We start from the raw sequence: 72,089 nt of genomic DNA, 5'->3' as shown, positions 1-72,089 counted from the left end.
CAATTTATCTTTTTAAAAAAAGTTACATACAATTTTTTTTTTCTTGAACATATTTACTTTCATGTTCCCACCAACTTTATACTCATAATAAGAAGAAGTTACTTTATTCTACATGTCTCTCCATATTTATCATCTTTTCTCTTTCTTCTTCAAATTCTAAAAAAATAAATCCAATCCTGCATATTTGTTCCTACGCTCTCCAAGGTTTTAAAAACCAAAACGATCAAAGAACCAAAAATAGGTCTAGTTTTCGATTTTTACCTATTGAACAATTGATTTTCTCGAATTTTTACCATACTAATTCCCAATTCAATCATTTGAAACGTCCAATTTGGTCTGGTTTTTAAAACCATGACATTTCCACTAATTTCAAAATAAGTTAATCACTATGTATGAACATATTATTTTTTTTAATAAATTTCATTATATTGTTTTCTCTTTTCCTTTGACTTTCACTTTGTCTCTTTTTCTCTAATTGCTCCACCACCTTCGTAAAAGTAGACACTACATCTTTAAATCTTTCATATTACAAATCTCTTTCATTTCAATTTGCTCATGTTTTTTTAAGCTAGTCTCATGACACTCTTAAGAGCCTCATCACACACTTGAAGCGCATGTGATGAAGCTAGTGCTAGTATTTTATAATTGGTGTAAATGCTCTTTTCGCCCCTACATTTTGGGGTCATTTTTATTTTGGTCCCTACATTTCTATTTTACCACTTTTAGTCCTAAATCCAATTAACGCTTGTTATTTAAGTCCTTTCCGTCAGCCAATAGATGGAAATGGCTGACGTGGCTAACGGACTGATTAAAATATTAATAAAAATCCACCGTTGCTCTCGTCTCCCATGCCACCTGGGTTTCCTGCCCCATTTTTCGCACGTGACCCTCACTTACCCCCCAAATCAGTACCAGAAACTCAAAATCCCCCAAATCAGTACCAGAAACCCTAAACTCCCAAAATTCGAGCTTCGACCTCTACCCACACAGCTAATCCTCATCTCCCAAAACCACGATCAAAACAAACAATCTTCGAAGCCCAATGGAAGCAAGCTATTCAACAAGTTCTAGTGTGATGAGGAGAGCACCGATGTAGTGCTACTGTAATAAAAAACCTATCCTAGTTGTGGCGTGGACTAAAGACAACCTTGGCAAAAGGTTCTATGGTTGTCCAAACTATTGGGTATGTCAATTTCAGTAAATTTTTTGGGTGGGTCTTAGTTAATTTCAGTATGTTGTTTCGGATTTCCATTTTTCATTTTTCAGAGCATTATCTGTGTTTGAGGTGGGGCGAAAGTGTAGGTTCTTCCAATGGCATGATGATGAGATATGTGCACGTGGTAAGGTGCTTATCCCATAGCAAAGGCAAAGGATCATCAAACTTGAGGCTGAGCTTGCAGACTGCAAGAAGAGAGAGAAGTTTTTAGTTGTAGTTGTGGCATTGTTAGTGGTGATATTTGCAATTCTATGTTTGCTTAGGTAGGGGGTGGGAATAACTTGTGTGGGTTGCTGTGCTTGTTAGTACATGTAGGGTTGCAGTGTTTATGTATAGAGGGTTGCAGTGTGCTCTATTTTGGTAGGATTAGTTATTAGCAATGACACACACCTGTTGCTTATTTTGTACTCCTTCTGTTGAGAAATAAATGAATACATTTTTCATTCAATTCAATGTGTGGATGTGTGGATTGGAAATGTCCCTGTTGAACCAAGTAGCAGATTTCCAAGTGCATGCAACAAATAAAACTGGTAACAGATAATATATTCCAAGAAAGCACTATACTACACATATAAAACAAGACAGAAGGAAACAACAAACTCAATCTTGAAATCCAAACATCTTAAATAACATACTGCCAAACTTAACCCAGACATAGTTATCATTAAAAAAGGCAAAAGTATGTTTAAATAACAAAAGGACATTGTTCAACTGCCAATCTTAACCCAAACAGCAAGGCATTGTTTAAGTAATACCAATTATACAAAATAAGGGCTTGGCTATAATTATACAAAACACAAGTCATTCATCAAAAGATATAAAACGACAAGCTATTCATTTTTTTCTTGGAGCATGCGTTGATGACTGACTCCCAGCAAACTTGATAGCCCCCATGTATCTAGATGCATTCTTGGAAGCATTCAGGGTCTCTAATGTGACCATCATTTTCCTCCTCGGTCTTGGAATTGGACTGCTGGCTAAGTTGGGTGGTGCAATTGGATTGGATGATCCTGTGGGGGTCTGGTGTGCACTTGGACTGGAGCTGTGCATTCTGGACTGGGGTGGTGGAAAAGGTGTGGCAGTGCTGTGCATGCTGGTCTGGAATGGTGCACTTGGGCTGGATGAGAAGTGCATGCTAGTCTGGTATGGTGCACTTGGACTGGATGAAAAGTGCATGCTGGTCTGGAATGGTGCACTTTGGCTGGATGAGAAGTGCATGCTAGTCTGAAATGGTGCACTTGGGCTTGATGAGAAGTGCTTGCTGGTTTGGTATGTTGCACATGGCCTAAAAAAGCTTGTCCATGGCTGAGGAAATGCATAAGGAGTGAAGGTGTGCATGTTGGACTGAAATGATGGCAATGGCTGAGGTGCTGCACCAGGAGTGAAGGTGTGCATAGTGGACTGGGATGATACAGATGGCTGAGGTGGTGCAAATGGAGCTTGGTTGAGCTTGAGCTTGTCCTGTTGGCTGATTGATGTTGGAATAATTTCTACATTTGTTGGTCTACAAACAAGAAATCCACATTTATTAACATGTAATATGTAAAAACTCTTACACATTTACTTGACAGATATGGTAGAATGTTACCTTTTTGGCTGCACTGGTTTTGTTTGTGGTGTCTGGTAGGGAAGAGTTTCCTCCAACCTCACCCTTACAACTTCTTTTATTGTGTCCTATTTTACCACAGGTCCTACATTGTTTGGAGATACCAACTCTCCTACCTGCTGCTTCACCAGCCTCCCTTGTCCTCTTCTTCTTGGGCCTGCCAGGTGATCTTCTTTTGATAAGAGGCTGAAAAGGTTGGACACCATTGGGCCTCCACATATTTTGCCCATTGATAGGTGCAATTACTGGCTCATAACAGGTTTTATATGTGGAGACATGAAAACACCTATGCACATACTGCTCAGCATCTTGCCTATTGAAGAATATACAGGAAATTGCATGGGCACATGGTATGTCAGTCGTATTCCATTTCCTACAACTACAATTTCTTTTTTCTATGTCCACAGTGAAGTTTTGCAGTTCACTTTTAACCTCAAACTGTGAATGACCTGCCCAACAAGGAAACCACCTGCTGCTTGCAATCTTTTCCCTATGCAACCTCTTAAGCACTTTAGGGCATACCTCTGATTCCACTCTCATGATCTTTTGTTTGTTATCTTGAAATCTAGTCATAAGATATAACATGGTGGACTCTAGCTGCAATCACACACAAAATGTTAATCAAACAATGTATCAAATAATGTATTCGACTAACTGTTACTCAAAAGCTTAGATTCATACCATAGTAATTATAGGCTTAGATCTAAACTTCAGAATCCTGTTGTTAAAACTTTCACACATGTTGTTCAGTACTGTATCACTCAACCCATCCTCACTGAACATGTGTCTGGCCCATATGGTGGTTGAATGATCTTGCAACCAACTGTGTGTATCCTCATCAATTCCCTTCAGTTCATCCATCAGCCTATCAAACTCAGCTTTATAAGTAGCTTTGGCTGCTTTCCAAAACAACTCTCTGATTAGAACACCAGGATGATTTTTCTTGAGATTATTGTAGAGGTGTCTGCAGTAGATCCTATGCTCATATTGTGGCCAATTATCAATGAAGGTCTGCACCAACCCCTGTGAGTACAACAAGTGCAATTGTGATGTTAATAACTCTCTGATCAAAACAAGTACAACAAGTGCAATAGATATGGTAATAAACATACATACCTTCTGATGGTCTGATATAAATGTCCATCTTGTGTTCTGACCTATGTCTGCAAGTAGCAAATTTATGAATCATGTCTAGGAGTCTTTAGTTTCAGCCTCCACTACAGCATACGCAAGTGGGAAGTACTTTTCATTAGGGTCTTTAGCAATTGCTGTGATTAATTGTCCACTTGACTTAGTGTGTGTTTGGTTCCGGCGTTGCGTTTGCTGAAGCTGCGTTTCTTTTTTTTTTTCTTTTTTTTCACGTGTTTTGTTTTGGAGTAATGCGGTTACTGTTCATTGAACAGTAACCGCAAATATTGACTTTCTGCAGTGAACAGTGCACATATGCACTGTTCACGGACCCACAAATTACACTTTTTATTAACTTTTTCATTAAAAATGGGTCCCACGGTACTGTTTACACATTTAAAAATTATTTTGCTACAGTGTTTTCAGTTTTCAGTTTTCAGTTTCAGCAAAATAAGTTCTATCCAAACACACCCTTAGTCTTCAAGTGGCAGGCATTCAAACCAATTATTAGCCTGCGCCAGCCATAAACCCTTTCTTGCAACCCTCCAGGCATATATACAACCTCTCAAAATATGGAACCCCACAGATCAGGTCCATCTTAGCAGCCAAATCACCTTCATTGAAGGTGTGTACCTTCATAAGTATGGTACTACCAGGGCTAGCCCTCCTTAACTCTTCACAATACTCCCAAAGTTGATTGTACTGTTATGTGTGAGCCCCATCAACATATTCTCTTGCCTTCTCCCTAACCCTATTGGCTTTTCCCAGAGTTATGTTTAGTGTAAACTTCTTATGTACAGCATCTTGGATGTCTTTTAATTTCATGTTAAGTTGTCTTCTCACCCTCTTCATCAATTTCCTCCCAATGTATGAAGAAGTGCACCTTAGATTCTTAAAACTCCTACTGCATGTGTGTTCCAGGTTCAGTGTTCTCAATTGGTAGCTTTTCTCTCTTCGCACCTTTGCTAGATATGCCACAAACTTGCAGTTTTCATGGCAAACTGCTTTTACCTTCTGCAAATCATTTTTTACAAACCTAATCCCCCAGCCACCATGAATTGCATAATTAGTTATAGCTTCTTTAAATTGTTTAGGTGTTGTGAACAACATATCTTTCTCAAATCTGATATGTTCAGCCTTAGCAACTGGCTTGAACATTAGGAAGGTCCTCTTTTGTCCCCTTCCCTTACCCACAAGTGTTTTTAGTTCATCCTCAGAGCTATCAGTATCATCCCCAATATCATCATCATATGATAATTCCTCAAGACTGTGCAGCTCCTCACTCTCATAATTAGAGTTTATTACACCAGCACCCATTTGTACTGGTTCAGTAACATCCTCATCAGAACCATCCCAACTATCACTACTATCCTCCACAAACTCCCTCTCCTCAGGATTCACTACATCTTCATCCTCTAGGCCACTTCCTTCACCATCACCTCCTCCACTGTCACTGCTATCAACTACATCATTGTCCTCAGATGGGTGCTGAGTCATAGGTTCCTTACCTGCTCTCCTAAAATACACCTATGCAGCATCAACCTCAACAACATCATCATTATCAACCTCCTCAACCATTGGTGTGTTACTTTCTCTCCTAAAGTAGGCTTGTTTAGCATCTACTTCAATGTAATCCTCATTATTATTCTCATTATAACTGTTATTATCCTCATCATTATTGCCACATCCTAGAGGGTTTTACTCCACTACCAATGGCTGCACATCTGCCCCAACATGCTCACCTTCATCCACTAGTATAGGATTATCCACAGGGTGCTCTAAAAACACATGAATTTCTTCATGACCAATCACTAAATCTGTCACAAACATGGCATCATCATCATCAACTATCAAATGGAAATTAGCTCTCTTTAGATCATTACTAGGCATTTTATACCAAATCCTAGTCACAGAGGTATACCTAAACTCCTTGTATATACCCTTAATCTTTGTCTTGGACCACCTATCAGGGTCATAATTGTCCACTATATCCACTTTACCTCCCACGTATTTTCGAGGGTTATCAGTAAAATACCTACCATAATGCACAGACAAACTAAATAGCTCACTCATGCTGCATGCAAAACACATATAAACCATTGGTTAACAAAACAACACTCATTACTTATTAGTTAAATAATACTAACTACATTTCAAAATAGTACTCATTAGTTAACAAAATATCACACATTAATTATTTCCCAACTCAGCACTCATCATTCCACAATCCACCTTAGCTGTTTTGAATTATATAATATGGTGATGCACATTATCTTCAACAGGGTAGTAGAGGGACCACGTTGGAAAGTACAAACAAACACATATTAAACAGCAATGTCATAAGCATTTTGTCCCACAACGGAAACACATTGGAAACCACAAAGAAACACATACCCAGACAAGGACCAACAAACAGTCAAAAGTAACTAAACAAACATAATAAAGTCAAAACCCAAACAATGAATATACAAAAGCAACATTGTGGCCCTTACGCATAATATAAAGCTAGCTATATATAAGGACATACACAGATAGATAGAGCTAATACCTGTGTGTTTGGTCTCTATCTCACAGAGATAGAGATCTCACTGCTTTTCTTTTCTCTGCTATTTGAAGAAAAATAGGTTTGGGTATATATATATTTCTAGGATTGTTTGTCTACGATGGTGGTTTGATGGCTATCTTAAATCGGGAGAGAAGGTGGACTGATTTGGTTTGGGGGGAGGTGGACCGATTTTGGGTTTCTGGTACTGATTTGGGGGGTAGTAAGGGTCACGTGCGAAAAATGGGGTGGGAAACCCAGGTGGCATGGGTGACGAGAGTCACGGTGGATTTTTATTAATATTTTTATCAGTTCGTTAGCCACGTCAGCCATTTCCGTCTGTTGGCTAACGGAAAAGACTAAAATAACAAGCGTTAATTGGATTTAGAACTAAAAGTGGTAAAATAGAAATGTAGCGACCAAAATAGAAATGATCCCAAAATGTAGGGACGAAAAGAGCATTTACGCCATTTTACAAAATTTAAAAGTGTAAATAGTTTTTTATTTCAAATTTTAAATAATGTGCAAATTTGTACATTGTTAAACCCTAAAAATAAACTCTTAATTGTAAAATAAACTAAGAGTAATTATTAGGTGTTTTGTGACGTAGTGAGCTCTCCTCTCACATTCACAATGGATCCCACTAATTAACTTCATGGTGAGATTCATATGTGTGAAAGGAGGAAGCACAATGTCGCTATGCTCCGAAAACACTTAATAATTTTCCATGAGAAACTTGGGGAAGACTTCTTTGCCATGGGTGATCACTTATGCACTGAAATTGTAGGTCTCATGTCTACCTATTGTCTGATCTTGACATATTAGTAGCAATTTTTTTCACAACTTGTATGATTTTGCCACATCCTAGTGTCTTCACATTTTTTGCATCAGTTTATGATTGGTGCAACATCATTCTCATATAAATTCATTACAAGTACTGCTTTTATTGTATAGCATTCACAACTTACAATCTTAATAAATTTTGAAAAATATATTATGAAATCTTTTGTATCAATAAACTTATATTTAAGGCTTAATAAGGTTATAAAATAATAATTTATTCTTTGTTTGTTTTTTCTATTTATGTCAAAAACTTAAAATCTATATAGTTAACCTTAAATTAATCCTACTATTAAGAAGGTTCAATTTGGTCTTTCAAATATTAATTATATCAATTAAGTCTTTCAACTTTCAAAATTAGATTAATGTCATCCTTGGATTTGCTTTTCCTTTAAATTTTAACAAAATTAATGGTTGAAATTGATTTGATTTTGAAAATTTTACATTTTTCTTAATAACCTCTTTAACATGTGTTCCATTTATCACATGAGTTAATTTGTTAAAATTTAATTGGAAGCAGATCCAACAATGCAATTAGCTTGATTCTAAAACTTAAGGTACTGCTAAATTGACACAATTAACAGTGTAAGGATTACATTGAGGCAACTAATAAGAGATCAAAGTAAAATTCGCCACCTACTAATTGGAGGACTAAATTAGCTTTTTAGCATATTATTAATCATAATTACTGAAAATGATTATAAAAAAACATATTATTAGTCATAGTAGGTTTGTGCAGCTTGCAAATCCATGTGAATTTCATGAGGGATACAACTATTAATCACACCAGGTTTATGTAGCTTGCAGAATCAATGTGCTTTCATCAGGGATACATGCGGATGATCTATGATGATATGAGTTGAATAATTAAATCTTGCTTAGAATTCATGAACTTTTTTTTTTTAAGGATCTTATAATATGTTAGGTGAAAGCTTAGTAGTCAATAATAGGTGAATCATTTTGAATTGCCCATCTTCAATCATAAGTTTTGGCCAATAAATTATAAAAAGGGAATTGAGTGAGGCTGTTTAAAACTCATATGTAGCAGATAAGCTATTTTTGTCATACAGCCAATGACATTTTTGGGTTTGGGTAGATATTGATTTTGTTGAGAGTTATGGTTTTAGATTTGATTTTTCACAACTTTTTCATGTCATATTATGATTTGTGCATAAAAATAGGTGAAAGAGATGTAACTCCAATAATAATTTACCACCTTAATATGTTGCGAAAAATTGTGTCCCTTTCTGGATAAATATCAAGAATACTACATTTTCCTATCATCTTGTTCTGTTGAAGTATGTAGAACATTATGCCACTGTAACTTTGTAATGTCAAACTATTCTTTATTAATTATTAGGGGCTCATAGCTCATAGGAATAATCTTTCTTCTTAACCAATTTGATAAATAGCTTCTGAACATCACATTTGACATTTCTCATATTACTTAAGTAGTACAACAAGATAATTTTTTTCACTTTCCTTCTACCATGAAAGCTAGTGTTTCAAGGTGATACAGTATGAGAGCAAAAACTTGAAATTGTGAAACTTGGGACATTGAGGTGAAATAAATTGAAACATACGTTACACTTCAGCATGGGATGGAGCACTCAACAATTTTGAATTGGATTACATGTCTTCTGGTTTCTCTGCTCTATTGTGATTGCCATTTGATTTTGCATCAAACTGCATTTCCAAGTCCTTTGTGATCATATCATCATCTATCTTTGTTGCTTCTATCTCTTCGATAGCATTTGCCAGTTTTGTCTCCTTATTTTTTCCCCATAGAACAGCATAAAGCCCCATAACAATCAAAAGTGACCCTAAAGCACTGAATTAACAACATAGTTTTAGTAACAGAAATATGCTGATTAAACTTGTTATAAAGGCAAACAATACACTAGACAAGTAAACTCAATACCACTTGTAATAAGGAGACATTTTTACATTTTTACATTTTTACACAAGTATGTGTCAATCTCTTTTGAACTATTAAGTTGAGTTACAACTTGGTCTAAGTTTTGGAGAAAAATTAATCAAGAAAAGATTTTTGAATTTAGTCGGTCCAAAGAGATTGCCACATATATATGTATTGAAAAAAATAAAACATATATCCAAATGAGTCCAAAATAGATAAGAAATTTGTGAGTAAGTAAAGTGTATACATACGTTCCAACATATAATTTCTCACGAAGCAGGGCCCAACTGGTAATAGCCACTATAACAAGCAACAAGGGAGTGAACACTGAGACATAGAGAGGACCTTTCAACTGGATAGCCCATGAAGTGACAGCAAATGCTAGTGCAGAGCACACAACCCCCTGAAATCAACATTATGATTTTCAAATTAGGACCTTAAAATATATAACGACAACCAAGTCTTAGTCCCAAACTTTTGGGGTCTGCTATTAATCATCAACAGATTAGTCAAGGTCGGCCTTAAAATTATATAGAAGTCACTAATAAGTAATAACTTATGGTTTATATTCTAAAGTCTGAAACATCATTTAGCTAGCTAATGAAAACATTTTTAGAACTCTCAGCAACTGAAATCCGGTATACAAACTTGCTGCTCCAAATTAAAGGGGTCTCCATCCCAAGATTTATTCATGGGAAGTGTTTTAGATCGTAGGAGCGGAGAGCTCACAAGCTTGATGATATTTGACACTAACGAATGTGAATGAAATTCTTAATTTGTCAACTAGGTTTTCTTTGAAGAGAATTTCCTAGGCCTGGAAATTGAGTATTCCTTGTCCCAAAAAAAGAAAGAATAGAAACACTAATCCTGCAAATTGTTTTCAACAAATCAAGTGAAGTGAAGCATACTGTATAGAGAGCTGCAAGAAGCCACATTGGATTGCTCAATGACCATGCAGAAATGACAGGTTTGAAAATTGCGGCAATGATCCCGCACTCAATGAAGCCCATGAAACACATCAATGTGGTACTTGTGTATGGTGCTGAAAACGTCTTGCTCATTCTTGCCTGAAATTTTAAAACAGTTAGTACTACAAGGAATCATGAAAGTCTGAAACTTGCACTTGAACCATGCATGCAATATAATACAAATCAATATGCATAAAATCATTCTCACTTTGTAAGTGTGAATAACAGTAATTGGTCCATACCATATGCCAAAGATTTGAAGTATAACTTGGAGAATAATACAATAGTCCAACAAAATCAAAAGCTTTGGTGTAATGGATCTGAGTACTTACTTGGATTATGAACCATATTGACCAAGAGAGAGAACTAAGAATAAGGAGAAAGGGGCCTAAGATGACATTCCCATGGCCACTAGAAGTGGAGCTATTCTTTTCCATATTCTCAGCATATGTCCAGTGAATGCTGGATTCGGCTATATTAATGATGTTTCCATGGTAGAATGACAATATAAGGGCTCCACCTACACATATAATTGTTCCTATTACCTTCGCTTGACCTGGCCTGGTCTTGATTCCCAGAGATTCTTGCCTACCAAACATCAACTTAAAACTTTTAATTCTTGTACTGAATTGGAAGAAAGGAGTGAACTGCCATTTGAACTATTTCCTGAATAAACAGAAAAATAAGCTACCTGAAAAGGACTGCAAGGATGAAAGTAAATGCTGGAAGTGTGTTAGTTAATGCACATCCAATTGTTGGGCTTGAGTTCTTTAACCCTATAAAGTAAAGGACCATATTTCCAGTTGCCCTGCACTTTGAGTTCATGTTAGGGTACAACTTTGTAAAAATAAAAATAAAAAATCAAATACTAATTGTCACAAACCGAAGCAAAGCTCATATGTAAATTAACGTGTGTTGGACATGTAGAAAACAAAAGACTAGAATATTTTAATTCATCAAGGAAAAGATTGAACAAACATTTCAACTAAAACATGGCCATGATGGCCTAGAACATTTTGGCATGCATACAAAATTACAAACATGATAGTAACTTATGGACTAGGAAGTTCAAGTTTGAAAATGCATACCCTGTTAAGGAACATAAAAATGTCTGGCACAAAATAGACATTGTAATCCTGGGTCTTGTCTTCCTGCAGAAAGATATGAAATATTTATATATATATATATATATTGTTCTAAAGTGAACCATGAAAAAAGTAATATACATTTTAGTGTAAACATTGCCATTCATAAAATTGTTCATATTATAATATTGGTATTTAACAAAATTGATATCTCTACCACAGGTTGATATATAGCCAAAATAGTTTCTTTCCACTTCTTATGTGAAAGGAAATTAATCTTGCAGTGCCTTCATCTCATATAGTATATATTAGAAGATGATTACATGCGTCCTGGCACTTCATTCACCCATAAATAATAATGTTGACAAAGAGCACCTATACTGCCTCTTTAGTAGTCTATACACTAGCTTTTACTTGTGAACAGAATGCTTAATAGAGATGAGGAACCAAACCATAAAGTATAAACATATACAAGCTTCCCATGCAACAAATAGTATGAGTGAGAGAGAAACCAAAAATGACAGTATAAGATTTGTGGTTATGCAAAAAAGAGGAACTGCAATTGAAGAACTTTAGCTAAAGCCTGATGAGTATGGTCTGAGAAGGAGGGGTTATTGAAAGCATTAGGTAGAACATATTAATCATAAATTTATATTTTTCAAATCCAAAATAAATCTACTCTTCCATATTTTCTTGATGGGGCACATAAATCAACATCTAACTAGCACCTAACACTAATTAAGTGCTCATTAATTTGGGATAATATATTTTGATTGGTTTAATGGACTTAAAAAAATGAGCTGAGAAAAATACAGCTGCACCTAAAATAAGTAAATCTTTAAGAACTAGACATAAGCTAATTAAGTTTCTTTTAAGGGTCATCAAAATGAACACGCAAGAAGTGACATATAGAGCATTTATAGCTCATGCTTTACCCATGCAAAAAAACAACCGAGCGTATTTAATTATTTATATGTACTTGTCGGCTAACTACTATAGGTCTCTCTCCCTTGCATATTGTATGAACTACGCGGCAAACATGCCAAGCCTAGTGAAATGCAACATCCATTTTATCATTCACAGAGTTCTCAACAGTTTCAACATTCAATATCTTCAAGGATCTTCTGATTAATTGCAAGTTCAGAACTTTTGATAAGGTTGTGGAAACCTCTCTCTGTCTCTCTCCATGAGTTATAGTATAACCAATAAAAAAGAAGAAAAAGTTCATGGTTATAAACTCATTTTCACATGGAAATTAAATGAGAATCCTGTACTACAAAAAGTTCATTCTATTTTCTAGACACAAGCAATATATATATATATCATGATTTTCAATATAAAAATATCAGATAACCTATATTTACAATGAAAAGCTCCAACGTCATTCTCTGTCCACAAATGGAACTAAACATGTATCATGTATGTGAGTGAACGTGTGGATAGTCCACATGAACATAAGAAAGAGAAAAATCTGAATCAAACAAAGAGACCGTAAGAAAAGCATGGTACTTAATTATCAAGTCAGATACAAGAAATCAAAACAAATTTCCATATATAGCAAGAAAAGTCCAAACTCCACCAACTCTAAAACAAACAACACAAACAAGCAAAATGTGCATCACTCAAGCAAAAACTATGCATATGCAAGAAACAACCAAAACAGAGTTATGATGATCACTGTATAATATGTATACTTTATCAACTACTTTTTTTTTTTTTTCTTTTTTGAGAGTTTTTATATTACCGCTCCATGAAATAAGCAAAGGGAGCAATTGCCACTGTTGCAAACAGAAGCCTGTAAGCCACAAGGACAAGAGGGTGCATTCCAGAGTGCATGGCAAACATTGATGTGAAGTTCATCCCTGCATAGCCTAACTGCACAAGAACAATGGACACGAAAGGTAGAAGATCACCACCAGCCATTGTTTCTTGCAGTAGTTGTACTAGTATTTCAGTACTATTTCCCAAAGAGGGAAATAGAGGTTGTTTTATAGAGAGAGAGAGAGAGAGAGGGAGATAGAGATGTTCAGAGAATGAGAAATGATGTATGAAGGAATAGATATATTTATAGAGGACACTCAAAGCTAGCTGCAATAGAAAAGTAGTAGTAACTCTAAATAGAGAATCTTGCATTGCATGGAAAAGAGAGAAACCGTTGAAGATTGATTTTCTCTCTCTCATTCTTTCCACACTTGGACCTATGCATGGAAATAACAAGTGGAAGCCACTAATTACTACATAAAGCAGCTTTCAGTTTCAATTTTGTGCTGGGTATTGCCACCTTTGGCCACATTCACAGGCTTTCAAGCAAGAGCAAATTCCTTCCCCTGCCATGTCAGCAGAAGCTAGAAATGGGACCCAACTCTGAATGAAATGGTGGGTCTTCAATGCCTTCCCCTCTAGGCCTTACATAGCAGCTAGCTGTTATAGCTTTATGTTTTTACCAACTGGTGCAATTTAGTTGGGTAAAGAAAAGTTGCAATGCCTGGCTATTTGGATTCAATAAGGCAGGAAAACCCACAATTCAGATATAGCTTGTGTAGCCTCTATGCCATGACCAAAGGATTGGCTCCTCTCTGCAACAAGATTCATGCTATGGATGTTTGCAAAACTTTGTAACATGTGCCCTGGTTTAATTAAAAAGTAAAAATTGATACACCAATATTTCTAATGCATTAATGATTTTAGTTAACTACTCTATAATTGTTAATTTGGAATATGAAGTACGACTAGGCAGGACAAAAATTGTCTTTCTAATTATTAGTGTTTCACTTTGTATTTTATCGATTATAGTATGTTATGTGTTTAATTTTTTTCATTGTATATTTTCCTCATTTTACAAGGAAAAGACAAATACAATGGATTGTAATTGGTGGAACGACAATTTTAGAACATCGACTAGACAAATGGTGTAAATTTTATTCAATTTTCAGAAAATTTTGAACAAGGGTAGAATATACCATAAAGACTTTTAATTTTGTTCTTTTGGCCTGTTAAGTAATAAATAAAGGCTTCTTGGAGGAGGAGGAGAAGTAGGTAATGTAATTAAGAAAACATACTGAGTAACAGCTGTTTGTACGGTGTCCACGGTTTTGAAAATTAATTGATATTCATTGCTGAGATCTTTCTCGTGCTCTTCTAGCAAATCTTTTGCAATACATGACCGATAAATTTTTTATACCACTTGTCAATACAAATTCTTTGCACTAATTTATGTGTTCCACTATATATTTCATCAAAAATTAATTCTAGGACCATACAGTTGTGAGTGACAAAAAAAAAAAAAAAACAATTTTATTATCACATAAAACTTTATAAATTTTGTCACAACTATTTTATGTGACAGATTGTAATTGACTATATATTATTTTCATATAAATTCATCATTTTTTTTTTCTATCACTTAATGTATGCCACATGTACAGTTGTGGCTAAAATTGAGGTATTTTATGTGATCTTAGAATTTTTGAGATAAAAAGTGATGAGTACATATGAAAGTAATAGGCAGCTAGTTTCAACTTGCCATGTAAAGTAGTTTTGGTTTTTTTTTTATGTGGTACTAGAATTATTCATATTCCATAAGATATATATAAATATAAAAATATTTTTTATTTTATTTTTTACTTTCTTAAAAATAAATAAAGTATAAAATTAAAAAAATCAAAGACATGACATATCACAATTGGTAGATAATAAAGTGAAACAAGAAAAGTGAGAATGAGTATTTTAAAAAATTTTAGAACCACAATCAATTCCACAATTATCAGATGTTCCTAATTGTGAGTGGTGGGAGAAAAAAAAGTACTAGGTTTATATGAAAATGACAGGTTACTAATCACAATTTGCCACATACAATAATTGTAAAAATGTGAATGAAATTGGTTATGGTCTTAGAATAACTTGAGGATTTTTGGTCATATGTATCTTGGGTTAGAAAAAGTATTTACTATATGTATCTTGGGTGTGGACTTCAATTTTGACAAGTAAATGACACTTGGAATGACTCGTGAGTCCCTAACTTAATAGGAATTCAAATCAAATGGGGAATGGTTAGATATTCAAAGAGGTTTGGACATCTCACTTGTAAAAAAAAATGAAAAAGTTTCGGACCAAACAACCTTAATTGAGTCTTAGAAATAATATCGAAAGATCCTTGCAGGAGTTTGGGATATTTTAAAATGGGTAAGCAAGGACAATTCTTCTAATTCATCCCCTCCTAAGGGAAGATAAAGTATTCTAGGTTCCTAGTTCAACATGAAAGTTCTCAACAAAATTAGCATATAGATAACCCAAGAATCGCAAAATAATGATAGAAACCCAATCGAAGAAAAGGAATGAAAGCAATTATAGAAGCTAAAAATTTAAGAAATTATACCAACAAGGTCAGTTATAGGAAAAAGAATCAACTTAGAAGAGGAATGTATTTTATGTGATACAAGAAAGGATACTCTAGAGCATCTGCTTACAATATGTTCACCTACAAAATTCCTATGGGTTTATTCTCATTAGCTGGTTAGATTTAGGGGAATTAATATTTCTACTAATTTTGGGTGGATCAAGCTAGTCATAGAACCAAAAGAGAAGTCAAGAATTCTAAAAGAAGAAGCGGGGAATTCACATTCTTCTATTTTTGCAAAACCTATTATGAATGACAAGAAACAAATCATGAAGCAACAACGAAGCAAAGTTCTAGACCCAAATCCACTATTTGTCAAGATCAATTTCGACACGATTGTTTTTAAGATTGTTAGAAAAATATAAAATAATATGTTGTTAATCCCGCAGTTCAAACCTCTCTCCTTTTCAACAGTTGGCTGAAATCATAAAAGTGAAGTTATTTTTGTATAGACACTGATGATAGAAGAACAAAGCCAGCTGAAACCCTTCAAGAGTTGAAACCCATGCGACAATTCTAGGCTCATATCAATATCAAAATCAATTAAAATGGGATACAATTTTTTGATTTGTGAAGGAGATGTTATGAATGTGATCCTCCCGTTATGGAACCACTCATCTTTGCCAAATCGGTCTATAGAGCACCTAATTGAAGAAGCGAGAATTATTCTCCGATCCTTCTCTAGTTGGTTTGTAAATCGCAAGCATTACTTAGGTAGGACAAAAAATTCTTTAATATTAACTCACTTTCCATTTTTTAAAAAGGAAAATGTGTTAAAAGAATGTGCCATAAATTTTATTGCAAGAAATTTATAAACATAATTAATTTGATTAGTGCCACATCAAAATCATAATAAACTTTTTGTTGTTGTTGTTGTTGCTACCTTTGATAATTCTCTTTTTCCTTCTATAATTCTTATAGTACCCCACACATACTTCACCAACTTTTCAAAATTTGAAATATTCCGCTACTATCATTAATGGAAAGAGAATAACGAATATGTTGATTTCCTTCAAATCTCAAGGGTACATTTGGTACACTGAATGAGGATTACGATAGAAATTGTAATTTTTATTACTAGAAATAAAATGTGTTGTAATATAATAACTAAACATATTCAGTAGTTTGGTTGTGAGTTATAGCATTAGAATGAAACTTAACATTTATTTTAGGAAATTTCTTACTCATACAATTATATCTCCTTAAAAATTGTTATTTTTAAATTTAAGAGAGATATGTTATTTTTTATGATTTTTTATTTTTATAATTGTTAGATGTATATGAAAAGTTTGTTTACTTGGAAATATATTAAGTTTTGAAATTATTGCTCTTACTAAGGAATAACTAATACAACTTTTTAAAGATGAATAGTTATTCTTCATTTTGAAGAATAGCTATTCATAAGGAATAATTATTCCTTATAATAAAAACATAACCAAACTAAAGAATAACTAAACCATAGGAATAACTGTTACATTACAGCGCCTATTACAGTTTACCAAGCATACCCCAAATGAAGGGAGTGTCATTTCCATTAAGTTTTGGGTTGGTTTGTCATTCCTTAAACCTTAAGAGTGGTTTTTGTAATTCACCATCAATTTGTTCTCAAAAGAAGTAGTATTATTTTAGGATATATAGAAATGGAACAAAATTTTCTCCATTTCACCTTAAATGGGCACTTTAAATGAAGTCTATTTCACAATTACGATTTTTATTTTTTTGAATCTAATAGTATACAAATGGTTGTGTCACGTGGCAATCCATATATTGTGAGATTTGTAATATTTAACCTAAAACATAAAATTGATCCATTTCAAGTGGAAGGAGAATGGAAGGAGAATAACTAATATGTCCTTCAAATCTCAAATGAAGGGAGTGTCATTTCCATTAAGTTTTGGGTTGGTTTGTCATTCCTTAGACCTTAAGAGTGGTTTTTGTAATTCACCATCAATTTGTTCTCAAAAGAAGTAGTATTATTTTAGGATATATTGAAATGGAACAAATTTTTCTCCATTTCACCTTAAATGGACACTTTAAATGAAGTCTATTTCACGATTACGATTTTTATTTTTTTGAATCTAATAGTATACAAATGGTTGCGTTACGTAGCAATCCATATATTGTTAGATTTGTAATATTTAACCTAAAACATAAAATTGATCCATTTCAAGTGAAGCGGATGAATTCGTAAACAAAATATGCTCTTTTCTATATATATGATTTCTATATTCATTTATCTCTTCTTAGTGGAACTAGTATTACTTTAGAGTATAAGAAATAATTCCCTTTATAGGATTTGAATACTTGCTTGATGTATATGGAATAGACAAGTTTACTTAAAATATATAAGTGGACAATAATTGATTATATTCCTAAACGTATATAGCCACTTATCCTTCCCTGAATATATCTTGCCAACCAACAAATTAAACTAGAACTCACTTTGTAGCTAACCTACCTTTGTGTTTTCGTTTAAGTATGCAGTTGCAACACAGACTCTGCCATGTCCTGCTATTATTATCTTTATTTTTTTGTTTGTTATTTTTGTGGGGGAAAAAAACCAAAAAGGTCTTCAAGCTTCTAAACAGTAGTTTTTTTGGGCTAGTATTTTTTTATTTTTTATTTTTTAACAAACGAGAGTATCTAAAACTTTTTCAAACTTGTTCAAGTATACTTTGAAACATTATGTCATTATCATATGCTAAACAAAAAGTATTAGAGCAGGCCTAAGCCCCAGTTGAGAAAACAAGCAACAGGAGGGAGAACACATAATAAATTAATAACTCCATTAAATCATCAGAAGACTTATGTATTAGAGCACTGCGTCATATAAAATTTGCATTTAACATTAATTGTAGTTGATAGGCCATGCAAGAAAGTTGGCTAAATAACATTGTGTTTGAAACACATTGGTAAAATAGTAATGGTAACACATCAATGCAGTCCTAGTGTAAGCAACTGAAAACATTTTTTTTTTTTGGTCCTTTTTTCTTGATGCAGATGTCCATAGTTCTTAGAGCACTTACCTAATCTTCCGAATAAGTATAATCACAATAATCTTTCTGTCGCACACATACTGGGTAATTACAAAAATGAGCCGTTAAAGTAGGGCCAACTTGTATGCCTGGCCCATCATCACTAAGTAAAGCTCAGCAATGTGAATAATGTGAATGAACGTTTTAAGCTGGTTGGCCCAATGGAACATGCTACTACTCGTGTTATCAAAGTGTAGTAAAGTTTGGTATTCTTTTCATCATTACCCCAGATCCTGCTTCTAATAGAAACTTTAACGGTACCCATAAGAAAAAGAAATCTAATAAGTAATAAATAGAAACTTTAACGGTATGTTTAGCACAGCAGAAAATTAAATGGAAGGGAATGAATCAAATAATCAGTTTCACTTTCACGTTTAATTATCTTTTTAAAAGAGATGAAAAGGCCAATGAAACAGCAACCTTCACGTTTTTTGCTTGAAAGCGAGTGGAAACGAGAATGAGCAATGTTTAGGAATTAAACGTTTATTCACAATTTGCTAGCTAGCATCATTTTCACGTTGATTTAATTACGAATGAAATTAACTACTTTTGTATAATAAAAAAGCACCAACGCGATTGGTGGCCTAGTGACTGTGGCCTTGGATCAAAAAGATTCTGCTATGCAGAATGTTTTGGGTTTAAATTGCCTCCCATTAGTTTTGTATTGGTGCTCTTTATACTTCATCAAAATGAGGTATTGACTCAAGAGTAATTATGGGCTACTAAGATTACGCCAAAGTAGGGAAACTACACTGGTCACCCTCTCCTAACCATTTTTTTATTACCATAATAATAATAATAATAATAATAAAAGGCTAGGCCAACAATTTGATTTAACAAAAAAAATATTCTCCCTAAACTTATTTGATAATTCTCTTCGTTAACTAGAGTTAAATACATTTTTACCCTCATCTAATAAAAAGGCAAACAAACGAAAGAAATGTGTAATTATAAAATTGTAAGCTTTTTTGTCCTTATATAAACTCACAAACAATTTACAAAAAAGAAATATCTCAATTTTTTTTTATATTCCATTGTATTTTATCCTAATTTATTCTCTTTCTTTTTCATTCATTTCTTTCATATCAAACCATAGTTATTAAACCCAAATTCAATGCTAATCTGATCAATAAGTTGGGTCATTGGTTTATTAGTTGAACCATAGGGTTAAATAAAAATAAAAATAATTTTTTTTTTTTGTTTTGAGATTTGAAAACTAATTAGTTTCACATATAGTGTGTGTTTGGACGTTCAACGTGCGTTTCTGCATTTTGCTAAATAATGGTGGGTCCCGTGCACTATTCACGGGAGCTGCAAGTACGAAATTCAGCAAAAAAATCTTTAAAACAGGGTCCTACAACATTATTCATACATTTAAAAATGATTTCGCTACAGTATTTTCAGTTTTCAGCAAAAAATGGTATCCAAACAAATCCATAATTGTATTTTGAGATTTGAAAAAAAAAATTTATTTGTTTTGGGTTACCATACAAATTTTCTTCTGTATAAAATAGAAAAACTGTTTTTATGAACAACAAAAATTGAAAAAAAGATAATTACCAAACATATTCTTTTTTCTATTCAAAATATTAAAATTGATGAGGAAATATGAGATTTTACCAGGAATCCTTATACAATTTAATCCTATTGCGATATATCCCATGTAGGATAGGATCCCATTTAATCCCACATCATGCATATTTTGTATTCTTATAGCTTGCATTAGGATTCCTAAGTACTTTAGATCATAGTTTGTCCAAAAAAAAAAAAAAAGGAATTATAGATTATAATTTCAAGTATTATTTGCTTTAAGTCTTTTACAATGACCCGGATGGAAGTGATATGCTAGGTGACAAGTATATTTTCATACCATTTTTTATTATAAAAAAAAAATTAGGAAAAGTATATTTTCATACGTTATATCATAGATGAGCCAACATGTAGCATGTGAGTGCAGCATATGCCTATTACCTAAAATAATTAATGAATCGACAGAAACACAACATTTTTCATGACTTTCTAAGGTGGTAAGTTATGAATGGAATAATATTACTTTCATATAGATTCACCACTTACATCATATCTAACATATTAAAGTGGAATAAGAAATGAGAGGTTCATGCCTCACTTAGATCAAAAACTGATTGAGGTAATCTTAGCTTAATAATAAGAACAATTATTATGAAATGAACGATATAAGTTGAAATTTGATTATATTTATCAAAAGCGCAAGTTTAATCAATAATCCAAATTAAATTCTAATCGCCCTCCAATTTTGTGACAAGTATCTTTCTAATTACACTATAATTTGATGTCAAACACCATTCTAATTAAACTATAATTTTGTCCCAATTATACTTACATGCAAACTTTAATTTCTAAGCTTAGAAATTATAAAAGAATCAATTTGAATTTATCATGATTCTATGTAATACTTTCATAAAAGGAACCCCTCCTATTACATTCTCTAATTTCCTCCTATTTTTATTCAAGTGTAAGTTACATAAAATCCATTTGAATAACATGAAATTAAATAAATGTAATGTTTTTCACATCTAACTAGAAATTGAAGGGAATTGAATGATTTAAATGGAAGATAATATTATCTCAATGTTATGGCGGTTTATAATCTCTTACTTTTTTTTCTTTTTCTTTTTGGATAATTTACAATCTCTTACTTGGTAGGTATAAATGTCTTTTATATATATATATATATATATATATATATATAATTATGGTTATTCTTAATTGCACCTGTGCACTTGCATGAGTTATAAACTGGTTTATTTTATTACACACCAACCACAATAGGTCATGTCCAAATTTGTGAAAGATTTTGTCCCCCTAACTTCTTATTTTTGGTTACAAAGACGGATGTTAATACCAAAACTGAAGTAAAGATGATGATAATAATAACTTGGTCTATGTGGCCATGATGTTCACTTTTGCTATCATCCAAACATTTGAAAATAGTAAGATAATATTCCTTCCATCCTTTGTTGGGTTTTTTTAAAAGATTATTAGTGCAGGTTTTTAGGTTTGCTCTATCCTCATTCCAATTACAAAAGAGACCTTAAACACCTTGCTATCTTAAGCACACCACCTTTAATACCACTTGTTAGGGGAGATAACACATTTAAGAGGCTCTTATTGAGTAGTTCATTATTAGTTTTTAAATGAATCTTGGCATGTGACATTGACATTTACATAAAATAAAACACAATGGCTTTTGCTATCATCCAAACATTTAAAAATAATAAAATAATACTACACCTTTCATCCTTTGTTTAGCTTTTTTTTAGATCGTTTATGCGGACCTTAAGACTTGCTCTATCCCCATTTCATTTTCAAAAAAAAAAACCCCTAAAAACTGTACTATCTACGCACACCACCATGTTCATTAATACCATTTGTTAGGAGAGATAAACAATTAAGAGACTCTAATTAAGTAGTTTATTATTAGGTTTTAAATGAATCTTGGTATGTGACATTAACATTTAGGGGTGTGCAGAAAACCCACTGACCCACCAAACCCAACCCGACCCGTCGGGTTGGGTCAGTTTTTAAGACTTGGTGGGTTGGGTTGGGTTACAAAAATTTTTTTTATAGTGGATCGGGTTGGGTTTGGGTCATAAAATTACAAATCCGCCAAACTTGACCCGACCCACCTATATTTAATATATATTTTATATTTAATAAATTTTTAAATCAATTGTAGGGCACTTATATATATTTAAATATATATTATATATTTAATAATTTTTAAAAAAATCAGCTATAGAGCAGCATTTCTAGGGATGACAATTTTTCCCCGCTCCGCTTGACCCGCCCCTCCCCGCTTCGCCCCGTGCGGGTTTTCCCCGCCCCGCAAAGGTGGTGGGGCGGGGATGGGGCGAGATTTTAGACCCGCACCACGGGGCGGGGCGGGGATGGGTTTACACTTTTTAGACCCACCCCGCCCCACCCCATCCCCGCCCCACACCGCATTAATAAGGGTTAAATTGTAATTTTATTGTACCCTAAAACCCTACTATTTAAACAAAAATATCATCAACTTATTTTATTCTACCTAACGTGGCTCTACCTTTTTTTTCTCTCTAGCAAAGTTGGAAATAAGGTACTAATTTTAACCTTTTTTTTTTGTCTTTATTAGAAACAAATTTATATACAATTGTGTGGGCATTTGGCTACTTAACAACACTATTTCTTTAAGCTTGTTAAAATCCATATCTATTTTACTGGGTTTTTGTTTTTTAATTTTTGGAGACAAGATGATGAGGGTCAGGGATATGTTTCCCTATGGGTTTGATTGCCAATATGATTCTTTCTTATTCTATTGATTCTTTTCTGAAATCCACTAGACGGACAGAAAGACTAATCCCTATGAATAGAATCTAAGTGATTTCTATTTTCTACATCATACCCTTTACTGAGCTACGGACCTCCTTCACGCCTACCTTACTTGACTGGCTCGCTGGCATGTTCCTAGAATTACTACTGGAATAATATATACCATTCGACATTGTTTCATAACCCGGGTCATTGCTACTAGCTCTAGCTGTTCATTCTTGTTCTCCACGCAAAACATACTCACAATTTAATTTTTTTTTTTTATGTATTTTTATTAAAAAAATATAAGTTACAGGTTTTTTTTTTTTTTTTTTTTTGAAAGGGGTACAGGTAATTTTTGAAGAACTAGGCAATTTTTATTTTGTTATGTATTAGGAGTTTGGATTATTTTATTGTGTCGTACTATGAGATTTTTGTTGTGATATTGTCTTGTTAAACATTTAGATAATATTATTTAGTTTTTGCTAAAAATTAGTTTGATTTGATAGGATAAATTTATTTATAATTTCAAGTATATTTTTATTATTGAAACATGTCATTTTATTTGAAAAAATGGTAATAGTTGTAGGGAAAATTAACAAGAAATAAAGTTTTACGATGTAGGGCAGGGCTTCGCGGGTCTTCGCGGGGCCTTAAGGGGCGGGGATGGGGCAAGAAATTTTCCCCATCATGCAGGGCGGGACGGGGATGGGGCAAGAAAAATCCATGCGGGGTGGGGGTGAAGATCTCATCCTTCGGCCCCGCCCCACCCCATTGCCATTCCTAAGCATTTCCTCGGTTTCTCCTACTAATACTAATTTAATATATATATAATATTATATAATTAATAAAATTTTTTAAATAACCAATTCTTCCTATCCTATTTAAAAGTCAATTAGTTCACACAAATCCTAATAAATTATTATTGTTATTTAGTCATTAGTGTTATTTGCCTTTAAGGAGTTACATTGATACTAATCTTTAGGTTTTTTTAATATATTAATATTTATATTTTTTTCTACTCAATTTAATAATAATAATAAAAAAATTTGTCAAACCCATAGGTTCAACCCGACCCAACCCGACTCATGCGGGTTGGGTTGGACTTATATATTGGGTTGGGTTGGGTTGAATTTTCTTTGATCCACCATGGTAGGTTGGGTCAAAAAATCCCCTCAATCCGACCCATGCACACCCCTACAGTAACATTTACATAAAATAAAACACAAATGACTTCAATTTTCTAGAGTAATTATAAGTACATAATATTTAACTTATTTTTGATTGAAGTAACATTATTTTCTTACCAAAGTTGATGGAAGCTTTTATTGTGACCCATCTCTCACCTTTATTCACCTCTAGCCACCGACCAAACATCCTTCCACGTATTAACATACATTAAGAAGGGTCCAACAATCTCCAATAAAACAAGACCAAACCATAAAAGAAACTAACAAAAAGTGAACCAAAACCTCACTCTCACTCTCACTTCACTTACCCACTTATCACATTCCCACAATGCACTCTCACTTCTTCTTCTTCTTCTTTCTTGTTCCATTGCTCTGTCTTCTGCTGCTTTCATTTCCACACACAGTTCACTGTCAGTGCAGTAAGAGACCCCCAGTTATCTTCAACTTTGGTGACTCCAACTCGGACACGGGTGGACTCGCTGCCGGACTCGGCTTCCCCATCAACTCTCCCAATGGCCGCATCTTCTTCCACAGATCAACCGGTCGCTTCTCTGATGGACGGCTCTTGATCGACCTCCTCTGTAAGTGGGACCCTCCACCCTGTCCTCAACTCTTACTTATTCCTTTGTTTTTTTCTTCTTCTATATCTAGAATTTTTCTTACATGTGGCATCATATCAACCATGTGTTGATGTGTTTTATTTTATTTTATTTTCGTCTATATAAACTTTATAGGTGAAAAAAAAAAAACCTTGAAAATTGGTTCAGCTTTTTGTTTTTTGTGTTCTCAAATTTTTTAAAAATATATATATATATATATATATATAATTTTATCTGTAAAAAATTTAAAAGATATAAATTTCAAATTTTATTAGGAAAATTTTCACAATTTTTTTAGAAGGTGATTGGTTTATCATTGATGATGTGGTCCATACAGAATTTAGTGAAAAATAAATAAATTGAAGGAAAACTTTTAATGACAATAATTTTTCAATAAAAGTAAAAATTTTCAAGAGATGAAATAGTATTAATAGTAGATTCAATTAAATTTTAAAATAATGTTGCTCCAATTTAATACTTTTTAAAAAAAATTCTCAAAAAAAAAAGAAAGATAGAAATTAAAAAGGAAAGTTTCAATCTTTAATTTTTTAAAATAATTTTCACAGGCAAGATGATACTAACAAAATGATTGTTAAGGTCAAAATGTACAGCACCAGTTTGTGATTTGTGAAGATTATTAAGGTCAATTTTTGGTGGGACCTGGTTGGTGTGAAGGGCCCACTTTGTAGTGTGTGATGTAAATCTCGTGATAGAGAGAGATTTGTGATGTTTTCTGGGCCCTCAATTTTTTTTTTGGAAGAGGTGTGGGCCCGGGTTCTATAACGTCTTTATCTGATGAGTATGCTCTTTTTTGGGTTGTGCATTTCTTCTCTTCTTCAAAAAAAAAAAAAAAAAACTTGCCTCTTTGAGTGTGAAAAGTGAAAACTCCTTTCTGTCCATGCTTTAAACTTTTCTCATCAACTACATGTGCATTATTGGTCGGAGCACTTTGGTCTTCTCAAAGGGTAAGAAGATGTTCTTTGATTCAACAACACAGCGGGAAGTGGAATTATGTCCAAAGAAAGAAGTGCATTAGTTAATAATAAGTTAATAAATCACATAGTTTTGCTATATTGTCTCACAAGCCACATTTTTTAATATCATAACAATTTTTTTTTTTTTTTTTTTTTTTTTTTTTGAGAATCATAACAAAATAATTTAGTTAAATACCTTAAGATACTCCAATTTAATGAATTATACTTAGGTTTCTTAGGTTTTACTCTTGTCTTAATTAAAATAAGATTTTCCTTAAAAAAAAATTAAAATAAGATGGGCATTTAATAATACTAAGAATATCCACCGCACACCCTTGATGCGATGGTCACTCCACAAGTATAAGTTCTTGTGGAGTGTGGGGGGCAAAGACCGGAATTCAAGTCTCCAGGAGAGAACTTCACATACATATACATTTAGATTAGGCTAGAGTAGAATTCTATCTTGTATAAAAAAAAAATAGTAATAATAATAATAATAATAATACTAAGAATATCCATCGAAAAAAAAAAATACTAAGAATAAAATAATTGTAAAAAAAATATGAGGAGTCTATCAAATTTATATTATGATCACCGTATGTGTGTATTTTGGAAAAAAAGTTTTTTCTCCAAAACTCTTCCTGTATTTTTTTTTTAATAGATGTGAATTTTGAATATTTGACCGTTGGATTGCATATTCTTATTACATCATCTTTGCTTACAAAATGATCAAAGATCAATAGATATGTTACCAATCAAATATTTAAATTTAAAAGTTTTTGTGGTATAAAATTATGTAAAAAAAATAAGTTTATTAATCGAATAGTAAATAACATTTATTTGAATGAAATTTGACATGTATGTTAAAAGTATAAAGAACATATAATCTAACAGTTAGATTTTTAAATTTTACATCTAGAAAAAAAAATATAGATACAGCAAGAGTTTGAAAAAAATATTTATGGGAGAGTTTTTTTTTATATAATAGACACCATATTTGTGTCGGTGATAGCCATGTATCCTGGTATCCATATGAATCTTCTTCTTCTTCTTCTTTAATCATTTTTTTTTCTTTGTTTCTTAAATCATTATTACTTATTAGACCCATCAAGTGGACTGACAGGGTGTCAGGGGCATGAGATCCAAAGTTGTAAACTATACATTATATTTTAACCCAAAAAAAAAAAACTATATATTAAAAAAAAAATCTGAGATTCTGTGGTAGATCTGTAATCAGTAATTATTATTATTTTTGTGTAGGCCAGAGTTTGAATACAAGTTTTGTGAGCCCATATTTAGACTCCTTAGGTGGGTCCAAGTTCACAAATGGGGCAAACTTTGCTGTAGCGGGGTCCGCTACCCTCCCTAAATTTGTTCCTTTTTCTTTGACCATCCAGCTCATGCAGTTCCTTCATTACAAGGCTCGCACCCTTGAACTTGTTAATGCAGGTACTTTCTCTTTTTACTTTGCATTCACTTTGTCTCTCTATTTGCTTTATACATAAAAGATGAAATCTAAGGACACAACTTTTGTCGTAATCCTAACATGTGCGACAGTGAATGAATGAGAAAAATAATAGGTCCATTTAAAAGTAATGGTTCATTAATCATAGTTGCACATGTCATTAAGTTGTGGTACTTCTACGTAGTTAAAATTTTTCAATCAAACTAAACTGATGAAAATAAGCTCATCTAAAGATACTCTTAGAAACATGCACGGATTCAGGGCCCAATGTCCTTTTTATTGCTGATGTCCTTATTGATTGTGCTAGTACAGTTAGGACTAGGACTAGGACCACTAACACAATTATAACTTCAACAATATAATTGGCTTGGATCTAGAACCTGCGAATATATCTAACATGTCTGATCCAATACATTCCATCTTCACCTTTAAATTTGGTACATAGATACAGATGTAATGTCACCCCTCTTTTAAACATAGGAGAAACTAGGATTGAAAAAGGTTTGTGTTTTGTTCCTGCCACATATTCAAAACTATGTTGTCTAAGACTCTAAGTTCTTTCCTAGACTAAGATGTATTGACCTGTTTGTTTATTAGGCTTACCAATAGTAAGAGAAGGTATCTCATGCATTGAATATATGCATCCTTGACACATTAGAGATATATTAGACATATTAGCCCAATGTAATAGGCCCAAGCCCACCTATTTTGGCTAATATGTTTAATATATCTCTAACCAATACATATATCTAACGCATAAGATAATTATTGCAACAGTAGGGCCAGGACTTAAACACATTTTTGTCAAGCTGGTGTGGCATCAAGGTTTTCTAATTAATTTTTGCATGATTGATATCATTTTAAATATTGAAAAAGTATCTATTTAATTCTTATTTCAACATTCATGTTTATAGGTTCAGGAAATTTGATCAATGATGAGGGGTTCCAGAATGCACTTTACATGATTGATATTGGGCAAAATGATCTCGCCGATTCCTTTTCCAAGAATCTAACTTATGTGCAAGTAGTAAAAAGAATTCCATCAATCATTACAGAAATCAAGAATGTGATTAAGGTGAGTTCAATACACTCCTGCAAAAATTATACTCTGTTTAGTAAAATATCACATTAATCGCGCATGTTTTCCTGACAAATTCTAATATTTTTCTGTTACTCCAAATGCAGACCTTATATAATCAAGGTGGCAGGAACTTTTGGATACACAATACTGGGCCATTTGGTTGTCTCCCTCAAAAACTGTCATTAGTGCAAAACAAGGATTTGGATCCATATGGGTGTATTTCATCTTACAATTCTGCTGCAAGAGTATTCAATGAAGGACTGCACCATTTATGCGTAGAGATGAGATCTGAACTCAAAGACGCTAATGTTGTCTATGTAGATATATATTCCATCAAGTATGATCTCATTGCCAATGCCACCAAATACGGTAAGCTTATTGTTTCTCAAGTTTTTTATCTCCTTCACCAATTGCTTTTGTTATATCTCTTCAAACACTAATGTGATCCATGTTCACATAAACTAAATTACTGCATTGAATTGATAGTGAATGAACCAAATTAGTTGAGTGATATTTTCTCTAGACAATGTTCTATTAGTGCATAGCTTTGATCATCGATTATTTATCTAGGTTTTTCAAGTCCACTGATGGCATGCTGTGGCTTTGGAGGTCCTCCATACAATTACAATATCAAGGTGACATGTGGTAATCCTGGCTCTCAGGCCTGTGATGACGGATCTAAATTCATAAGCTGGGATGGGATTCATCACACTGAAGCCGCTAATACCATCATAGCCTCGAAAGTACTTTCCACAGCTTATTCTACACCACGTACCACATTTGATTTCTTTTGTCGCAGCTGACCATTTAAGGATCATTAGCATGCCAGCCTTGAATTCCATAAATGTTGTTCTTTTCTTGTAATGCTGCCACAACCACATTGATCTTTGTAGAAGTGAAGATATTGTTGAGATAAGGAGGTTTTGTAACTTGTACACATGCCAAGCAAAAAGGTCAATGGAAATGAAAGAGTCACCTCCTTTATGTAGCCCTTTTATAAAGAAGTGCATAAAAATGGAACTGAAAGTTTTCCACCATTTGTGAGTTATTGCTCATTTGGCTAAGAATTTGAGGAGACAAGACAACTAGACATATTTTTGCTCTGAAATAAAAAAGGGGAAAGAGCCAAACATGGACGTATCATAAAAGATTAGTGTTCTTAGTTTTTACATAGAAAATTAAAGAAAGAGATACTCCTACTACATTTATCATAAAAGATTAGTATTCTTAGTTTTTACATAGACAATTAAAGAAAGATATATTCCTACATTTACAGTTGACGAAAACTAAATGAAAAATTAATTTAACAGGCTATCAAAATTAATAGTAAAAACTATGGTTGACGTTAACAGATTAGGATTTTTAAGAGTTCGTAATATAATTCCACCATGAAATTCTTAATATTTTATTCATCCATTGTGAAATGATTGATTGATTGAATTTTGTTATGTAATCGGTAATTTAAATAGATACCAAAACAATTTTATTTAAGGATTTTTTTTTTTTTTAAGTGATAAATTATCACTAAAGATTTTGGTAAGGATGTATGTCACGGAATTTCAAAAAGGGTGTTTGCCACCCACTTCAAAAATCGCTCCAAATAGCATTGAAAGAATTGCCACAATCTAACAAGTGTTATATAATGAAGGGGTAAGAAATCGCGCAACATTGGGCCTGACGGATTCGGACTCACGGGTCAATATTAAGCGTGGGCCCAGGGCTTAGCATCACTTGAAATACTTGGTGTACACGTTTGGAATCCGAGGGAATCCTAGGGAAATCAGGATGTTCGCACAAGGATAATTCTAAAAGATCCGCCTTAATGAAAAAAACCACTCTACAAGGAAATATTTGTCCACCATGTTTTGGATTGTTAGAGGAAGAGTCCCATAAGGAAAAGACTTCAGTCCAAGGAAGAGAAGCCGACTTTCTTCTACTATAAAAGCTTCAATACCCTCGCAAATCAAGGTACGCATAATTTACCCTCTCTAGCACTCTAGAGTTGAGAACAGTTCTAACTTGACCGTCGGAGGGTATTTGGTCGACACCACACCAGTGCCCATGACAAGATCACTTTTTCTTCTTGCAGGTTGTTAGCTGGAGCGAGCGTGGATTGTGTTGCTCACTGGTGATATTACGGCATCATCAGTTGGCGCCGTCTGTGGGAATAACGCGAAAAGTTTAAGCCAGATCATCGCCTCCTAGACATAAAAGTCGCATGGTACTTACTCGTTCGATGGCTACCACCAACAACGCTCAAGAAGACGAACCACCGAGATCCACTGCATTAGAAAGGCAGGTCCAGACACTCATGACAGCAGTAGAACGACTCACAAAGCAGAACCACGATCTAGAGGAGCAACTACGACAAAGGGATGTAGGACCCAACCTTCAGGAGCAAAACCAGGAAGGTAACAGTGCCGAGCGAAGGGAGCAGGAGAAGCCTGAAGGCAGCAATGCCCCAAGCCGACCAGAGCGGCAAAACGTGAGCCTTCCGTCTCTCATGGATTTTGCCCCCCCACCTATCGTCGCCGAGATGCAAGCGATGAAGGAGCAGATAGAGGTCATGATGAACGCCCTCAAGGGGTGAGTATCTTCTGATCTTGACGATTTAGTGAACAGGACCGACTCACCATTCATCGCGTCCGTCAACTCATTCCCCCTGCCACAAAAGTTCCGGATGCCGCAGATCGAAAGTTACGACGGGGTCAAGGATCCACTCGATTATTTAGAGACCTTTAAGACCCTGATGCACCTTCAGGGCGTACCAGACGAGATCATGTGCAGGGCGTTCCCGACCACGCTGAAGGGGCCTACGAGGGTCTGGTTCAGTAGGTTGACACCAAACTCCATCAATACTTTCAAGGAGTTGAGCGCCCTGTTCAACTCACATTTTATAGGCGGACATCGATACAAAAAGTCCACCGCTTGCTTAATGAACATCAAGCAGTGAGAAAACGAGACGCTGCGAGCCTACATAACTCGTTTCAACAAAGAAGCCTTTTCGATTGACGAAGCTGACGATAAAATACTCGTAGCCGCGTTCACTAGCGGGCTACGGAAGGGTAAGTTCTTGTTTTCCTTATACAAGAATGACCTAAAAACCATGACAGACGTCCTCTATCGGGCTACCAAGTACATGAATGCAGAAGATGCGCTGCTGGCCCGCGAGGAAAGGCCTAAGAAGAGGGAAAGGCAGGAAGAAACGAGACAAGACAAGGGGCGAAAGGTCGCTAAAACTGGGGATTGACGTGATGAAAAGCGCTCTAGACCACCCACTGGAAGGTTCACCAATTTCACCCCGTTAACAGCCCCAATCGACCAAGTTTTGATGCAAATCAAAGATGAAGAAGCATTGACTTTCCCTGGAAAGTTGAAAGGAGACCCCAACAAAAGACAGAGAGATAAGTATTGTTGCTTTCACCGGGACCACGGTCACGACACAACCAACTGCTATGACCTGAAGCAGCAAATTGAGGCCCTAATCAGGCAGGAGAAGCTACAGAGGTTCGTCAGTAGGGAAAGAACTGATACGCCGGAAGAACGGGCTCTATGAAGGGAGAACGACCGCCCTAGACCACCCATAGGAGACATACGAATGATCGTAGGGGGCACAACTGCAGCCGGATCTTCCAAGAAAGCCCGCAAAACTTATCTCAGGATGGTCCATAGCGTCCAACTCACAGGATCAGTACCAAAGATGTCGCGGATAGATAACCCTGTCATAAAATTTTCAGAGGATGACGCTCGAAGACTTCACCATCCTCATGACGACACGCTAGTATTCAGCCTGCAGATTGGGGATTATAATATGCACCGGGTCCTCGTCGACAACGGCAGCTCAGCAGACATCCTGTACTATCCAGCGTTCCAGCAGATGAGAATTGACAAGGAACGATTGTCCCCAACGAACGCCCCACTCGTAGGATTTGGGGGTACGAAAGTCTTCCCTTTAGGTGCAATAACGCTAGCTGTGACGGCAGGTGACTATCCTCAGCAGATCACTAAGGAAATAACGTTCCTCGTAGTCGACTGCTCGTTCGCTTACAACGCCATCCTCGGGCGACCCACTCTCAATTCCTGGAAGGTGGTAACCTCAACATACCACCTAATGATCAAATTCCCGACAGAATACGGGGTAGAAGAACTGCGGGGGAATCAAGTAGCAGCACGAGAATGCTATATCGTCATGTTAGAGCTGGAGGATCAGCAGCAGACAATGTGCATCGGAAAACAGCGAGCATTGGCAGAACCGGTTGAAGAGCTAGAAGAAGTAAGACTTGACGACACACGGTCTGAATGAATGACTAAGACTAAGATTGGCACACTAGCCAGTTGGCCCGTACGCCAGACGATCACAACTTTCCTAAGAAATAACCAAGACTTTTTCGCCTGGAATCATGAAGACATGCCGAGGATTGACCCATCGGTCATGGTCCACAAGTTGAATGAGTCGCCCTCTTTCCCTCCGGTCCGCAAAAGAAACGAGTCTTCGCCCTAGAGCGAGATAGGGCCATAGCCGAGGAGGTTCGGAAGTTACTGGAGGCAAGTTTCATCCGAGAAGTACACTATCCCGAATGGCTGGCGAATGTAGTTATGGTTAAAAAAGCCAACGGAAGCTGGAGAATGTGCGTAGATTTCACAGACCTCAACAAGGCTTGTCCAAAGACAGCTACCCGCTCCCACGGATAGATACCCTTGTGGATTCGATTGCAAAACACCAACTCCTCAGCTTCATGGACGCATTCTCTGGCTACAACCAGATCAGGATGGACAAATCTGATCAGGAGAAAACCTCGTTCGTCACAAGCCAGGGATTATTCTGCTACAAGGTGATGCCTTTTGGACTCAAAAATGCCGGAGCAACATACCAAAGGCTAATGAACAAGATGTTTGCACATCAGATTGGCAGGAACGTTCAGGTCTATGTTGACGACATGTTGGTTAAAAGCGTGCACGAAGAAGATCACCTAGACGACCTCAGAGAAACGTTCGATATGCTTCGATCGTTCAACATGAAGCTGAATCCGAACAAGTGTGCATTCGGAGTAACTGCGGGAAAATTCTTGGGTTACATGGTATCCCAAAGAGGAAGAGAGGTCAACCCGGAGAAGGTACGGGCTATAATGGAGTTGGAACTACCAAGGACGGTCAAGGAGGTCCAAAGTTTAAATGGGAAGATCACAGCACTAAATAGGTTCGTCTCAAGGGCAACGGATAGGTGCTTGCCATTCTTCTGAACTCTGAGAAAGTCGTTTGAGTGGACGGATGAATGCCAAACGGCTTTCAACGACTTAAAGAAGTATCTATCGTCTCCACCGCTGCTCAGTTCGTCCATACACGGAGAGGAACTCTACCTTTATTTGGCAGTCTCGAGTGCCGCAGTAAGCGCAGCCTTGATAAGGGAGGAGGACGGGATACAGAAACCCGTCTACTTTACCAGCCGTGCGCTTCGTGGAGCAGAAGAGTGGTACCCTCAGTTGGAGAAGTTGGCTTTCGCGTTAGTAATTGCTGCGCGGAGACTTAAGCCATACTTCCAGGCACATACAATTATTTTCTTAACGGACAAGCCGCTGAGAAAAGCCATGCATAGCCCAGAAGCAGCAGGAAGGATGGCCTTGTAGGCAATAGAGCTAAGCGAATTCGACATCCAGTACCGCCCGCGGACGGCCATAAAAGGACAGGTAGTAGCCGAGTTCACACTCGGGGAGGACCAGTCGGTAGAAGAGAAAGAACGGTGGAGTATCCACACAGACGGATCCTCAAACAGACGAGCCGGAGGAGCCAGAGTAGTGATTAAAACTCCGCAGGGGGACATGATACAGTGCATGATCCGATTGGATTTCCCAACAACCAACAACGAGGCAGAATATGAAGCCCTGGTCGCGGGGCTAGACCTTGCGAGGGCCGCGGGTGCAAAGAGCATAATTGTCCACTACGATTCACAAGTAGTAACAAGTCAGATTAATAGCAACTACGAGTGCAAGAATGATAGAATGAAGAGATATCTGGAAGAAGTGAGGTACCGAATCAACAGCCTCGAAGTCGAATTCATTCAGGTCCCAAGAGAAGAGAACGAATGGGCTGACCAACTAGCAAAAGCTGAATCAGCCGAATTCATGCTGGTTCCCGAACAGGTATTATCATTCGTCCAAATATCTTCCCTTATCGATGACAGGACAAATATGCAGGTGGTGAACTCTGAACATAACTGGACCACGCCATTGATCTCCTACCTAAGGGACGGGGTGTTACCAGAGGAAAAGGGCGCCGTAAGGAAGCTGAAGGTCCAGGCATCACGGTTCGTGCTGATGAAGGATGTCCTATATAAAAGGGGCTTCTCTCGACCATACCTAAGATGTTTATGCCAGGAAGAAGCAGACTATGTGATGAAAGAAGTACACGAGGGTATCTGCGGAAACCACTCAGGCGCACGATCACTGGTACACAAATTGATCCGAGCAGGATACTACTGGCCTACAATGATGAAGGATGCACAAGCTTATGTCCAATCTTGTGACAAATGCTAGAGGTTCAGCAATTTCATAAGGAAGCCGTCCGAAGAGCTGACACCTATGACGGCTCCCTGGCCGTTCGCACAATGGGGACTTAATATTATGGGTCCGTTTCCGACGACTATCTGGCAGCTGAAATTCTTGGTCGTTGGCATAGACTACTTCACTAAATGGGTCGAGACAGAAGCTCTAGCCACCATCACAAAGAAAAATATCCGAAGTTTTTTTTGGAGAAATATCATATGCAGGTACGGGATACTTAGGGTACTGGTCTCTGACAACGGAAAGCAGTTCGACAACAGCATGTTCAGAGACTTCTGCGCGGAGCTAGGGATCAAGAATCACTACTTGTCACCTGCACACCCACAGGCAAACGGGCAAGTTGAAGTCACGAACAGGTCCCTGCTCAAAATAATCAAGACCCGTCTTGAGGGGGCAAAGGGTATCTGGCCAGACGAACTACCAAGCGTCCTATGGGCATACCGGACCACAGCGAGAACACCTACTGGAGAAACCCCATTCCAACTCGCATATGGAACCGAAACTGTCATTCCCGCAGAAGTGGGGTTCACGAGTTACGGGGTGGAGAGCTACAACGAGAATACGAACAAAGTGGGTATACGCCTCCAGCTTGATCTACTGGATGAAGTCAGGGCAACAGCAGAACATAGGTTGGCGCGCTACCAGGATCTCATGGCGAAACACTACAACAACAAAGTGAGGCACAGGGACTTCCAAGTCGGGGACCTCGTACTACGGAGAGTAATGGGTGCCGCCAGAGATCCTTCACAAGGAAAACTCAGCCCCAACTGGGAAGGACCCTACAGGATCGCGTCATGGCAAAGGAAGGGAACCTACCACCTCGAGATGATGGACGGACGAAAGCTTCAGCACCCTTGGAACACGGAGCATCTTCGGAAATACTACCAGTAGAGGAAAATATTGGGGACCGGCGATTTCCAAGTTTATTTTATTCTATTCTTTTAGCTACAATTTACTAGTTTTTCCTTTTTACTTTTGCTACAATCTTTTTGTGCCTTTTTAAGCCCAAGGGGGTAGGTACTTTTTCTACAAAAGCATTTTCTTCAAAAAAGAATATTCAGACAAAGTTTTGATTTTTCACATGAATATTACACAGGCCAGGTCCACAAAGTGGACGGATCACTAAAGTGATGAAAAATGTCTACAAAGTGGACGAATCACCAAAACGGTGAACAAATTTACAAGTCCACAAATGGGATGGATCACCCAAAACGGTGAACTTATTTACTGTCCACAAAGTGGACGGATCACCAAAATGGTGAACTCATTTACTGTCCACAAAGTGGACGGATCACCAAAACGGTGAACTTATTTACATTGCCCACAAAGTGGATGGATCACCAAAACGGTGAACTTATTTACATTATTCACAAAGTGGACGGATCACCAACAACATGAGAGAACTGTCCACAAAGTGAACAGATCAACAAAACGGTGACCAAATTTGCGTCCACGAAGTGGACGGATCACCAATAGCGTGAAATAACTGCCACAAAGTGGACGGATCACCGAAATGTGAACTAATTCACATTCTCCACAAAGTGGACGGATCACCAACAGTGTAAAAGAACTGTCCACAAAATGGACGGGTCACCTAAACGGTGGAATAACTACCGCAAAGTGGACGAATCACTGTGAAGGTTAAAAGAACTGCCCACAAAGTGGACGAATCACCATGACGATAGAAATAGCGGTCCACAAGGTGAACGGATAACCTAAACGATGAACTAACCTACGAAGTCCACGCAGTGGACGGATCGTCCAAAAGATGAATATATTCACAAAATGGACAAGTCACCCAAAGGGTGAGAAAGTTTAAATATCCACATAAGTAGACGGACCCCTAAAAAATGAGTTTACATCCACTAAGTGGACAAATCCCCATAGTGCAAGACTGATTATACGTCACACCCAAAAAAGGACGGATAGGGGAGAACCCTTATGAGTATAAATGCTCCAAAAATCATTATTCACTATTAAGGCTGATATAAAGCAGAAATAAAATTTAAAGTAGATGGCGATAGATAAAACCAACAAAGTATAATTGTTTAATACACAAAAGGATGGACAAAACCGTCCTCAAATGCCAAAAACATTACAAAAGGTCAAATGTCTACATTTTTTGGGTCAACGTCTGGGACATTCTTCCGTAGGACTGATTCGCCGTCTCCTTGAACTGTTTCATCACCAAAAAGGTCCTCCGTATTTTCAGAAGCGACGGGAAGAGCAGATGTCTGGCCTGGATCGTCAACTTTGATCATTGACACATCCAGATCAGGATAGACCTTCTTAATTTGACGGAGCAAGTCATCAAAGCCTTGAAGAAAAGAGTCTGCCAGCTCGCTCATTAAGAAGTCAGAATTACGATACTCCTGAACGGCTACTTCTTTAGCATGACGGACCTTTTCCTTCAATTCTTTGATTTCCTTTTCCTTCATCTCCAAGGCCGTCGACGCCTCATCCGTCTTTTGCTCTAGCTCCTTCCTTGCTTTCTCCAAGAGTTCCAGCTTCTTCTCCATAGTGGACTTCCACTTGTGAAGTTGACTAAGCTCTTCCTCCGTCTGCTCAGCCTTTGCATGCACCCAATCCAAAGTGGCCTCACGGTTGAGACACCGATCCATTAAGCCCTTCATCATGACCAAGGACTAAAAGAAAAAGAGCGCCCGTATCATGATCTGTGCTAAACAAAGATATAGACGGAAACAAACCAGGGTTGATGGTCATAAATTACCTGAGCAACAGCGAAGAGACCCGTCTCTCCCATCGCCTCCGTCGAGTGATTTCCCAGATCCTCGTAGTCCTCCGTCGTAATAATAGACGAAAGCTTCTCCAAAGCAAACTTAGAGTCATCACAGAGGAGAGGAGGAGGCTTCTCTTGGTTTGTAGCTGGAGCTTTCATCAAACCCTTTCCAGTTCCGTGCTTAGCTGGGGTGACGATCTTGGCACCCTCAGCCATCAAACCCACGACAGGTTCAAGAGGGACCTTTTGCTGTTTCAACAGACGGTCTGATTTTGTTGACGGCTTCCTCTTCGAAGATGGAGCCATCCCTTTTGGAACTACCTCGCCAGATTCTTTCTTTTTCGCGGCTTGAGATTTGATCAATGCCCTCCTCTTTGCGTCGTCCATCTCTACAAAATATGACGGATGAAGTTATTTACATGATGATTAAATAAAATGTTAAGTAAAACATTGACGGGCTTACGTCTATGAATCCTCTTGTCGTATCTAATGGCCTCTTGGGTAGGCTCAGGACCGTCACAGTACCAATGTATTGTCTTTAGGTTCACTAGCTTGGCCCAGGTCCTTTCTTCCGGCTTAGTCTTTTGGAAAATCTTTTCAAGGAAACTATATTCCTCAAGACTAACTTGTGGGCTCCGTCTACCTGCAGAGAAATAGACGGTTATAAAAATTATAATGGACGGTTTGAAAAGGATTACAAAATTCGGACGGGTGCATACGTGAAGGGTGTATCACTCCCCAAGTGGTGTCGACAGGCATGTACTCCGTCTCCCCTGGACGGTTCATCCACGTGTTACCCTCTAGAAAAAAGTAATGACTCTTCCAGTCTCTATTTGAGTCGGGAGTCTCAAAGATGACCTTCAACAGAGGGCTTCTACTAGCAAAACTGTACATCCCCCTTGATCTATCGATCTCATCTGGACGGTAGCAGTGAAGGAATTCACGCACCGTCAACCTCCTACGTCCGTCCGACATTGCTCCATAGAGGATTTCCATCGCTATGAAGACCCTCCAGGCGTTTGGAGATATCTGGGTGACGGACAGTCCCAGATAATATAAGAGTTGTCTATGAAGTGTACTTAGCGGAAACCGAAGTCCTGCCTTCAGCATCTGCTCGTACACTCCGACACCTTCTACGCCTTTGTAGTAACACTTCTCCGACACATATGGTAGACAGATGGGAATGTTGTCTGGAATTTGGAAGTTGGTCCTAAAAGTGCTGAAGTGTCTCTCCTTGATGATGGATCTGAATCTATGAACCGTCCACTCTGGTAGCATGATGAACTCCCTAAGTCCACCAGCACCGACGACGGGTCCCAGTGCTTGATCCCCGTCATCATTAGAAGAACCTTCTTCTTCAACCATCTCCATATCCTCATCTGTTGAGGATGAAGAAGAGGCAGACGGACTCCTATCTTCGCCGGGACTCTCTTGGTCTTTATGACTGGACGGGTATACCTCCTCGTATTCCGTCCTGTCACGAACCACTGACTGGTTACTTGACGCACTAGACATTTCCTACAAATTTTCGATAAAACCTAAGACTGACGGGTCTCAAATTATTGACGGATGTGTAGGTCTAACAAAAAATGTAGATACCAAATGTAACTTAAAAAAAAATGATGATGAAAAATGAGAATGAAGTACTTACCGCACTATGTAAAGAGTAGTTGACGGTTGAAATAACCGACGGGTATAGATTCCCAACAGAATGCTCTGACAAGGCTGACGACTTCACTCTGACAACGATTTCTTGCTGAAAATGTTGGAAATGAAAGGGGGAGGTGCACTATATATATATGAGAGATGCACGGAAGACGAAGCGACGCTTCGATCCGATACACCATCCAATCCAAGAATGACATGTGGCATGCTTCATTAATGTGACAACCTGGCAGCACGCATCCACGGATCGTACCCTTTGAGGAGCCGTCAACTTCATGAATCTTCATCCGTCAATATGTTCCATCTGGAAACGTCAAAATTTTCAACCGTCACTATTAGCAATCCTTGATCGTCATCCCCAATTACATTTAACCGTCACCCTAATGATCCAACCACTTAAAAACATGACAGACCATAGGGTGAAGGGGGTAACTGAAGGGGTAAGAAATCGCGCAACATTGGGCCTGACAGATTCGGACTCACAGGCCAATATTAAGTGTGGGCCCAGGGCTTAGCATCACTTGAAATACTTGGTGTACACGTTTGGAATCCGAGGGAATCCTAGGGAAATCAGGATGTTCGCACAAGGATAATTCTAAAAGATCCGCCTTAATGAAAAAAACCACTCTACAAGGAAATATTTGTCCATCACATTTTGGATTGTTAGAGGAAGAGTCTCATAAGGAAAAGACTTCTAGTCCAAGGAAGAGAAGCCGACTTTCTTCTACTATAAAAGCTTCAATACCCTCGCAAATCAAGGTACGCATAATTTACCCTCTCTAGCACTCTAGAGTTGAGAACAGTTCTAACTTGACCGTCGGAGGGTATTTGGTCGACACCACACCGGTGCCCACGGCGAGATCACTTTTTCTTCTTGCAGGTTGTTAGCTGGAGCGAGCATGGATTGTGTTGCTCACTGGTGATATTACGGCATCATCATATAAGAACAAAGTAAGTAACAAGTGTTTTATAATTTATTAGAACAATGTAAGTTCATCATGTTGCAAAAATAATCAAGAATAACTGTCAATGTCTCAAGTATAAATAAGCTTGCATCTTAAAAAAATAGATGCAGAATCACTCACATATCTACTCATTACTCTTTGTAATCCTTAGGATAGGGTTTAGTCCTAGTTTGTGATTTATCTACTACTTTAATGCATCAAAGTAGCTTTTGTTTATTGTAATTCGCAGTTAAATGTATGTAGGTTCAACCATTGATGATAGCTTTTTCATTTGATTTTACTCTTGTATTTACACTGGTAGTAGGTTGACTTGGTTAACCTTAATTTGTTGTATATCGATATTTATTCCATCTAATCAGTAGTATTTTCCTAACTACTGAAATCACAACATTACATGTTAGAATAATGAAGTCATCTTCGTTAAGGCAAGTAATATATGACTTTTAAGGAAGGAAAGTCAAAGGACATTATCAAAGCATATTGGTACCCATCAATACAACGTTGGACCAAAATCATCTATACAATGTTGGACCAAAACCATATGTAATTTTGAAAAATGAACAAACCATAGCAAAATTCTATACAATCATTTCACAATAAATAGATAAAATTCAAAAAACTTCAGATAAGAATTACTCTAAAATTTTACTAACTCTTTCTTTTGATCAACACTAGCAATTTTCTTTTTAGCTTTTGCTTTGAAAGTACAAGGACATTTACATCAAACTTTTTCATAAAGGTGGTGGTCCAAGGATACTGTGGCTATTCTGACAGGAGCAAACAAGGGGATTGGGTTTGCTATAGTGAAGAGATTGGCACAACTAGGATTGATTGTGATTTTAACTGCTAGAGACATAGAGAAAGGGCACAAAACAAAAACTAAAGAGAAATATCAAAACCAAACAACAAAAATCATGATACACAAATATATCTTAACACTATATACACTAACACTAGCAAAATCCACTAACACTATATACACAAAACAATCACCAGACCCTTACCTGACATTTTGGAGGTGCAAATGTGCTGAGATTGTTGTATGAGTGAGAGGAGGAGTGAAAGAGGAGAAAACTACAATGAGTGTTGGTGTATCCCCTGCTGAATGTGTGTATGAGACCCAGAAAAAAAATTAGATCTGATATAGGGACCCAAACATAATTGCCACGTGGAATACTTGTTCACCACAATTTGAAAATCGAGTTTCTGAGACTCAGTTTCACTTTTAGCAAACCGAGTCTCTAAAACTTGATTTCGATGTGGCATCTACGTGTAATCTTGCAGCATAGATATTGAGCTTCTGAGAGTCGTGTATAAAAATTAAGTGTATAAGACTCAATTTTCACGTGTACAATGAGCCACATCAGGAAGCCTAAGAGCATGAAAATCGAGCCTTAGAGGCTCGGTTTATAAGCCAAAAATCAAGCCTCTGAGGCTCAAGATGTTAGAAAATTATATAGTTTCAAACAGTGGCCTACTAACTAGATAGTTGGGAAAATGAAATTAGTTACCCAGATTCCCCACTTTTAGTCAAACTAATCGCAGACCTGCGCGTTGCGCGTGATAAATTTGTTTATGATAGTGTTATTATTATATATTATGAATTATTAATATTTTTCTATGCATTACTACTCAAGCTACATTATATATGTATGATCAATATATTGCAGGATTCATGGTGATTGGAGGTTTTGGTGATGGAATTAATTGTGTATTATTAGAGATTAGTATTTGGAATAGAATGTGGAAATTTTATTTGTTGGACATACTTGAAGAAACAATCCAACTTTTGAACTTGCAATTTAATAGATAATTCATAATCAACCGGTAGAAAATATGAACAATCTACACAACCAAAAGATAATATAAAATATATTTTAGCATAGCCTTTTCATTTTATTTATAATTGAGAGTTAGACATTCTTGAATAAGCAATCCAACTTAAAAACATGCAAATTAACAGGTAACCTGTAAGCAACTGGTGGGTAAAATAGTAATTAAAACGGTGACAGGTGTCCACATCATTGAACACCAAGACCTTTTTTTTTTTTTTTTTTTTAATGAATGAACACAAACACTTGCATGCAAATACACACAATCAAAAAGATCTAATATTTTATGTTTTGGGGTGCATTGATTTTGCTGTCATCTATTTATAGTGTCTTCTTGGTTGTTAAGTAAGTTCATACAAGAAACATGAAGAGCATTTTTCTAAGACTATTTGAAGATTCCTGCCATATGCAGTTCCATTATAAATGAAACCATCACAAGATAAGACCCAACCCAAATACTTAAACCAACCTCATTTTTTAGACCAACATCATTTTTTTTTAATCTCTCTCTGTTTTTGGTTTTAATCTCCCTTTGTTTTTACTCTTTCACTTTGTGTTAAAAGCTTCCACTGCCTATTTTAGCACTGCCCCGAATTCTCACCTACATGCTCTATATGCCATCCTTTTTTTTTATCTTTTTCTTTTGTTTTTTTTTTTTCCTTCTACAATTCAAAATTTATGAACCCAAGAAAGACAACTTGAGGATCCCTATCTTTTGCACTATTTTATCCCCCCTTAACTTTTATACTCTCCTAAGCTACCCATTTCACTGATCAATGACATATATTCAATCTCATAGAGATTTAAGCTCTGATTTGTGTCTTTGAAACAATTCTAGAAGTAGCAGTATCTCTTCATTAAATGTTTTGTCTTAATTATAGAAAGCCATTTGATTACACCCACCTAAAAATCATTTCAAATAAGTGGTGGATAATATGAACAGCTTACACCACCAAAAATAATATGAGGACTATTTTAGTAAAACATTTCATTTTATTTACAACCGACATTTAGTGATACCTGAAGAAATATTCCAGCTTTTGAACTTGCAATTTAATAGATAATCTGTAATAAATTGGTAGAAAAACTGAACATCTTACACAACCCAAAGATAACATAAAAATTATTTTAGCATATAGAAAGATAATATAAAAATATGTTAGCATAACATTTTCATTTTATTTATAATTGAGAGTTGGACATACTTGAAGAAACAACTCCAACTTTATTTACAATGAAATTTCCCAGCAAAGCAACTCATTCAACAATGTCCTATTTCTTTTGGATAATTCCTTTGGTTACATAAACTGTTTGGTTGACAATGGAATTTCCTAGCAAAGCAACTCATTAAACAATACACTGCAGAAAAGGAGAAGTAATATGTTTTGAGTATGTGCAATTGTATCAAGCCCTGATCACTCATATATACGTTTTTTTATCCAAAAATACTGCTACTTCTGCCTCCATAGTGGTAATAGCTTTGAATCTGTCTATGACACTTGTGAATCACCAATAAATAAATAAGAAAAAAAAATGTAATGCAAGAATGAATAAAAATGATATAAGAATTTAAATCATTTAACTTATTTTTAGTGTACTTCCAAATACATGCGACCAAATCTAATAGTGGAGAAGTTCTTGAGTAAATGCAACTTATCTGATCAGGGTTTTGCATAGATGCCTTTATGATATGAGTACATAAAGTGTAATCATTCAATTATCATTGGCTTGGGCATGTACATTTTTACAAATGCCTCTGATTAAACAGCATGCAATAGTACTCTAAAAACTGTCAAAATCAAAATTTATATATTCCCTATTGAGATACTACCAATAAAAAATTGCCTGCAATTTAGGTCTTCCCTCCAATTTCATTAAAAAATTGCCATTAAAAATATATCATTCTCACATAAAAAAGATCTATAAAATTAATTAAAAATATTTTTTTCATTAGTTAATTACATACTTTCAACTTCAAATATTAAATGGGAAAGACGTATTGAAAATATGTGAAAGATGTATTGCTCAAAAAAGAACTAAAGACGTAATTTATAAAATCTTTGAACTAAAGAACTAATTTGCTCTTTTTTTTTTATAACTAATTTGAACTAAAGAACTAATTTTTTGAAGGATGTAATTAACTAATTAACTAAAGGAGTAAAACATTTTACAATTCATCTTTCAAGTTAATTAAATATTTAATGGGAAGTTGAAACTTGCAAGTAAGAACCACCTAGATTAATAGGATGCATAAAATGTTTACTATAATGTTTTGCTCTTCTTGAAAGACGTATTTTAATAGGATGTATCAACTTCCCAGACGTATTTTAAGTTAATTACATATTTAATAGGAAGTTGAAACTTGCAACGACATATTTTATAGACCCACCCAGATTTTTTACTATAATAACGGTTAGTAAATCAGACCTACCCATATTTCTAGGATGAATAAAAGATGGCATGTCATTATAATCCCATCTTGATACATCTTAGGTGGGGAGAGAGATTTAAGCCTTATAAATCTCGATTAAAAAACTTAATCTTAGCACAAAATAAAAACGCTTGCACAATGACTTAAAATCAAAACCATGAATATCAAACCATGTTTAAACCAAAGACCATGATAAACACAATTATGCAGAAAAATTATTGCAGAAAATTGAAACACTAGGAAAACAATTTGCTTTGATTCTAAAACCCAATCAACACGTTATACAATCATGATATTGAAGTAGGCTATGATACCAATTGTTGGAAAAGAGTGAAAGCAAACACCACAACACTATACTAAGAAATCAAAGTCACACTAAGTCGTTGGAATCACATAGAATTAAAAACCCAGCAATTTTAAAAAAAACTCAAAATGGACAGACCCAAAAGAGTTAGAGCTCCAATTAAAAAACCCAGCAATAAAAAATTCAACACCCTAACAAGGAGGCGGTAAACAATCAGCCACACCATAGCAGCCTTATAAATCTCGATTAAAAAAAACAATCTTAGCACAAAATAAAAACGCTTGCAAAATGACTTAAATTCAAAACCATGAATATCAAACCATATCTAAACCAAAGACCATGATAAACACAATTATGCAGAAAAATTACTGCAAAAAATTGAAACACCAGGAAAACAATTTGCTTTGATTCTAAAACGCAATCAACATATTATACAATCATGATATTGAAGTAGGCTATGATACCAATTGTTGGAAAAGAGTGGAAGCAAACACCACAACACTATACTAAGAAATCAAAGTCACACTAAGTCGTTGGAATCACATAGAATTAAAAAACTAGCAATTTTCAAAAAACTCAAAATGGATAGACCCAAAAGAGTTAGAGCTCCAATTAAAAAACCCCGCAATAAAAAAATTCAACACCCTAACAAAGAGGTGGTAAACAATCAGCCACACCATAGCAGCCTTATAAATCTCGATTAAAAAAAACAATCTTAGCACAAAATAAAAATGCTTGCAAAATGACTTAAATTCAAAACCATGAATATCAAACCATGTCTAAACCAAAGACCATGATAAACACAATTATGCAGAAAAATTACTGCAAAAAATTGAAACACCAGGAAAACAATTTGCTTTGATTCTAAAACCCAATCAACATATTATACAATCATGATATTGAAGTAGGCTATGATACCAATTGTTGGAAAACAGTGGAAGCAAACACCACAGCACTATGCTAAGAAATCAAAGTCATACTAAGTCATTGGAATCACATAGAATTAAAAAAACCCAGCAATAAAAAACTCAAAATGAACAGACCCAAAGAGATAAAACTCCAATTAGAAAAACCTAGCAATCAAAAATTCAACATCCTATGAAAGAGGCAGTAAACAATCATCCACACCACAACACGAAAAAGGCAGTAAAAAGAGGGGGGGGGGGGGGGAAACATCAAGCAAAAGAATGGACCATAAAAAAAACTGGGACTTAGAGATACGTCAACCGAATCATCCAGCCTCTGTCAGTATTTATATAGTAGTGTGAGGAGAGGAAGATAGGAAGGAAGGAAGACAGAGAGGCCACCATTAGAAGGGAGAGAGGCTAGCATGAATTAAATGTGAAACTGTAGAACAAAGTGGGGAAGGGGAAAGAACTAAAACATGGGGAGAGGAAATTGAAACCGTGCAGGAAAACAAAAAGTTGAAACCGGGAAAACAGAGGGTTTTAAAAGGTTTCAATTGAAAAGGCTTTGGGTTTGGGCTTTATGGTGGAATTAAATTTATAAAAAGTGGGCTTTATGGTGAAGATAGGGTTGGAAAATATTTTATATTTATCAGTATTTTAAAATTGATAAAAAATATTTTAAAATAGTGGGAAAATTTTAGAAAAAATGATGGAAATGACAAGGTTGTTGATGTGGCTCAATGTAAGCGTAGCAATATTAAATGCTACGCTTCAGCTTTTAGTAATATATAGATTAAATGTATAAAAAGTGGGCTTTATGGTGGAGATAGGACTGGAAAATATTTTATATTCAGTATTTTAAAATTGATAAAAAATATTTTAAAATTGTAGGAAAAATTTAGAAAAAATGATGGCAATGACATGGCTTTTGATGTGGCTCAACGTGAGCGTAGCAACATTAAATGCTACGCTTCAGTTTTTAGGAATATATAGATTAAATGTATAAAAAGTGGGCTTTATGGTGGAGATAGGGCTGGAAAATATTTTATATTTATCAGTATTTTAAAATTGATAAAAACTATTTTAAAATTGTAGGAAAAATTTAGAAAAAATGATAGAAATGACATGGCTGTTGATGTGGCTCAACGTGAGCATAGCAACATTAAATGCTATGCTTCAGCTTTTAGTAATATAAAGATTTGGTCTAAAAAATTCCTCTTTTATTATTTTAGTTAATCTACTATTCACAAACAACTACGTCAATTTCAATACTTTACCACTATTCTATTTAAATACCTATCATCCTTGCTTCATACTAGTGCATTTGCATTAGCCTTAACATAGTCGCATTATTGGAAGGGAATCCATGTAGAAGATAAAAACTAATAGGAAAAAAAAAAGAGAGTAAAATTTGATACATTAACCTACACTTTTCTTATATCTTTATCACTTTGTAGATCTTAAAAAAATCATGCAAAAAAAGAAAAAGGTCAAATAAACAACTTAACACAATTGTAACACAATTGTTTTTTAAGATTTATTATAGCAATATATACCAACTAATGGATACCAGTTTGTATCCAATGCGTTTTTGCACCATACACGACACAATTCAGACACGTGTCCAATTTTAAACATGTGTTAGAATCGTATTGTGTCCACTTTAAAAAAACACTGGAAATAAGTTTCACCCCAACTAACTAATATAGGCTTTTAATTATATGAAATTGAAGCTTATAAAGAAAAAACTGATATAAGCTTGAAAAGTTCTTTTGGTAAGGAACCTTTTTTATTTATTATAAATTCGTTGCCATAAAAACATTACACTGTCACTACTAGCTTTTACAAACATAAATGGTTGCCAAAACGACGACGGTTCTTTATACTTATTAGTTTCATAAAGTTAGTATAAATTAGGTTAGGTCACCCTCACTTGGCCCCAAAGGGTTTCCCGCGCTCTTGCATAGTTGAAAAAAAAAAACCAGTCTCAATCTTCAAAATTCTGAGTCAAAATCCTAACTTTATCACTGTTTTACAATTTTTAGCCATATTTGATATCTGGGTATCTAAAGAAACTGCAAAATTTCCAATAAAAGTTTTGAAATTTAGTGTCTTTTTCATCTGGGTTAATTCAGATTCTAGTTAAACAATGCATTTTAGGTTAAACCCATATAGGATATATTGTACAAGTGTTGGAATTTCCTCCCTTTCTCAGATTGCAAGGTATGCCCGTATCGGCCATATCGAGAATGCCCGAAAGGTGTTTGATAAAATGCCTGATAAAAGCATTGTTGCTTGGAACTCAATTATTGCTGGGTATTTCCAAAATTATCAGCCCCGAGAAGCTAAGATTTTGTTTGATAGAATGCCAGAGAGGTGTGTTGTTTCTTGGAATGGGTTGATATCTGGGTATATAAAGAATGGGATGGTTAGTGAAGCTAGAAAGGTATTCGATTTGATGCCTGAAAGAAATGTTGTTTCATGGACTGCGATGGTTAGGGGATATGTGAAAGAGGGTATGGTTTCGGAGGCTGAATCACTCTTTTGGCAAATGCCTGAAAAGAATGTTGTGTCGTGGACGGTGATGTTGGGTGGTCTAATACAAGAGGGTCGTATTGATGAGGCTTGTCGGATTTTTGATATGATGCCTGAGAAGGATGTCGTGGCAAGGACTAGTATGATTGGAGGGTTTTGTCAAGAAGGACGGTTGGCTAAAGCTCGTGAGATTTTTGATGAGATGCCACGAAGGAATGTGATTACTTGGACTACTATGATTTCTGGGTATGTGCATAACCAGCGGGTTGATGTTGCTAGAAAGCTTTTTGAAGTGATGCCAGAGAAAAATGAGGTGTCATGGACAGCGATGCTGATGGGGTACACTCAATGTGAGCGGATAGAAGAGGCTTTGGAGCTTTTTGATGCAATGCCAGTGAAGTCAATTGTTGCTTGCAATGCGATGATCCTTGGACTTGGTCAGAATGGGGAGGTAGCTAAAGCAAGGTGGGTGTTTGACCAAATGAGAGAGAAAGATGATGGGACGTGGAGTGCAATGATAAAGGTTTATGAGCAGAATGGATTTGAATTGGAAGCACTTAATTTGTTTGCTGTAATGCAAAGAGAAGGAGTTAGGCCTAACTTCCCTTCTTTGATCAGTGCTCTCGGTCTTTGTGCCAGCCTGGCAAGTCTTGATCATGGTAAACAGGTTCATGGCCAGTTGGTGAGATCCCAGTATGATCTTGATGTGTATGTTGCCTCAGTATTGATCACAATGTATGTTAAATGTGGCAACCTTGTGAAGGCAAAGTTGGTGTTTGACAGGTTTGCTCCAAAGGATATTGTTATGTGGAATTCTATTATTACAGGGTATGCTCAACATGGTTTAGGTGAGGAAGCTTTGCAGGTTTTCTATGAGATGTGTTCTTTGAACATTTTGCCCGACGATGTCACCTTTATTGGAGTTCTTTCAGCATGCAGCTACACTGGGAAGGTTAAAGAAGGGTTTGAAATTTTTGAGTCAATGAACTCCAAATATCAAGTGGAGCAAAGAACTGAACACTATGCTTGCATGGTTGATCTACTTGGACGGGCAGGACAGGTAAATGAGGCAATGAATTTGATTGAGATTATGCCAGTGGAGGCAGATGCTGTTGTTTGGGGTGCTTTATTAGGTGCATGTAGAACCCACATGAAGCTGGATTTGGCTGAAGTTGCAGCAAAGAAACTTGTACAGCTTGAGCCCAAAAATTCTGGGCATTACACTTTGCTATCAAATATTTATGCATCCAAAGGTAAATGGGGTGATGTTGCAGTCTTGAGGAAAAAAATGAGAAGAAGAAGTGTGAGCAAGTCACCTGGCTGTAGCTGGATTGAGGTGGAAAAGAAAGTACATATGTTTACAGGGGGAGATAGCATGGGCCACCCTGAGCAGGAATTGATCATGAAAATGTTGGAGAGAATAAGTGGATTGTTAAGAGAAGCTGGGTACTGCCCTGATGGTAGCTTTGTGCTGCATGATGTGGATGAAGAAGAGAAGGTGCATATGTTGGGGTATCATAGTGAGAAACTCGCTGTAGCATATGGACTACTAAAGTTGCCAGAAGGGGTGCCCATTCGGGTGATGAAGAATCTTCGGGTTTGTGGGGACTGTCATTCTGCAATCAAATTAATAGCAAAAGTGACAGGGAGGGATATCATTTTGAGGGATGCTAATAGATTTCATCATTTTAAGGATGGATTGTGTTCTTGCAAAGACTATTGGTGATTGTGCATATAATGTTTCTTACTAGATCCAAGGACTGACTGATTTAGAGACATCAGTCATGCATACTTACCTTCCCTGAGTCTTATATTAGATATTCAAGCAAAGTCTTGACGTTACTGGACAATTGCAAACTAAGATTGTTTTTTATTATTATTTTTGGAACGATGGAAATAATAAATTGTGAATTTTAGCTGAAATGTGCTCAGCAAATCAACCATGGAGTTCTGTTTATAATGGCTTATCCTCTAGTGAGACTAATGAAGGAAAAAGCATTTAGATGGTCGAGAAGCATTTAGATGGTCGAGATATTGATCTTTAAGATGGAGTAATTGATGACCTAGGTGGGACCTGTGGTTGATCAGTCTGACTTTTTCACGTGACATTTTTCTACAATGTCCATAGTAATGGCCTCCAATTGCTAACTTGCAGACTCTACAATCTAAAAAAGCACTTCTTTGTTGTAAAACAAGATTCTAAACACCTACTCATGAAGTCATGATGGGTCCAAGAGAAAAACTTTTCCAACTGGTTTCTGAAGTATGACCATGTGGAGAAGCCATCACAAATCACTTTTGGGGGTAGATCCTCCATCTCACACGCTGCATCATGCCAAGCAAATTCCTCAGGACAAGTTTTGCTAGGAAGAATATCATCGTCAGCTTTAGGTACATTAATTTTTGAAGAATGACATTTTATTCTGATTTCTTTTTTTTTTCTTTTTTTTCTTTTTTTATGTTTAATTGTGTCATTTTTACAGGAGCTACCTTGATTTGTACCCAAATTCATGACATTATTACAAAGTGAGTTGGTCCCAGGTAGTAAGACTTGACCTAAGAAAAAAGGAAAAGTGATTGCAATACAGGGCACTGTTGAGTTGAAGATCATACAAAAAGAGGTGATCTTTCCAGTATGGATTTTGCATTTGCTTGTTTCAACTTATATTTCTCCCATTTTAGTAACTTAGTTAATATGTCACTAAATATACATCTTTCTTATCAAAAAAAAAAGGGGGGGATATTGAAATCCTTTTCTTGTTAACTTATAAGAAAGGATGTTGTTGTGCTTGCAAGAATACAAAGAGTATCTTTCTGTTGTCCGTTATGGTAAGAGATGTTTGGTATAAAGTGACTATAAATTCCTAATTTTCCTGAGTTACTTGTTTTATGTGTGTCGGTTAAACCTCTCTTTCACTCTAGCCACCAACTTCCAAGTTTGTGCTCTTGTGTCATTTGTGTGTATGTCTAAGTGTGCCCACTCCTATATGGATTGTTAAGTTTTTCCAAGAGAAATAGCCTACATATTTAATATTTAAGATTTATAACTCGGTCAAATATGTGTTAGGCTGTTATTGCAAGGAAAGTTAAACCACTAAAACATATGATTGGTGCTGTATTCAATTGAGTGTTGTGTACACATACTGTGCAAATGATATATCTCCTCACTTCAAAAACATTGTATTACTTAAAAAATAAAATGGTTTTTGCCCTCTGGCTGAAAGATGGTGAATGGTTATATCATGCCTGATGGCATAAGCCTTAAGTGCATCCTGCATAATGGGATGGATCTTCTCAAAATATCAAAATAATTTCACATTAATACACAAAGGACGAAAGAAATACTTTTAATGAAAAATAGATACTAAAATAAAAGACAGAAATTTTGCTCGTGCAAATGTTATGTCAAACACTACAAACTAGATATGTGATCCATGCACAGGAAAGAATAATCTTATATTTTCTAAACAAGTTATTACAAAAAATTACAAGAGAGGATGGTGAGACACTTCATCAATCAAATTCTATACTTCCTTTAATTCCCAGATATTATATGAATAAGACAGTTTTTGATTACTCGATTTCTAGAAGACTTTGTTGAATTTGTTGTTCTTATCACTTTTCACAGCCTGATCAAAATTATTTGGTTGAATTTGGACTGAACTCAACATTGAGTCAAATTTTAAATATATTGAAAATTTTATTTTTAGACTTAAGAATACTACTAAGTTGGTAAAGGGTAAAACTTAAGTATAAATAGGAAGCACAATACTTTAGTTTTGCTCACGTACCCATATCCGATACGTATCCATACCGAATACCTCTGAGATACTCCTACATGCATATCCCCATTTTTTGTTAATTAATTTTAAAAAATTGTCAATATGTATGAGATACACCCATGATATGGTCATACCCCAACCTCCCAATAGTGAAAGATAACCCAAACTTGTGAATATTTTTATTTATATTTTTTATGTATTGGTTTCAATGTTAAGCTATCTTTTATTTACCCTTTTGGATCTTAGTTTGTATTCTAAACATCATTTAAAAGCCATGGATTCACTTTATTATCCATTATTGGTATAAAATTGATATATGCTTAATAATATTTTTAAAATATGGATAAAAATATATTTTATATTTAATTAATACCCATCTATCATATTCTAGCTTTTCAAGAATTTTCGTATCACCATATTCCATATCGTATTCGTATCGTACCCATACCCGCATCCATACTGGTGCTTCTTCTGTATAATCTTTAGGTGTTTTACATTATGTTCCCTAATTAATTCAAATACATGCCCGCAATGAATTTAATTATTTTTGAAAAGATATATTGTGTATACTTAATTGGTCAATGCAGCCATGTATTTGAATTTGATTGGGAAACCTAAGATACAACACCTAATGAATTGTACCTGAGTTTTGCCTGTTTAAATTCCTCACATGTTGGCTTCTAGGCAATGTTGATTCATGTTTGCATAGTGTGCTAAGGGCATAAATGCCACTTGACATGTTTTACACTGTTGACAGGAAAATAAGTGTGAGTCTGCCATTGTGCATTTTTGTCAAACATCTTTCACCATAAACTTGTGAAACGGCTTTTAATTTGATTCTTGTACTGGTTCTTGTCAACCTTAGCTTTTGAGATTTCTACTTGCAGGCTTCTGTGTCAAAAGATGGATTTCACATGCAAAGTTGTAAACACCATTTAACATGTTTAACATAATTGACACGGAAGTAGAAGTCCGTGATGCTTCTTTGCATTTTTGTAAAACATACTTTCTTCAAGGAAGGAACTTGTTAAACACATTTTTAATAATTTCAAGGGATACGTAGGATACCATTACATGTTAGCAGTGACAGAAAATCATCTGGCTTCTAGTCAAATCCAAGATTAAACTGCAACCTAGATAACCTGCTTACATCTTTAATCTTCTTGACAATGTTGATGAAATAATTTACATAAAAGACAGTTGTTTACTTCAGTACACCTACCAATTTGAATCTAAAATTCCATGTTATTACATAAATATGAATTCCCATTCTGATTAATAGTTTTTCATTACGCCTACACTTCAAATTTCAGGAAGTTGTTCATCATGTTACTCACATGTTATTACATAATATGATTAATACTTACCTTGCAATCATATTAGATTTAATTTGGCATTTCTAGGTTACATTGGGGTCTAAGTTCTTATTCCTTATACTGCCTTTTCTTAATTGTAGTATTACTAGTCTCTGATTCATGAAAATTTTTCATTGTTTAATTATGAGCTTCTCATAACCTTCTTATTTTTGCAAGAACTTGATCTTTTCTTCATCATCTTGCTTTACGTCTTCTACCTCAGAGGTGACCATCCTCTTTTCCTGTCCCCTTTCCTGTTCCTAGTCAATGCTTGTTACCTAACCATTATGACTTCAATGGTGGTCCAGCACTCCAGCTTATGCTATGATGCTGAATGGTACCCTTCTTTTCTTCTTTTGCTTAAATTGCTGAACGGTATCATTGATTGCATATATTTGTGCACTCAAGATAGGATTTCTAAAAGAATCTGCTAGGACCTTTATTGGTTGGATGTCTTCAAATATGGTACAGTGGAGTTGTTTTGATGTGAACCAACTAATATGCTCATTTTCAAATGCATATTATGGTGGTTTTCTGATGTCATGGCATTGCATCAAATATCAAACCTTTCATTTTAATAGTTACCACCTCTGTTAAGTGTAGGTTTTTTCCCCCTCTCTCTAAGTGATAAATTTCTTTAAAAATAGAAGGGCATGGCCCTAGTACATGGAAATTATACAAGAGATATGCAAGGAGGGAAAAAAAATAAGAAAAAAAGAGCAAAACATATGCTTATTATCTAAGATAACAAAAATTAAAGGAAAAAAAAAAAAAACAAAACAAAAAACTTCAAAAAATACAAGCATCTCTCTCCCTCCAAGTGCACTACATGAGACAAAGTGTGATGAAGTTCCAAATCATGCCACTTCACCTACTCCGGCATAATCCAAAAATCCCAATCAAAGGGAAAACCGTCAACCTAAACTCCCTAGCCACCTCATAATGAAGAACAAGATGGTCAAGTGATTCACTATTGTTTTTACACATACACACCAACACCAATAAATTATAATCTTCCTCCAATTTTTTCAGATTCATAAGTGTTAAAATTTTATTGTAACCCATTGTTCAAACAAAGAAAGTCAAGTTTGCTGGAACTTTCACCCTTCAAATAGAATGCCATAGAAACTCAACCTGAAAACCTCTTCTCGAAACCCAATAATATGAATGTACATCACATGTCTAACCTTTTGACAAAGCTCACTTCATATTCTGTCTCCATTGTAGAAATCCGGACAACACATAATAAATCAAAGAAGTTGTCAATCAACTCTATCTAACAATCGTGAAAAATCCTTGATGGCATAAGACACCAATAATTAGCACCATTAATACTTTGTATATAATCTGCACTTGTTCTCCTACAAATTGTGGTGCAAAATAAATCAAGAAAAAGGGTGTTTAAAGGCAACTCTCCACACCATAAATCATCCCAAAAATGAATTGGGAGTTATATCTCCAACTTTAAATCTGATGTATTTAGATAAATTCTACAACCACTCCTAACATGCTTCCAAAGGCTCACTTCATAGATTCCCCACACTATAACTGAACATCACTCACTTCATCCCTTTTCATATTTACTCCCTAATACCCTTCTCCATAGAAGATTCCTCTCCATACCATTTTCCTAACAAAACTTTCTTAAAAGTATCAACTATCAAACATCCATATTTCCATACCCATTTTTCTAACAAGACTTTCTTAAAAGTATCAACTATCAAACATCATAACCCAATCCACTATATTGAATGGAGGTTCAAATTATCTTGCAACTTATGGTACTTTCCTTCATTTCCTCTCACACCAAAAAAAAAAAATCTTAATCCTTTTGAGCTTTGGGAACATTTACAACCGTTGGAAAAATAGTCGTAAAGTAGATATCTAGATTGTAAAGAATATTTTTGACTAAAGTAACTGGTCTCTCCTTTTGAAAGATACAAATTTTTCCATCCTAGCAGCCTTCCTTTTTTCCTCTCCAATAGCAGATTCCAAATAGGTTTGGACAAGCTCACGAAGATGCAAACCCAAAGACATAGACACTTCACACCAGATCAATTGACTGCCACTAATGACTATACTTTGGGAAGATATTTATCCCCGAAGTTTCACGTCAAAGACTTGATAGAAAGCTAAAAACTTTCAAAATGTGGTGCTGATACAACACAAAACTGCTAACACAAGCACTGCTCAATTTTTCCTTTACACAAGAAAATTTGCTGAAATCAAACTCAAATATTTGCATGATATTAGCAAACAAAGGCCTGATAGATATTAGCCCTTGAACAAATTAGGCCTGTTTATAAAAGCAAGCTAGAGTTTGAGTGCACCAAGTTTGGGGCAAGTCCAATTTGCGCCAGCTAAAGCTATAAGGTACTAACTATACCTCTCTCTGTTAGACTTTCTTGCCCCAATGTCCCCCTTACTAATCAAAATCTTCCATTTGGTGAAAAGAGTGCAACTATGCCATCTTAGCAGCCAGACCATGACAAAGTACAAAGACAGAATTTTGATAAAAAGTTAACATCTCTCTTTCACTCTCCCCTCTTTTTCTTTAGTCGAGTAGAACAACTTTTGTTCTTTTCCTCATTTTCAATTCTAATTTTCGGTGTGGGGGGGGGACCAATTTTCTCCTTTGAAAGTTATGGATTCCTACACATGGCATTATGATCTATACATTATATACGACTGATGACTGATGACTGATGAGAGCCAAACATGAGGTAAATGTTAGAGACAAATTCACATTTGCACATGCAAAATGATGTGTACTACAATTTTTTTTTACATAGCATAGTGGGGCATTCTCAAAGCAATACAAAACTATGGTCAACCCATTAAGTAAATATGCATAAAATCATATATAGGAGGACCACTTCGCTTCAACATGCACGATATCCACTGCACTTGCCCATAACTCTCCTACAAAGAAAGATTTAGGTCTAAACCACCACCACCTCTTCCTTCTTCATCCTCTTCCTCATCTTTTTCTTCTTTATTAGAAGGACCTGCTTGGGTTTTTGCACCAGGAGTATTCTTAGACTTATCATTATCCTCATCCTCCTCTATGAAATCTTCTGGTTGGAACATAGGATTCCAGACCAAGATTTCTTTATCTTTCTCAACTTTCTTATCTTCTTTCTCAGTTGAGTTAGCACCAGTCCTCATCAAAAGATCTCGTACTTCACGTGTGCTTCTAATCAAAGCAAAGAACTTTTCCATCTTCTCCTCTTCATTTTCTTCTTCTCCTTCCTCCTCCATCTTCCTCTTCTTTCTTTCTCCTTCCATATTTTGTAGTGTGTCTATATGTTTGATAACAACAACAAATGGAGCATATAATAGATATTCTTGCTCTCTAATGCATAGACTTTAATGAGCTAAAATATCAGAGAGAGAGAGAGAGAGCCTATTGAGAACAAAAGAATAATAAGAAATGGTGTGTATAATAGATTTTTTTTGCTCTCTACTGCTTAGTTCTTTGATGAACTAATGTATCAAAGACAGAGAGACCCTTTTGAGAACCAAAAAAAAAAAAAAGGAAGAAGGTGAAGGAGAAAGAAAAGAGACTACAATCTTTTCATGTTGCTTACAGCTTGAATAAAGAGTGAGAGATGCAAAGGAAGAAAGAAGAAGAAGAAATGGAGTGCAATAGATATTTTTGCTCTCTAAATGCTTGGTTCTTTTATCAACTAAAATATCAAAGTGATAGAGTGATATAGACCTTTTTGAGAATTTAAAAATAAAAAGAAAAGAGACTACAGATTACAGTCTTTTCCTATTGCTTAGTGCTTGATTAGAGAGAGAAAGAGAGAGAGAGAGTGGTGCAAATGCGATAGAATAGTATTTGTTCTCTCTTGCCTTGTTGCCTGGATGAATGAACCATAATAAATAATGAAGGTTGTATTGGGTTCTCTGACCTTTTCTGAATTAAAACTTAAACCGCGTTTGGTTTTTTTCTATTTTGCTGAATCAAAACCGTGTTTGGTTGACCCTACTATATAGTATTACCATTCACCACCACATTATTGTATAATAAAAGTCATTAATAGAAATTTTGCAATTGACAATAATGTCCATTTGATCTTATTTTATAGCCTGCTTGGAAGATATCTAATAATATAAATAACAAAATGTGGCATATTAGTAAATTAGCTTATTTTGGCTGACCCAAAAATGAATAATTGCTTGCGTATGCCCATGACATAATGCTTTTTTTTTTTTTTTCTTTTATGAATATGACATAATGCTTCGTACCTACTTTATGTGACGCTCGTATTCCTGACGTATTACTAGTGGCCATCTTGCTAAAGACTTTTTTTGATGAACCTGCTGGTAAAGACTTGATTCATTGGTGTAATAATTATTGTCATGATGATGGGTCCACTTGTCGGACCAGTATGCTATTGACAAGTCATATTTTTTTTTATGAGGCTATATTTCTTTGGACGGCCTGGTTTGGGTCCATTACACATTAACACTAGATCTATTAAGGCCGCTATGTGTCAACGTTCTAACGTGAGTTTTGGTTCCAAGCCCGATTCTAATATCTTATAAGAAAAATTAGATAATGCTTCTTATTACGTGTATATTTAACTAGATTATTTTTTGTTAACTTATTTTATTATTTAACTTATTTTTTGTGAAATAAATGATGGATCCACTTGTTGGGCCAATATGCTATTGACAAGTCATTTTTTTATGAGATTATGTCATTAGACGATTTGGTTTGGATCCATTACACATTAACATTGGATCTGTTAAGATCGCTATGTGTCAATGTTCTAACGTGAACACTAGTTCCAAGTCAATTCTAATATTTGATGAGAAAAATTAGGTAATGCTCCTTATTACGTGTATGTTTGGCTAACTTATTTTTTTGTCAACTTATTTTATTATTTAGCTTATTTTTGCTACTATTCATAAGTTTTACTGTATTTTTTGGTACTATTAATAGGTCTTACTATACTATTTCAACTAACATTTACCTTTATTTACAGTACTTTTAACAAAAAAAATTTCAATTTCAACAAAATAAACAAATTCCAAACAAACTCTACAAAGTTGTTTTTGACAAACTATCATAATACATTAATTATCGCACAATTCATTAAGTCATCTAGATTGATCATGTGACTATTAATAGTCAAAGAATTTTGCCACTTAAATCTTTTCCGAATTTTCTCTAGTGTGATCCTTTAGTACGATGGGGAACATTTTTATTCAAAATTATTGAAGTGGGATGTGCAGAGATTTTCTTTCTTTTCTTTGTTTTTTTTTTTTTTTTTCTTTGGGAGGGCTTCAGCCACTCCTTTTCTTCTTCTTATACTCCCACAAAAGTAAGAAAAGAAACTGTTTTTGAAATGTGGTGTGCATGTGAAATGTGCTATTCCAAGTTCCAACTACTATCTAATTGTACTCAGTACTGACTGGTAGGGTATAGATTCATTCAAAGATCCCAACTTTTCTTTTTCTTTTTCTCCTTGTTCTTTCTAATGGCCGACCTCTTGATTAGTTGATTTGAACTGATGCAAATTTATTCTATTCCAAGAATATAGAATTTATAATGAATCAACTTCTCAAAAAATATAATAATAATAATGAGCCAATACTATCTCTTGGGCTCAAGTAAACAAGATAAGGTAAATAAGCCTTTTAAAATCTCACACCTTACAAGGCCCATATTGGCCATGATTATGAATATATATATATATATATATATTAAAATCTTACATGCATTACATCACTGTTTGTTGATTAGGAATCACCGGATTTGAAAGAAGATTAGTATGATAAAAAATTATTAGAAGCCACCAACTAGTAAAGAGCAAATTGGTGAGTACGTTTGAAAGCACTTTACCGATTGCTTATTTGTTGAAAGTACTGTTAGAAAAAAAAGAGGGCAAAAAGTTTTTCTAGTATTTAACCCCACTAAATAAGCTTAAGAAACCAAAAACTTGTTTTTAGTGTCAAACACACTAGTAATTAGTAAGTCAAGGGTGAGTCAACCAAGTCAATGGTAAACCTGATTTTCACTTCAATTCCAAAACAGTTTAGCCAAGTTGTAGGTCTAATTTTCCATCTTTCAAAATAAAGCATATCCAGCCAAAAACATTTTTCTCAATCATCCAGATTTTCCCAATAAAAATAAAATGTCCAACCCGCAATTCTAGGGTAGGGCCCATTTTAAAAATGATTAAAATATTCAGGAACCCCATTTCCCATCACTTTGACAGATCTGAGAATATATATCCCATTATTAAGTATGGATGCATCATGGATGATGGGGCCATGAATGAATCAACTTTCCTGAACTTGTTGGATTTTGCTCAAAAGTAAAGCTGTACAAACTCATTAGTTATCAAATCATGAAAATAAAAGCACATGGTGCAATTTTAAAAACAAATGCCCACTGACAAACATTATTGCCCTGGTAAAATATCTATGGAAGAAGATTTTGTGTGTGAAAATTTAACTGCAGAGAATCGATAATGATTTGTCAAATTTCATTGTGAAATAATTCAGCTCAGAAGACACTTCCAAGACTATGAGGCATCAAAAAACCATGCAGAACTGAGGTAATAACAATCAAACCGACAAATTCAACCCGATGCCCTTCATATCAGCCGCTCTAATACCAAACACATTGACACAACAAATTTTGCAGTCCAGATAGTGAAATGATTAACATATGTATCACATATTATGTGTAGTTGGTTGTGTATAATGCAACAAGAACTTACCACAGAAAGCCTTGCTAATCTTCCCCCCATGGAACCCCATGTTTAGCCCAAAGATAGTATGCTCCAGTTGGACCTCTACCCCCCAATTCATACAGTTCTGGTGCTACGTTTTTCCTGTCAATTTCATGCAGAACTGGAGTTAGAATATTCCACGCAGCTGCAAGCTCATCGCTTCTCATGAATAGATGACTGTCACCATCAATGACATCAAGAAGAAGATGCTCGTATGAATCAGGAACCTCCACTTTATACCTACAGAAACACAAGTACATTTATTAAACAATAAGCAGATTGACAGTGTTGTGATATAATCAGTTGTATTGCAACAAATTTAAGTAAAAGTCAAGTGCTTACTTGTCCTTATAGAGCAAATTCAGTTCTGGAGAGTCCAACTGTAACCCCAATCCTGGAATCTTATTGTTAACTCTGACTAGAATGGCTTCATCAGGCGCATCACGCAGAATCAGCTCATTAGTGGCAAGGTCAATATTATGCCCAACACGTTCACGATAAAGGTTTCCAGGAACACGATGAAACTGTATACGAATCTCCACTCTGCAATGTACAGCTAATCTTGGTAAGAATATATACTGTTAAGCTAATCTAGTTTAAACCAATTCTACACTAGTAGCTCATAGAGAGTAATTATAATTTTCTTCTTCATAGACCAGTAATTATCGATATACTTGTAAGGAAATTCGGGCATACATGCATTCATATAAATAGCCTTAGATCAGTTTCTAAACATAGAATTTGGGAGTTCACAAAAAGCTTCATCTTGGTATTTACAAATGACCCAGATAAAAGAAAAAGAAAAAATGAATCACAAAATAATAATAATAATTTGTCAATTTATCCTGTTCCAACTTAAGTTGAAATATCATTAAATATTTAACATTTCCAAAATCTGCCGAGTCAGCAGAATAATATAACAAAACATAATTTCTCTACAACTTTCTATCAAATTTCTACTCCCAATGAAATTAAATTTCAGATGATTCCATTTTACATCAAACTTTGAGGACAAAATAACAATCACTAGACTTAGTACATTAAAGGGAGTAAAAACAAAGGCACTGTCAATTCCTAAAAAACAACTCTACCCAAATACAACTTTCTGTCATTAAGAAGAATCTAGAAATTGGTGCAATCAGGCAGCAGACTCTAAAAATTTGACCAATATAGGTGATGTTGGCATACAATAGAATTGCTACAATACATCTTACCGGTGTTTGATGAGTCCCAAGCCAGCTTTGATCAAAAAAGGCACACCATCCCACCGAGCATTGTCTATGAATAATGCAGAAGCAAAATATGTAGGGGTCAGACTGTTTAAATATACATCAACCTTGTCTCCAGTACTTGCTTTATACTGGCCAAGAATTATATCGCTTGGTTCCAATTTGCGAATTGATCTCAGAACCTTGACCTGAAAAGAAGCTTTTCACCAATATAACTAGATGCATTGAAATGCTCTATAACATGCATGCGTACCTTTTCATTCCGAATATCTTCACCATCAAGACTTATAGGAGGTTCCATGGCAAGCAAAGCTATTGTCTGGAGTATATGACTGTGTACTATATCACGGATGATGCCATAACCATCAAAATACCTGCATAAATGGTCAAGAAGAATATAAAATGATATCTTATTGGTTATACCCTAGAGACAGCCTTTATGATTACCTTCCTGTGGGCACGGCCAAGTCTTCTGATAAAATGACCTGCAATAAGTTATTTCACAATTCAGTGAATATTCAGTATATTGCATTAGGAACATGTTGATGTTATTATAAAAAGGTACCTGCACATTGCGTATATAAGTACGGCTCCACAATGGCTGAAAAACTAGATTAGCAAACCTCAAAACTGTAAGGTTTTCAATAAGGTTTCTTCCTAGAAGATGATCAATCCTGAAATAAGATTGTGTCAACTTGTAAAGTGATGGATCAGAATAAATTAAATAAATGTGTTTTTGTGCACATATGTGTATGTTAAAAAAATAATAAAAGCTGTGCATAGACACCTGTATAGTTGCTTCTCCTGAAACTTAGAAAGAAGAGACTTTGTCAGCTGATGAGAAGTCAATGCATCAAAGCCGAAAGGTTTCTCAATGATTATACGATTCCACCCCTTTTGGGTTTGTGCATTACTGGCAAGACAGGATGCAACATCTAGAAGTGCTTCTTGTGGCACAGAAAGGTAAAATATCCTGTTAGCTTCAGATTTTCCCTGAGATAGTAAGTTAGTACAGAATTATCTAATATGTATATTGGAAAATTGAAATATTAAGCACAAAAGTGTTCCTTAACACATTAGCGCAAGTTTATGTGTTATTAAGCACAAAGGTGTTCCTTAATACATTAGCGCAAGTGCATGTGTTCTTCAACTTTACCTCAATCTGCTCCATCCTGGCGTTGAGCTTTGACATCCCATGTTTATTGTCGTGACCTCCATTAAGGTAATATGTTCTACTGAGAAAAGCATCCATTTTATCCCCACAGTTTGATCTGCAAATTATTTTTAATCTTGATGATTAATGCAAACTTTGAATATTGTTGAAACTTGACCAACCACAGGATAACTCACAGATGATATTTTTAATGCAATTATATAGATACCTATATAAGACAAAAATGTGACATCAAGTTTTGGATAAATGCATTGCCTTTACTGTATTTGAGAATCAGAAATCCTTCTAACAATGGGTACTATGAAATGCATTCCCTTGATTACAAATGAAAATCAGTTCATGTACTTCTTGCTTATCAATTGAATGTTCCAGTATATAAATCCCATTTTGAAAATGAGCATAAACCTCAGTCAATAATTAGTACATTGTTAGTTCACATAGTCCATAAGATTGGCTTCTCCCACCCTCCCTTCCTAATAGAATTTGCATGCAAAGACCTCAGAGTCATGTTTAAGGGATTCAATCCAAGTTGTTAGCTGTTTCACAAGCAATAAGCTATCAAGCAGCTTACAGAATTGTGTTTGCATTCCATATGAAAATTTTAAAAATAGTATAAGATCAAGAATATTTTTTTGATAAGTAATAAGAAATAGGACAAAGTTTAGCAACCTTAATCAATTAAATAAACATTAATACATATTTTAAAAATCTAGCCGTTGAATTTCATATTTTTTACGCTCTTAATACAAATGTCAAATTTTGTGTCAATCGGATATAATTTACTATATGATCTATAAACTTATATTTTATACATAATTTTAAACTACAAAAACTTGCAATTTAAACAATTTATTGATGACATAGCTATTGAATTTTAATTTTCTAAAAATTTTGCAAGCATGGAGAATATAAGAAGAAAATGTAATCCAATGGTGGATTTGTCAAAATTCACCTCCAATAAAAAGATATTGAGTAAGGTTATAGTTTTAGGCTACAACTAATTTTGTAACTAAACTTTGTCCTAAGAAATATATTAAAATTAAGAAAAGACATGTCACCTGAGTATACAGGAAGTATACATCAGGGACAAAAAACAATCAAGTGCATAACGTGTGCAAAAGTCCATTAAACCACAACAAAAAAATAAATAAAAAAAAAATAAAAAAATAAAAAACCTAACACTGCAACCCTGTCCAAAAGAGTCTAAAAGAAAAGGAGTTTAAGGTCTGAAACTGTTTTTTCTGAGTCCTCAAAATGCTAGTTATTTCTCTCCCACCAAAGGCACCACATCAAGAAATGAAGAAATCATAAAAAATAAAAAGCAAAAATGGATGGTAGAAGCATGAAATTTCTTAGGTGATATGAAAATCATACTGATGATCAACCCGGCAAGTTAAAGTAGAAGCTATAATGGATCTCAGCTCTTCATCGGTCAAATCCTTTCTTGAGTAACCAAAAATACCTACATTCTGAAGCCATGGAAAAGCAGAACTGAGATTATGATTGATTAAATTTAGAAAGAAAGAACTCCAACTGAACAATGATGTATAATTTGTTCTACCTCAGGAAGAAAGCCACTGTAATACAGAGCAAATAATGCTGGAAAAACCTTTCCCCTAGCAAGCTCACCAGTGGCTCCTATGACAGCAATGCAGAGTGATGGTGCTTTACTATCCTCAATGGAAGAACTGGAGGAATGTGTTCGCTGGAAAGCTTTAGATTCAATAGAAGTGACAACTTCCGTGGAAACATCTGGTCCATAATTTTGGGCAGAACTTTCTTCAGGTGGTTGAGTTGAAGTTGTTTCAATAGAATCTGCCAGTGTCACCTATGTTAAGTTTTTTATTGAGATGCCCCAAAAAAAAGGGTTTTGGACTGAGATAATTCTCAATTTGAACATAACAAATAAATCACATACGACATTAATCTCTACTGACATAGAAAAAGTAATGATAACAAGCGTACTTAGTAATATAAAGCTATGGCTAACCATTGTGCAAGTTTATAACTTGTCCTTCACATGATGAAGTTGTTTCCAAATGATTTGCTAAATGATCTTTCTCTTGACTTCTTATACTCTTAAACTCATGTGCTGGTCCACATTTTCTATTCCTCTGCCAAAGGTTTAGGCTCTCAATTATCCATAGTCTTAGGCCATAAAATCTTCGGCAGAAATTGGCACCTCCACCATAGCACACAAGGCGACCACCTGTTAAGGAATGAATGTTGTTTAATGCACCCTACATTCAACACAAACAAAACAAAAAATTTACTCTTCTTTACATTTTTTTTTTTTTTTTGGGGGGTGGGGGGGGGGGGGGGTGGTGTTGGGGGAGGGGGGAAATGCCTAACATGGGTTGTCAATGCTATCGACAAGATAAACGATAAGTTATGTTCAATCAAACATTTCTGTGAAATAATCCTATAACCATTTGTAATATCAAAAGGTGGAACAGAACCAAAATATACAAAAAGGAGTGGAGCTGATTGATTCACAAAATGATCTCTCTCTCTCTCTCTCTCGGTTAAAAAAAATTGAAAAAACCCTTTCTGATTTCTTTTATTTGCAAAGTTGAATTCCATCTCAGAATTGGAAAACATTAACAAGTTCCAAGATTGCCTCTCCAATTGTATTTTCCCAATCTTCTTATAGCTTTTAAAATTAACTAGGCTGAAATGGTTTTGAATTTAATACATTGGACAGCAGAATTTTGGCCCTAGGAGATTCAACATAGACAATATACTTATGGTTCAATTCAAATCAAAACTTCTAATTTCCCATTGAATAGCTAACTAAATTACCAATTACTCTAAAAGCTTAATCTGATAGACAAGGATGTAAAAATATAAAAATATAAAAATATGCACTAAATTTTACTCTTATTTACTTATATGCACCAAGCTTTATTCTTATTTACTTATATAAAAATATAAAGAAAAAAAAAATGCACTAAATTTTACTGCTTTAAAATTCAATAAACCTCGACTATGAATGGAAAAATAGTTTGGTTGCTAAAATAAGGAAAGAAAACAAAATTTTGAGCATTTCATTATATTTTATCCTTCTACGTTTTTTCATAATTGAACTCTCGCTTCAGCTTACCTAAGCTAATACCTTCAACGAGACAAGTAATAAGTTCACTTTCTTTTCCATATCTCTCTTACTAAAAGACCCAACATCCAAATTAACAAAATCTGGACCATTTCAATCTTCTTTCTCTTCTTTGGTTTCTCATGATTGAACACTCACATTAGCTCATTTGAGCGCAACTAAGCTAATAGCTTCAACCAGAGAACTAACAATCACTTTTTGTTCCATTTTCCTCTTATGAAGAGACATCATTTAATAACAAAAAGTGGACCATTACATTCTTTTGTTGACTTTTGGATTTCTTATAAAATTGAATTCTCACCTCAGCTCACCTAAGCTAATCGGTTCAACAAGACAAGTAATAAGCTCGCCTTCTTTTTTCCATTTTTCTCCTACAAAAAGACCCAGAATCCAAAATAACAAAACTTGGACCATTTCATCCTTTTTCCTCCATTTGGGTTTTCTCACAATTGAACTCTTACCACAGCCCATCTAAGCTAATAGCTTCAATAAGACATGTTACAACCTCATTTTCTTTAACATTTTTCTCACTAAAAGAGCCAAAATCTAAAATAACAAAACTTAGACCATTTCATTCTATTTTCTCCAATTGGGTTTCTCACAATTGAACTCTCACCTCAGCTCATCTAAGCTAATAGCTTCAACAAGGCATGTAACAACCTCATTTTCTTTAACGTTTTTCTCTCATTAAAAGAGCCAAAATCCAAAGTAACAAAACTTCTATTTTCTCACAATTGAACTCTCACCTCAGCTCATCTAAAGCTAATAGCTCCAACAAGACATGTTACAACCTCATTTTCTTTATAATTTTTCTCTCACCAAAAGAGCCAAAATCCAAAGTAACAAAACTTCTATTTTCTCCAATTGGGTTTCTCACAATTGAACTCTCACCTCAGCTCACTTAAGCTAATAGCTTCAACAAGACTTGTAATAAATTCACTTTCTTTTCCATTTTTCAATTACTAAAAAAGACCCAAAATCCAAAATCTTAACTTTCTTTCACTTTCCCACAGTTTTCCCAGAAACCAAAAACCCCATTTTACTCTATATTTGTAAAACCATACATACATACATACATATAATATCCACATGTGTTTGTGTGTAGCTGATTGGAAAACTCACCGGGAAGTTACAAGGAGGGACTTTGAGAGGAGTTCGGGAGCAGAGAGAGAAGGATGTGGAAACTGAAGATTCCGCCAAGGGAATTGAGAAAGAACAAAAAGACATTGACACCCTTTGACTTCTTCTGGGTTTTTCTTGAAGGTGTGTACTTCTGTTTAAGGTACTAGAAATTGTGAATACAGACACCCACCAAGAAAACAAAACAGTGGACGGTTGCAAATTATGGCCTATGGTGTCGGGTGTAGGAGAGACAGTCTGTGGATATTTTATTTATTTTTATTTTCTTGAGAAGGGATATTTTTTATAATAATGGCTAATCTTTGTTTTTTTCATGATTAATTGATATCTTATTACAATTATACCAACTTCCACTAAAAGTTATCATAATTTTTTAACAGAGTTTAAGATAAAGCCTCATCTGACATTGGTATATATTCCCTTGATTAACCTAAAGCAGATAAGTTACCCGTCTACCATAAAGTTTTAGAGAGAATTTTAATTTACCGCCAAGGATAAGGTCGTGTCATCATCTAGATGGGTCCAATGCTACTAAGCCTCAGACCCATTCAAGTCCTTCCACCAAACTTACTTTTCCCTTGTCCTAGAAATGCTTCATCACCACCCCTACTACAGTGAAGGAATACACAAAAATATGGCTCATTGTTACCTTGGAATTTTTTAGTGGAGTTTGAGACAAAGCCTTAAGTGATGTTGGTGTACATCCCCTTAATCAACCTGAGAGGATAAGCTACCATAAAATTTTAGGGAAAATTTCCTACCAAGGGTAAGGTTGTGTCATAATCCAGATGGGTCCAGTATTACTAGAAACTAGACCCTATCCAAGTCCTCCCACCAAATTGACTCTTCCCTTGTCTTATAAATGCTTCATCACCACTCCTCCTATAGTGAAGGGATACACAAAAATAGCTCATTGTTACTTTGGAATTTTGCTTTAAAACAAATTTAATTTACTAACTTAACACCTTCAGACTCTCTTTGATCAACCCCATCAGTTGACCCAGTATGAACAAAGGTGTTCCCTTTTCTTATCAAGAGTATATTTTAAATTAAAATAGTATTAATCCAATCGAATAAACACAGTTTTAAGTATAAGTCCTTATTGTGGTTCTATCAATTTTTATTTTATTTTTATCCCCGCACAATATGCATAGGATATCATACGAGATGAACATCACATATAACTGTCATATAAAATTTGCTTTGAAGATCACTCTTTCAAGTTTCAACTAATGTTGGCTGGTATTTGTTGCCACATTTGCTCACTCAACCCCTAGCTCACTTGTATTTGCTAATTCAATCCATCTTATATGTTGCATAACTCTGTTTCTTTTGAAATGAGATTTTAATAGTAAATGTAAATCTCACACGTTTCTCCATACGTCGTTATATAAGGTATCCCCTCTTCTTCCCACCCCCCACCCCCCCCCCCAAAAAAAAAAAAAACCCCATGCAAATAGATTGGTTTTTTTTTCACTTAAGAATCAAACCCATATAATCACATAATAAGAGTGTTTATCATATCTAATTTTCATTTAATAAGTTGTCACTTTTTATATTTTTAATGGAGATATCTAAAATTTAATTTTTTCTTTCTATGTGTATATATGTACTAACTTGTAACTCATGCATATGCATTGATGCATTTAAAAATAAACACATTTTATTATTATAAAAAAAATAAATGTAATTAGATGCATGTCAAAATTCCTCCATAAGTTTAATTATTACTTATTATCATTTTTATTCTAATAGTTGATAAGATGAAATGTATGGTGATTTCACTCATTAATTCATTTGGCACAAAAATTAAAAAAACTTAAGTTGACACATGACACAAAGTTAACCCACAATTGAAATCTAATTTAGAATTTAATTGAATTTTCTCTAAGGTTTGGCTTTATATATATATATATATATATATATTGTAGGGGTAAAATTCCCAAAGTCAACAATGGGCCTTGGGCCCCGCACGGAGCCCAACCATGACCAAAAGGGGAAAGGGGGACCAAAAGACTTCCAACCCAATCCTGTTGAGCCCAGCTTATTTAAAAAGACATCCGAGGAGGAATGTCTCCTCGGACACACAAATACAGGCCCAATGTGCGCCCCCTCCACAGTGAAGAACCATCCCAAACAAACGTGGGTAGTAAGAAGAGCCTCACACAGCAGGAAAAAAGAGGAAAATGTAAGACGTCCAGGGAGAAACCACAACTGCCGCATTAAATGCAAGGAAGCTACTTTTTCAGCCGCATTAATGTGGAGAAGACAGGCGAACAGTGTTACATTAGCCAATGCAACTCACAGAAAGATAAGGTGGATGTCCGATGGGACAGGCACTCAAGTGAAGGTCCCGATGTTTAACAAGTGTAAGGCTCTTATCAATTTAAGGAGGCTATATAAAAGAAGGAAATCCCCATGAAGAGGGGATCGGAAAATTCAGAGGGAAAAGAGAGAGAGAGAGATTAAAGAATTCTGTAATCTTTAATCAGAGCAAGAGGTGCACTCATACGTCTCCTCGGACCGGTATCCTGTCCACATAAATGAAATATTCTCACGTTCAGACTGTTGCATGGCATACAACTAATTAACGTTCACTTCGTCCAGCCCTAGTTCTGTAACCTGCTCTCTACAAATTCATTGTCTAGGGCCTTTTGGGCCAGAACCACTTACTTGCTGGGCCTGGGTCCCAAAAACCGCCCCTACATATATATATATATATATATATATAAACTAGTGTATAATCTCATGCATATATACTGGTACATTTAAAAACAATCATAATTACAAATGTATGAATTCAAATTATACCTGGAGTTAGAGTTACAACTTACACATTTTTTAAGTCATAAATTTCTAAAATATGTAATAGTTTCTCATTATAAATATATATATATATATATATATAATTTAGAATTTAATTGAATTTAGATTCTTCGGTTTTTGCACTTAATAATTCACTTACCACAAAAATTAAAAAAATTACATAGGATACGTGGTGCAAAATTGAACTCCAATTAAAATCCAATTTAGAATTTAATTGGATTTTAACTTTTCCATTTTTGTACCTAATAATTTACTTGACACAAAAATTTAAAAATTAGATGCACAAAATTGGACTTCAAATTAAAAGCAATCACAATTATAAGATTCAAATTATACATTTTTTTTAGAAGAAGTTCAAATTATACAGAAATCCTCATGGCTTGATGAAGATTCATATGTAAAATAATTTCTTTTAAAATAATTAAAACTAAATTATTAAATAAATAGTAATAATAAATTATAAAATAAGTAAATAGTTTTAACAAAAAATTACTTTAAGTTCTAAATTTTTAGAGTTTAGAGTTTAGAGTTGATCCGTGTTTATCTATTTTTATATATTAAAATTATCTTTGTACCTTATGTTAATTTCTTAATATGAGATGTAGTATGAGTTTGATCATTCATATTAGAGTTATGTTTAATATATGTCTTAGTCAGTACAAACAATAATAAACAAAATAGTTCCTCAATACCAATTTTTCCTAATGATTGTCTAACCAAAAAAATCAACTCACTCAAAAATTAAATACAATAACCAAAACCCAAAATCAAAACATACACAAAAGAGTTCAAACATTGAGAATTAAAAAATAAATAAAAACTTACATAAGAGAACCAAGAACTTAAATGGGTGTCTACTATTTTGCTTATTTACAATAAATTTTCCCTGGCATAATATCCTGCTTGCAAATTCAAAAGTAAAGAAGAATAAGGCTGTGTTTGTTTTGGCTTCAAATCACTTCCGGAAATGCTTTTCCGTAAATGCGGGTGTTTGGTTGCGCATGGAAAATAAATTTTCTGGAAAATATTTTCAGTTGACCGTGTGTTTTATTGGCTTTGACCCGGAAATTGGTTTCAGTCAAAATTTTCATTTCAAACCATTTCCGGACTCACGCGCAAAGAGAGAGAGAGAGAGCTTGAGCACGAGCACACCCACAAAACCCAGATCATGCCTCACCTCAGCCAAGCTCCGGCCAGCCCAGCCAAGCTCCGATCACGTCGGCCCACTACCCAAATCACGTGCCGGCCAAACACCCAAGACCCACAAACACCGGTCCACCCAGATTTCAGCCCACTCCTCCCTCATCACTGATCCACCTCTCCGATCGCCAGCCATGCACCGACAAGCTCCGATCTTGACAATCAACCGTAGGCCGTGCTCCACCAGGCCCTCTAATGCACTGGCCGCCACCGACCACCAGCCCACTCCACTCCACCCCCAAACCCACCCGATTTGACTGCCGCCGCCTCCATCCACTCTGATTCTCTCTTTCCCGATCTCTCTTTCCCTCAATCTCTCACTCTTTCTTCTCCCTCTCACTGAGTTTGTGAATAAATGATGTTTTTGTTTTGATTTTTGTTTCTTGTGTTGTTTATATATTTTGATTCTATGCAATAATATTTGTTTGGATCCTAAGAAAATGTGAGAAACATGATAAAAATGGGTTTTCTAAAGCATTTTCAACAAAACAACCAAACACTATAAAATATTTTCCAAAGCATTTTTTGGAATGCAACCAAACACTTAAAAATATTTTCCTTTTCCGAAAATAGCATTTCCGAAAAATATTTATTTTCCGGGAAATATTTTACATAAACCAAATACAGCCTAAGTAAGTTGAATTTATTAGATTAAAACGTAAGCGTAAGTTACATCTTGGGGGGAAAAAAGTGAGTTGTGTTGGATTTAAGTTTAGAAAATTTTGATGATATACTTTTAGTTTTATTTATATTAAACAATTGTTAAATGTTATTCATTAATTTGAGAAAATATATCATAACAAATAATATAAAATTAATTTACTAATTAGTTGTTCTAAAAATGCTGATAATAAACTTTTAGTTAGAGTAGAAGTCAAAAGGTTGGTTTTTTTTTTTTTTTTTTTTTTTTTAAAGAAAGAAAATGTGAGTTGCTATCTGGAATTTAAGTTTAAAATTTTTTTATAATAACTTTTTGTTGAATAAAATTTAATTTTTTTTTAAATATTTAAGTTAAAAAAAATTTAATAATAGACTTTTTAGTTTGAATATAATTTAAATTTGTTGAAGTTTAAATGTACACAATTATTTACTAATTAGTTTTTCTTAAAATATTGATAATAGATTTTTAGTTGAAGTAGAAGTCAAAATGTGGGCTATTGTTTGAGATTTAAGTTTAGAATTTTTTTATAACAGACTTTTAGTTTTAATA

General features: G+C 35.2%; 6 protein-coding genes across 6 annotated transcripts; 2 read left to right on the top strand and 4 right to left on the bottom strand.

The window, feature by feature from the left end:
* Positions 1-2,501: 2,501 nt before the first annotated feature.
* LOC115980352 lies at positions 2,502-5,447 on the bottom strand. Its single transcript, XM_031102615.1, has 4 exons — positions 4,911-5,447; positions 3,504-3,845; positions 2,805-3,419; positions 2,502-2,720 (listed from the first exon to the last, which is right to left on the bottom strand). The coding sequence occupies exons 1-4, from the start codon at positions 5,445-5,447 to the stop codon at positions 2,502-2,504; spliced, it is 1,713 nt and encodes a 570-aa protein (XP_030958475.1).
* A 3,259-nt stretch (positions 5,448-8,706) lies between these two features.
* LOC115979420 (WAT1-related protein At1g09380-like) lies at positions 8,707-13,492 on the bottom strand. The gene is made up of 7 exons (XM_031101451.1): positions 13,048-13,492; positions 11,307-11,369; positions 10,910-11,026; positions 10,551-10,806; positions 10,159-10,317; positions 9,502-9,653; positions 8,707-9,163 (listed from the first exon to the last, which is right to left on the bottom strand). Exons 1-7 carry the CDS (start codon positions 13,482-13,484, stop codon positions 8,962-8,964), a joined length of 1,386 nt encoding a protein of 461 aa, XP_030957311.1. The 5' UTR covers positions 13,485-13,492; the 3' UTR covers positions 8,707-8,961.
* A 10,994-nt stretch (positions 13,493-24,486) lies between these two features.
* On the top strand, positions 24,487-29,462 carry LOC115979351 (GDSL esterase/lipase At1g09390-like). Its single transcript, XM_031101366.1, has 5 exons — positions 24,487-24,834; positions 27,087-27,275; positions 28,206-28,366; positions 28,477-28,741; positions 28,943-29,462. Exons 1-5 carry the CDS (start codon positions 24,582-24,584, stop codon positions 29,173-29,175), a joined length of 1,101 nt encoding a protein of 366 aa, XP_030957226.1. The 5' UTR covers positions 24,487-24,581; the 3' UTR covers positions 29,176-29,462.
* An 18,224-nt stretch (positions 29,463-47,686) lies between these two features.
* Positions 47,687-51,150, top strand: LOC115979385 (pentatricopeptide repeat-containing protein At1g56690, mitochondrial-like). Its single transcript, XM_031101413.1, has 2 exons — positions 47,687-50,700; positions 50,793-51,150. The coding sequence occupies exon 1, from the start codon at positions 47,924-47,926 to the stop codon at positions 50,033-50,035; it is 2,112 nt and encodes a 703-aa protein (XP_030957273.1). The 5' UTR covers positions 47,687-47,923; the 3' UTR covers positions 50,036-50,700; positions 50,793-51,150.
* A 5,103-nt stretch (positions 51,151-56,253) lies between these two features.
* On the bottom strand, positions 56,254-57,291 carry LOC115982348 (cilia- and flagella-associated protein 251-like). Its single transcript, XM_031104922.1, has one exon. The coding sequence runs from the start codon at positions 56,732-56,734 to the stop codon at positions 56,369-56,371; it is 366 nt and encodes a 121-aa protein (XP_030960782.1). The 5' UTR covers positions 56,735-57,291; the 3' UTR covers positions 56,254-56,368.
* A 2,547-nt stretch (positions 57,292-59,838) lies between these two features.
* LOC115981889 (inactive glucose-6-phosphate 1-dehydrogenase 4, chloroplastic-like) lies at positions 59,839-67,054 on the bottom strand. Its single transcript, XM_031104316.1, has 12 exons — positions 66,836-67,054; positions 64,592-64,841; positions 64,163-64,416; positions 63,976-64,070; positions 62,584-62,698; positions 62,215-62,420; positions 61,993-62,101; positions 61,875-61,912; positions 61,681-61,801; positions 61,413-61,615; positions 60,541-60,741; positions 59,839-60,438 (listed from the first exon to the last, which is right to left on the bottom strand). The coding sequence occupies exons 1-12, from the start codon at positions 66,938-66,940 to the stop codon at positions 60,201-60,203; spliced, it is 1,935 nt and encodes a 644-aa protein (XP_030960176.1). The 5' UTR covers positions 66,941-67,054; the 3' UTR covers positions 59,839-60,200.
* Positions 67,055-72,089: the final 5,035 nt, after the last annotated feature.

Source organism: Quercus lobata, chromosome 3 (assembly GCF_001633185.2).
Source record: "Quercus lobata isolate SW786 chromosome 3, ValleyOak3.0 Primary Assembly, whole genome shotgun sequence".
Lineage (NCBI taxonomy): Eukaryota > Viridiplantae > Streptophyta > Magnoliopsida > Fagales > Fagaceae > Quercus > Quercus lobata.
The sequence above is the reverse complement of the archived record's forward strand: the minus strand, read 5'-3'. Positions and strand labels throughout refer to the sequence as shown.

Excerpts from the sequence above, each read along its gene's own strand:
- LOC115980352 (XM_031102615.1), bottom strand. The coding sequence starts at position 5,447 with ATGACTCAGCACCCATCTGAGGACAATGATGTAGTTGATAGCAGTGAC. Across the intron at positions 3,420-3,503 it reads CTAAGCCTATAATTACTATG|CTAGAGTCCACCATGTTATA; the intron begins GTATGAATCTAA and ends GTGTGATTGCAG. Across the intron at positions 2,721-2,804 it reads AAACCAGTGCAGCCAAAAAG|ACCAACAAATGTAGAAATTA; the intron begins GTAACATTCTAC and ends TCTTGTTTGTAG.
- LOC115979420 (XM_031101451.1), bottom strand. The coding sequence starts at position 13,484 with ATGAGAGAGAGAAAATCAATCTTCAACGGTTTCTCTCTTTTCCATGCA. Across the intron at positions 11,370-13,047 it reads TTTGCTTATTTCATGGAGCG|GAAGACAAGACCCAGGATTA; the intron begins GTAATATAAAAA and ends ATCTTTCTGCAG. Across the intron at positions 10,318-10,550 it reads CAATATGGTTCATAATCCAA|GCAAGAATGAGCAAGACGTT; the intron begins GTAAGTACTCAG and ends TTAAAATTTCAG.
- LOC115979351 (XM_031101366.1), top strand. The coding sequence starts at position 24,582 with ATGCACTCTCACTTCTTCTTCTTCTTCTTTCTTGTTCCATTGCTCTGT. Across the intron at positions 24,835-27,086 it reads GCTCTTGATCGACCTCCTCT|GCCAGAGTTTGAATACAAGT; the intron begins GTAAGTGGGACC and ends ATTTTTGTGTAG. Across the intron at positions 27,276-28,205 it reads CCTTGAACTTGTTAATGCAG|GTTCAGGAAATTTGATCAAT; the intron begins GTACTTTCTCTT and ends TCATGTTTATAG.
- LOC115979385 (XM_031101413.1), top strand. The coding sequence starts at position 47,924 with ATGCATTTTAGGTTAAACCCATATAGGATATATTGTACAAGTGTTGGA.
- LOC115982348 (XM_031104922.1), bottom strand. The coding sequence starts at position 56,734 with ATGGAAGGAGAAAGAAAGAAGAGGAAGATGGAGGAGGAAGGAGAAGAA.
- LOC115981889 (XM_031104316.1), bottom strand. The coding sequence starts at position 66,940 with ATGTCTTTTTGTTCTTTCTCAATTCCCTTGGCGGAATCTTCAGTTTCC. Across the intron at positions 61,913-61,992 it reads CTTATATACGCAATGTGCAG|GTCATTTTATCAGAAGACTT; the intron begins GTACCTTTTTAT and ends AACTTATTGCAG. Across the intron at positions 61,802-61,874 it reads TTGGCCGTGCCCACAGGAAG|GTATTTTGATGGTTATGGCA; the intron begins GTAATCATAAAG and ends CCATTTATGCAG.